Raw genomic sequence first — 72,089 nt, forward strand, 5'->3', positions numbered from 1 at the left:
GTTCACGGGATTTGGTGATTATAGTAGTTCAGAACTCGTTATGTATCTGTTGACGGCCGATCGTAAAGTTCCAGTGTAATGTTTTGACGGTAGTTACATCAAACCAATAGATAGGTTCGTTAGATTGCTTCAGATGCCCGAAGGGCACTGTCCAGCTATTTACGATATGCCTAGGAATTTCATGATCGGCCTGATTTTACGATCGAGCGCCGATATATCGACTATTACTTCAGTATGACACAAAAAAAACTCAAAATACTTGGAAGATGCTAAAAAGATGAATCAAAAAGTATATGTCAAAAAAAACTTTATTTACATATTTAACGTCATTATTACATAATTTAAAAAAAACTTTCTTTTTTAACACTTGAGATAATTCAAACATCAAAAAACACATTTACAGCTCATTTGATCTGTTACACAAAATACATTTACAGTACATATGGGGCTACTTTATAGCACTAGTGCGAGAAGTAGCATATTACGTTACTGTGTCGAACATTTAAAGGGCCATATGTACTGTAAATCGTTGTACGATACATGTGCGAATAGGTAATTCGCAACTCGTGTCGATTTAAAACACTCCCTTCGGTCGTGTTTTAATTTATCGCCACTCGTTTCGAATTTCCTATTTTTCGCACTTGTATCGTAATGTACTATTTCAGTTTATGCTTATTGGTTCGCTCTCTCGATGTCCCCTCATTTTATTTTAACCTTCGGCGCAGAAAGGGGTGTTATAAATTTTACCGCTGTGTGTTTTTATGTCTGTGGCACTGTAACTCATAAACGGTGTACCGATTTGGATGCGGTTTTTTTTATTAGAAACCATATTTTCTAACGGTGGTTCTAAGACATGTTTTATCAAAATCAGTTCATCCGTTTCATTGCGTTTATAAACACTTATTTAGCTTCACGTCGTATATTTGTGACCGCGGCCGGCAAAACGTCCAACTTTGACGCTTGCAATAAGGACGAGATTTGCTTGTATCATTTACACGAATATCCTGTCAAGGCGTCCTTATGGCAAGCGACAAAGTGGGACGTTTTGCCGGTCGCGGTCACACTTGTTTCTTTTATATATATTTGATTAAAATCTTGTGACTTAGATTTGAACCACTTCCTGATATTGGATTCAGTTGAAATTTGAAGTCCTTCCGTAATTCACTAACATGGAGCCGACTTGATGATGCTGTCGAAGTAGCCCAAGGAACTCCTCGATGGAAGAACACAAACACTTCTAGTTCAGGCACATTAGAAACGTCTCGAGAAGCACTTGATAGAAATGCATATAAATGACTCAGGAATAAAAGTGTGTCACAAAGAAATTCCTTGATATTAATTTGTTTTAATTATTTTTTTCTGTAGGCTACCGCAAGTAATCCATGACCCAAGGTTGCATGTCGCTGGTATATTTGGTGGGCGGAATGTCGTAGGGTATGACCAAACGGTTTGGAGCATTCAGCTCCAGTGGAAAGAAGTCTTCGTTTATCTGGAAAAAAACAGAATGCGTTAGTATTATAAATATAAGTAAAGAAAGATCAAAAGGACTGCAGGGAAGAAGTGGCTCCAGGTCGCACAGAACCGTGACGAGTGGCAAAAAATGAAGGAGGCCTACACCCAAAGGGTAGAGAAGGGCTAAAGAAGAAGAAGAAGAAGAAGAAAGAAAGAGTGGTACATCAGTTTTCTTACCAAATTTACCAAAATGCGAGTTATTTCGTAGTCGACATCTAGCGTCAAGTAGCGGAATTTATCAGTAATGTTAGTTGACAATAGATGTCGCGACGAAGGAAAACTCTAACGCTCAACAATTTACAGCTAATATTATAACCGGATTAACTGGCAGTCTATTTTTTAACTCCTGCTTGTAATATTCGTTGTAAATTGTTTTGGCAAGCAAGTGCTTATTTTGCTTAAGGGTTAATCCGGCACTGAGGATCTGTGCTATTACCATCCTATGATTAATAATTAATAGCCTTACTTAATACCTATAGGGACTGTGCGAGTTGGAGGGTCTGCCATCTTGTGGCCTGAATCGGAACCATAAATATGTACATTTACACGTCACGTGCTTTCTTGTGCATAGTAGGTTCTGCCATCTTGTGGAGTACATCGGAACAATAAACATCACATTTACGCCTCGCGCCAAAAATCTGTACAGTTCATGCACGCTCTCTATACATTGATCGTCAGTCGCGACACTTGTGACATCTGGTGTCAAGTAACGGTACTGATAAATCCACTACTTGACGCTAGATGTCGACTATTAAATAACTCGCGTTTTGGTAATAAAACTGATGTATGAATTTACCCTCTTTCTTTACTTAATGCTTCTCCTATCTCCATGATATAATAAATAAAAGCCGTGTCAATCCGCCAATGTCCATAAATAATTGTCGTCAACAGGGGCGAATAGGGACAAAACTTAAAATGTGAGCTGACAATTTCTTTAAAAATACTTACTCTTATATCAGTTGATTAAATATAATATATATTTTGTATGATAATTTGTGTGGGTGTTTTCTAAGAATTTGTCAGGTAAATTAAACTAGAACAGTTAACATTAAGTTGGTAAATGTGAACCAGTTGAAAAATAAATTAGACAAGCATATTATATCTACTACTCGTTCATGATAACTATCTTTATGAATATTGGATACAGGTCATATCAGTTGTCATTAACAGCCTGCCTGTTTATTAAATAATAATAAATCATATTTTAACTTTTGTCCCTATTCACCCCAGCTGTCCTTATTCACCCTGGTTGACGGTATCGCATTATTAGTAGGAAATAATGCTTAAAAAAATGAAAAAATGAAAATGAAAATGAAAAATGATTTATTTAGGTATCAAAATTGCAGCTTATTACACAGTAGAAAAGTATTACATTTTTAGAAGCATTCTATTGTTGTTGGAAAGCCTAGGAATAGTGTCCTGAGCCCTAAACTAGGTAAACCTGTCTTATAGGGGTCAGGGAACCACCTCTATTTTTAGAAATGCAGCAAAGGTTAGTTGGTACACAAATCTAAAAATTGGATAATCATTTTGCTTAATTAAGTATATACGTATACAATATCAGTAATGTGTGTGTGTGTGTGTGTGTGTGTGTGTGCTTGTGTGATGAACTTTTCATTATATATTATTAATTTATCATACATATACCTACTGCTGGTTGTTGGTCAACAATAGCCCTTACGTATATAAGACTATGAGTGGTTGCAATATTTTGATTAGATCGCTTTTTATTGATAAGACCAACTGTTACAAGATTATTTTACCTTTAGTACGAAGAAGAAGAAAAACTTATTTAAATGCTTATCTTACAGAATTAATCTAGCCAATCACCTTACAATTTCAAGGAGTTTTTCAGTGTTAGCGTAGTTTAGGGTCAGAGTCCAATTACGGATATTTTTTTATCAAGCAGTGTTTATTATCATTTTGAATGTATAAATATTCGTTGACTTTGTTATAAAGGAAGGGTGCAAGGAAGTCAAGTTGACGACGATAAAAAACTGTATTGTGCGCAACTGAGTCGAACACTTTATGTTTTCTACGTCCACCTAGGCGACGTGCGCTTTGATTAGAGACGTATTTGTGTTGTCTTAGACAAACACGCTCAATATAAAGTTGACGGACTGATAGGACCCGAGCTATGGAGTAAAGTGTTCTAGTGCAAAATCTAATCGGTTTAAAGAACATGACCTTTAGAATCGCTCTTTGTACACGTTCTAATGGAAGCAAGTGTGTTTTAGCAGCACCGCCCCAGACCGGTATGCAATAAGTAAGCAATGATTGTGTTAATGCTATGTAGACCGATTTAAGAAAGTGTGGGTCAGAAACACGCCTTATTTTTTTGAAAATGAATATTAGCTTGCGAATACGGTCTGACAGATAGCGAATATGCCTTGACCAAGAAAGATGTCGGTCAACTATCACTCCCAAATATTTGGTTTGATCAACATTTTCTAGCAATTCACAGTTACAAATAGCAGGGTTAGTTGCACCACCTTGCAAATCACCATTGGAGCATTTATGTACTTTAAGTGTAAAAGGAAATTTCGGCTGATTGGAACTAGTGATAGAGAAGTTAATATATTTAGTTTTAGATATGTTTAATGTGAGCAGGTTTTTACTAAGCCAGTTCGTAACTAATTTCAAGCCAGATTCTACAGCTGACTTTACCTCCAACCAGCTGTCCCCAACAAATAAGATGGCAGTGTCATCGGCAAAGGTTGTGATTTGGGCATTTGGAATGTTTAGGTCGCATAGATTGTTGATGTATATTAAGAAGAGTGTTGGCCCCAGGATGCTTCCTTGCGGGACACCATAGCTTATTGGAGAGAACTGGCTGGTGGTATCGCCTATGCGCACACATTGCTTACGACAAGAGAGATAGTTTTCAAATAACTGAAGGGGCAGACCTCTTATTCCAAGGTATTCCATTTTAGCAAGTAGAATGGGAACAGAGACGGTATCGAAGGCCTTAGCGAGGTCAAGAAAGACTGCGGTGCACTTCTTTTTGTTGTCTAAATATTGAGCTATCTTACTGGTTATGGAGTTCACCGCGTCTTCCGTGGACCTACCCTTACGGAACCCGTATTGGTTTGGGGAGAGTATATTGTTACTTTCTAGATATTTTACTAGGCGAGTGTTCATGAGTCTCTCTAAGAGCTTAGAGAGCGCCGGCAAAATCGAGATAGGTCGATAGTTGTTTACATCGTCTCTGTTCCCAACCTTGTGTATGGGTGATATTACTGCCTGTTTAAAAGCACTTGGAAATACTCCCGATGATAAACTCAAATTAAGAATGTGAGTTAGCGGGGCTAGAATAAATTCTTTGGTTCTCTTAATAAAATACGTCGATATACCGTCCCATCCAATAGCACATTGAGATTTCAGTTGGTCAATGCCATGTGAAACCTCGTATATGTCAGTAGGAAGTAGAATCATCGATTTGAGGCGACTACTACAAGTACTATCCTTTAATAAACTTGATGCTAGCTCTTTTTCAGTTGTATTTAACTGCAATAGTGTCCTTTGTGCTAGATTAGCTCCTATTTCCGCGAAAAAGCTATTGACGTGATTGATTGAATCATAATTGGTGCTATGTGATTGTAATAATTCATTAGGGGGCTTAGGATCTTTTTTTAGAAAGCAAATCTTTTTAACTGAATTCCATATAGCTTTAGGATTGTGTTTGTTCCTACTTAAGTCTTGTTTATCATGAATAGTTTTGAGCTGCTTCAAAATGTTGTTGCACGTATTTCTATAGTTTTTATATTTGTGTAGTAAGTCTAGGTCCTCGGAGTGTTTACGAACTCTCAAGTGTAGCCTATCTCTTTTCATTATACACCGTATTAGCCCCGGGGTGATCCAACTTCTAAATTTTATTTGAGATCTTGGGACGGTAAACTTCTTAGTATTTTTTGATATGACTTTTTGTAATATGCTAATGAACAAGTTTGTTGCATGTTCAGTATTTGTACATCCTAGAATGGGCTCCCAGTCTAGCTCACTTAGGTCTGAACAAACAGAATTATAGTCCAAACGGGTGATCAAGTGGCGTTGTGAAGTTGTTGTATCTAAGCAGTTATTTGATGTTAAGAGGACTGGTCTGTGATCGGTTATTAAAGTATTTAGGACAAAAGCTGTAGTTGCATTTTTAGATTTTATTATGAAATGATCCAGACAGTTATTTTCACGTGTTGCTATTGTGTGCGCAGGCATTAATCCATGGTATGCTAAGGTATTTAGATATTCATCGTAATGAGGGTCAGCGCTGCCAGGCTTAATATCAATATTTACATCTCCAGTGATGATAATATTCTGAAAACGAGCTAATGACTCAAGCGTAGTGTTCAGTGAGGATGTAAAATTGTACAAATTTCTGAATGAAGGAGAGCGGTAAATGGCGACTATAGCAGTGGTATGCCCCAACTTGAGGACAAGGCAGTTGCCATCATTAAAATAAGGCTCTATTGAAGACACGTGTATATTATTCCTTATGTAAATCACTATACCACTATTTTGGTTAATGTTCTTATTTGTATGTATTTCATAGTAGTTAGGTAGAATTGGTAAGTAAGGGTTTACGCTGAGCCAGCATTCAGTCAAAACTATAATATCCACTCGAGAATTTATTCTATGTAACAACAGGTTTAGTTCATCAATATTTCGCGATATACTTCGTATATTTTGTGTCATTATGGTAAGAGTTTTGCTATTGCATTTTATTTCTTTTGCACAGTCTTCTGGATCACAAAACAAGGAACGCGAGACATTGACTGTGTCAATGTCTGCGAACACGTCGACTATTGTGTTAGCCGCCAGTGTCTTTCAAAAATATGTGAGGAGCCAAGAGCTCAGTTTTGTGTAAATAATTTGTTTCGTGATCCAGAGTCTGCAAAATTAGGTATTTGTATGTTATGCCAACATATGTGAAATTAAAATAAAAGTGTGTTGTGTGACTTGTGAGTGGCATGGGAGCGTGTGTGTAATTATTTTTACTTAAATAGTACAAATTAAGTTTTAGGGATAGGTAGTTGTACGTTGACACTATTAGAATATACGCAAAAGAAGAAATACTTATGCTAACACAGATACAGGGCAATAATTTAAAGGTAGGGTTAGGGCAGAGCTTACATAATAGTCATGATTCAGTTAGTAAGTTTAATTGGTTCTCACTTGTGATTAACACTTCGGATTCCCCTTGACCCATGCTTATGTAAACTCTGCCGTTCCTCGTCCACGCATATTTACATTTTTGATTTTTGACTAATTGACGGGCTATAAAGAACCATTTATTCGCACGGTCAGTCAGAAGTTCAGAGACATATATGCTATGTTTCTCGCTGAAGCCTAGCAGGGAGGTATTTAGTTTATCTTGTTTGTTATTCAGGTTGTAAGCTTTTGATGCCTTTAGAAGGTTGGTTTTTTGCATAGGGTTGCTCAGTTCGATAACGATAGGTTTTGTAGTGTCCTTCTTGCCTTGGCGGTAACAATTGCGTATGTCCGTAGCCTTTAGTTCAATTCCAACAGTCTCGAACAACTTGACGGAAATATCCAGCAGGCTAGACTCAGATGGAGGAATATTTCGTACTAGTACACTGCTCGAACGGAGCTGACGTTGAACATCATCGAACTTGTTCTCAAGGTCACACACTCGCGATGTGGTCTCTGTTTGTTTTGTTTCCAGGGAGTCAATTTTACCCAGTGCTTGCTCGTGTTGTTTTGAAAGAAGATCGAGTTTACCCACGGTTTCCTTATTCAGCACTTCAATATTTGTATTTTGGGCCTTAACTTCCAAGAGGCTATTATTTAATCTATCAAACTTTTGGGTCTGTTCGCCGGCCCAGTCCCTAAACATTGCCATTAGCTCCCGTTTAAATAGTTCAAAGTCTGGTGACAGGGAGTCATCGGGCTGCTTTCTTTTCGAGCGCATTGTGATGTTGCTTCTAGCTGGTGCTGTGGAGTCCTCCGATTGTAGGTCCGACATCGAGTTGCTTTTTAACGGGGAGGATCGATCTCCTGTCATGTTTAACATTCAACAAAGAAGTATCGGCCAGTAATTATAACAGACTTTGAAGTTCGTAGGTAGGTTACGTAAAATTCTTACTTACAGTTTTATTTCTTCAAATACACTATTAATAAGGCCTTTTTATTTCGTTTTATTATAAATCAACTGCAATTGTCGTGTTGTGCCGGCCGACACGGCGTTTATTTATCACTGCACTTATAGTTTTAGAAAGAACGCCTTAAGCGCCGGGCAGATCCTGTCGCTTAGGTCGTTTTACTATAGCACTGCACCAACACTGGGTAGATCGTGATTATTTGATCTTAAATGTTCAATTTCACTTAATTTGTACACTAAACTGTCCCGATCTCGTTTAATCTTCTTAGTAGTTCAGTTTAACTACGCAAATAACCAAAAATTGGGACTTAGTTACGCGTATAAACACCATTTTTACAATAAATTTGAGGAGCGATTTTACTATGATGTTACTTTTACGCTGGCGGGCGGGTGGATCAACGGTACTGATAAATCCACTACTTGACGCTAGATGTCGACTATTAAATAACTCGCGTTTTGGTAATAAAACTGATGTATGAATTTACCCTCTTTCTTTACTTAATGCTTCTCCTATCTCCATGATATAATAAATAAAAGCCGTGTCAATCCGCCAATGTCCATAAATAATTGTCGTCAACCGGGGCGAATAGGGACAAAACTTAAAATGTGAGCTGACAATTTCTTTAAAAATACTTACTCTTATATCAGTTGATTAAATATAATATATATTTTGTATGATAATTTGTGTGGGTGTTTTCTAAGAATTTGTCAGGTAAATTAAACTAGAACAGTTAACATTAAGTTGGTAAATGTGAACCAGTTGAAAAATAAATTAGACAAGCATATTATATCTACTACTCGTTCATGATAACTATCTTTATGAATATTGGATACAGGTCATATCAGTTGTCATAACAGCCTGCCTGTTTATTAAATAATAATAAATCATATTTTAACTTTTGTCCCTATTCACCCCAGCTGTCCTTATTCACCCTGGTTGACGGTATCGCATTATTAGTAGGAAATAATGCTTAAAAAGTTAATTTATCCTTCCATTCTCCGTCATTACGCTTGCCTACTTTATCCCTTTTCCCTACCTCCTCCCTCCTATTACTATATATTATACATATTTTTTTAATCCCTCATCTCTCTCACCTTTCCCCACTTCATCCCCCCTCTTACCTCAACCCTCTCCCATTCTTTCTCTCTCTTACCCTCCCCCCCCCCTCATGAATAACCCCCCTCACCACGAATCTCGGCAGGAACAGCACCCCCGCCTCGTAGCTCATGATGCGGAGAGCGGCGTTCCCCTTGTTCAGGTTGCCCCATGCGGCTTTACTGACATTACCTGGAAGTTATCGTTCAAGTAAAATAAACCAACAATTACACATTTTACATACATGTATTTAAGACTACAAATATTTTAAAGGAAAATAGAACCAAGGAACAACAGGCGGTCTTATCGCTAAAAAGCGATCTCTTCCGGACAACCTTTAGGTAGCAGGAAATTTAGAACTCATATAGAAGTCAACAGGTAGTGCAAGGAGCTAAATATAATATATATATGATATGGAAATCAATAGAAATTGCAAATAATGTAAACAAACCAATTTACCTTCATTTCTTCGTAATCTCGCACTTTTTGTGGACAACTATGGTTTTATCAACAGTCTATATACTTAAATCTTTTATTTATATCAATTACTGGTTAATTTCATTATTAATATTTCAATGAAAACAACTATCGTAAAACTTTTAGTTTAATCCTAACAAAATCTGTCATATTTGTTTACATAATTTGCAAGTTCTATTGACCTCCACTTTAGTTAAGAGAGAATAGCTTTATATATCTATACATTTGTATATTCACTCATATATTCATATATTAATTAGGCTAGAACACAAATCAAATAGCATATATATATATATATATATATATATATATATATATATATAATAAAATAGCTATAAAACTTTCGTGTACTTGTGCAATATTTCCCTACTACTAAGTAAAAAGACTGTAAGTTATGGAGGAGCGGGGCATCCTGGTACAGGTTCATTCACCTAAAAGGAAGCTCCAACCACTTATGCCCAATTGTAAACCTTTACTTCATAAGGAAATAGTACATTACGATACAAGTGCGAAAAATAGGAAATTCGAAACGAGTGGCGATAAATTAAAACACGACCGAAGAGAGTGTTTTAAATCGACACGAGTTGCGAATTACCTATTCGCACATGTATTGTACAACGTTTTACAGTATATATGGCCCTTTAAATGTTCGACATAGTAACGTAATATGCTCATTTTCGCACTAGTGCGGTAAAGTAGCACCATATGTACTGTAATAAATATTTTTCGTTTTTCAGCTTTGCGATCCTAACAAAATAACGGTACTTTTTCTATTCCGGTACGGTTTCCACTGACTAAATCTTAACAAATCACTTTGATTTTGATGTCGATCGCTTCAGCATAATATATTATAGGTTTTTTGGTAACAACAAAATGTTATTGTTTCGCAAATTTTGAAAAAAGGAAAACTTATAAAACGACTTATTTATTGTAGACTGCGAGCCAGGAACAGATCTCCATGACCAATCGCGTCCCGGGCGAAAACTCGTATAGTGGTTAACGGCTATGTATGATGAACCCTCGTGGACGTCAGCTGTCGCTCCGTTGGTGGGTTGAGGAATGGCAGCCACCGAAACACGTAAAAAAATATTGGCCTCCCGTTTGATACTTAAATAAATAAATAATTTTATAGGACATTATTACACAAATTGACTAAATCCCACAGTAAGCTCAATAAGGCTTGTGTTGAGGGTACTTAGACAACGATATATATAATATATAAATATTTATAAATACTTAAATACATAGAAAACACCCATGACTCAGGAACAAATATCCATGCTCATCACACAAATACATGCCCTTACCGGGATTTGAACCCTGGACCATCAGCTTCGTAGGCAGGGTCACTACCCACTAGGCCAAACCGGTCGTCAAATACTTACCAGATAATAGTTCAGATGCTATTGTTAATTTAAAAAATCGTCAGCTGGTTATATAGCCGTCGTAAGAACGACAGCTGGTCGCATGTATATGTAAAAAAATAAGCGCTTTACCTTTTTATGATAGCAATAAAAAATCATGAGTTTTTGCATATAGCATTCCATCAGGTGAAACGCCTGAAATGCCATCAACGGATTACGCAATTTACATATTACGCATACTTTGCGGACATAAAGTGGTAAGGCGCGTGTTTTTTACATGTTCATTTTACAGCTGACGGTCTTTCCACCGCGATACAACCGGCTGCCGGTTTTTTTAAGTTTAAAACAGCATCTAAGCTATCATCTGACAAAGTATCAGCCGGGAGGCGATCACTGACGACATACAAGGTGCCCGTGAGCATTGTGAGAGTGATTTTTTTCCCTGTACTGTACTGTACATAAAACGTAATTTTTATTGATAAACACATAGCTTAAAATTAACTAAAATAGTACATTACGATACAAGTGCGAAAAATAGGAAATTCGAAACGAGTGGCGATAAATTAAAACACGACCGAAGGGAGTGTTTTAAATCGACACGAGTTGCGAATTACCTATTCGCACATGTATCGTACAACGTTTTACAGTACATATGGCCCTTTAAATGTTCGACACAGTAACGTAATATGCTACTTCTCGCACTAGTGCTATAAAGTAGCCCCATATGTACTGTAAAGTTTTTTTTATTTGGGGGTAGCCTCTCGAATACATTGTTTTAATTTTTCGATGTCAATCAATAGGTGGCAATACCGCAGTCAAAAATGTGTTTTGTACCGACTAATGGCGAAAAAAAGATTTCGAAAAACATTTAATTATCTCTGAAACTAGGCCTAATCCAGAAAATTTTATATGACATTTTAGTTTCTAAATATTACCAGGAATGCTTAGTTAAAATGTCTCGCAATGCTCACGGGCACCTTGTATGCTCTTGGCCCGCGGTCTATTGTGTCGATAACATACTAAAAAGTCATGTAAAATAATTAGAAGTGGAAAAACATTTTCTCTTTTTGTATAGACGTACTTCCCTCTTAATGACTTGTACAGTTTATTATCCACAAGAGAGGTATGGGCATTGTGAATGTCATCTGGCTCTGTGTGGGAGGGCACAGCACAGCGGATGTCATTCCAGATCTAGAGCAGAACCCAACTGGGGAAGTACCTCCACCTTACAGAAAATCGCAGCCAAATAACACTAGACCCTACTCATAGTGTTGTGTTCCTGCCGGTGAGTAAGGTTGCCAGAGCTCAACGAGGGTGGGAGGGGGTTAGGGTCGGCAACGCGCATGTAACTCCTCTGGAGTTGCAGGCGTACATAGGCTACGGATACTGCTTACCATCAGGCAGGCCGTATGCTTGTTTGCCACCGACGTAGTATAAAAAAAAAAAAAACTTAAATAGAATTCTGATTGTACGCAGACGGACTCGCGGGCGTACGCTAATATACATAGTTACCTGAAGTCAGCAGATAGTAGGCCGCCCTTTTATTATCTGGAGACGTTCTTGTGTACGATTTAATATGGGGCATGGCTTTGTCGCGATGAGATGACTTCGCTTTCCATTGGCTGTAAAATAATTATTTGTTTAACAAGGGGGCAAAGTTGTTGTTTAACTACTCGTGCTAATGATAGCGAGTCGTTCGGAAAATGGTATCTTGAACGCTGCGAGGGTTTCAAGGCACAAGGGTTAAGAGGCTGTCAACACCCAATGTCCTTGAAATTGATGTTACTTAAACAGTTTTTAAGAAAGACTATTTGTTTTAGTCAAGTAAGAAAAATATATGTTCATATTAATTATATTTCAAAGACCGTGGTTGTACTCGATACATGATTGAACGAAATCGGCTCGATAGAAAATAATTGCAAAGATTGGTCTTAAAATCACAATTAAACGGTTCTATGTCTTTATTTTTTTGACTTATGGGTCTGCAATTAAAATCACAATTTCAAAACATTTATATCTAAACCGCTATTGAGTAAAATATTACACTAATAATCCACTTTTTTTTATTTAAATATTTTTCTTATTATTCCCTTGCCCAGGCCCAGTAACATGCGACAGTGCTATCTCATTTACTCCGATACAAATAGACAGTGTGCGCGCTTTAGGTATTGACAGCCTCTTAAACATATTTCAAAATGTTTCACTACATCCGAAGAAAATATTAGCTGTACGATATAATATCAAACAAAATCCAAATGAACGTCATTAAATATTTATTATTCAAAATCATCATTTAAAAGCCAATTCCACCAGCTATCATAAGGAACCAACTCAAAATTTCAAATCTGAGTAGTTTGTCCCACATGTCGATAAAATGCAACTTTCTCATCAGTTTTTAAACAATGAAGAGGGCCTTTACCCTAAATTCAATACACCAGTTGAATTATTTAAAAAAAACCAACTGGTATATTGAATTTTCTTTTAATTTGTTTTTTTAGGTTATAATCATGATAACTGGCAGACATTTTTTCTGGTTATTGGTCCATAGATGTCCCAATTATATAGGTTTCACTCTGATACATGTTTTTACAAGCTTTTATTTAACTTGCCCTGTTAGTATGTAAGTTTATTATTTACTGCGGGTCAAATCTTGCAAGGTAAATTTGACCCACTTCCCGATTTCCGATTGAGCTGGAAATTTGCATACATATGTAAGTCTGGTGACAATGCAATATTATGGTACCATCGAGCTGATCTGATGATGGAGACAAGAGGTGGACATAGGAATGTATTTGCAGTTTTTAGAATTGTCTAAATGAGTGTTAGTTGTCTGTGGAAAAGTACAGTCAGCGAGAAAAGCTTGTACAAAAATTAAATATATGCCAAAAACTTATTTTGGTACAGCAAACTAAAAAATTGTATGAACTGAAGGAATTTATTCATAAAATAACCATGTAATTTTACGATTGGGTGTAAATTGTATAAACTCGTGGCTCTGTGAGAGACATTTTTCAAAAACTGTATCGACAAAAAAACGTAGCAAATGTATAAACTCGTACTAAACACTAATCAATATGTAAACGGGCCCTAAGGCAAGTGTATACGCTTGTTATGTTTTGATGTTAATAAAACAATTATTGAGATTAATACACACTTGTATTACTTATTATCTTAGTTTATAAAAAGTAGTAAAAGCACAGCACAGCCATCATTGATTGCATCATCGAGTAAGAGAGAGAGAGTTGTCAGTCTTGCCACAGATACCTAAACTACAGATAAACAGATAGCATATCTGACATCCCCCTTCTTTACCTTATCTGAAAGTAAGTACTTATTCTAAGTTAAAATCAGGTAGAGCTATTAAGATACATAATCACTCAGGTATCTAGGTTTTTTAATAGCTCTTCCTGACCGTGACCTTACACCATTATCATTTATATTGTAATGATTAATATTATTATCATTAGGCATATCTACATCACTTATATTTTCATGAATCATTACAGGCTCATTTTCGTTATTCTCAGTTACATTGTTCAACACATTCTCATTGTCCTCTGTTTTAAAAGTTACATGTTTTCTAGCCAAACTATAATCTTCACCAGGTGACCCTCTGAAAACATGATACCTATTTCTTTTAATTATTGAGTCTCCTGTGTCTATCAAATAATTTCTATAATTATCTTCCTCTGAAACTATCCTTCCCTTAAGTTTTTTATTATCGTTCTTATCATGAAAATATACATTTTGTCCACTACTAAAACTATTAATTTTGCGTCTATTTTTCCTGTCATGATAATATTTATACATTTCTCTCTTTTTCTCTATTTTTTGCTTAACATTGTTATATTTAACTTTCTTATATCTGTCTTTAGTTGGTAAGAAAGATGTTACTTGTCTTCCAATAAGCAATTCATTGGCAGATTCTAACTCTTGATCTATAGGCGTATTTCTGTATTCTAATAAGGCCAAGTAAATATCTTTCTTATCCTCTATACATTTTTTAAACATCTTTTTTATAGATTGTATTTGTCTTTCTATAAATCCATTAGATCTAGCATAATAGGGAGAGGAAGCTATATGTTTGAATTCCCATTCTCTACAAAATTCTTTAAATTGCCAACTTCTATATTGCGAACCATCATCAGTATACAATATTTTGGGTATGCCCCACCGTGCAAATACACACTTTAATGCCTTTATATGACACTCTGAACTTTGGTCCTTCAACTCAACAAGTTCCACATATTTAGTTAAATAATCTGCAATTAATATGTAAATTTTATTATTCACAAAAAACATATCAGCTCCTACTATGTCCCAAGGTTTGTTACTCAATTCTCTTAACATTAGCGGTTCATGGGAGTGATTTCTCTGATATCTTAAACATGAGTCACAATTTTGAATTAAATCCTCTAATTCTTTTATCATAAATGGCCAAAATAGCAAACCTCGGATTCTACTTTTACATTTCTCAATGCCTAAGTGACTGTAATGCATTTTTTTAAGCATTTCCTTTCTTAACGACTTAGGTACAACAACTGCAGTATTTTTGAAAATTAATCCGTCTGAAATATAGATATCATCTTTTATGGAATGATAATATTTTAATTGTAAAGGAATTTCTTTAGAAGTTGGCCAGGAATTTTGAATGTATTTTATTAATAAACACAGATCCTGATCTTTTTGAGTTTCAATTTTTAATTTATCCCATGTTTCTTTACTTAAATTTATGCCTTGTTTCACTAAACATACATGCAATTCTACTTTTTCATCAAGTTCTTTGTTACATATAGTATCATTTACATAAGCTCTTGATAAAGCATCTGCAACTAATAGTTCTTTGCCAGGTCTATATTTAATTTCTAGGTCATATCCTTGTAATTGAAGTCTTAACCTTTGTAATCTTAATGGAGTCTCATTCATTGGTTTTTTAAAAATATGTTCTAACGGTTTATGGTCTGTCTCTACCTGTACATGTCTACCATAAATATATTGGTGGAATTTATGGCATCCATACACTACAGCTAAAAGTTCCTTTTCTATTTGAGCCCACGATCTTTGAGTTTCTGTTAAAGCTTTAGATGCATATGCTATAGGAGCATTATTTTGAAGTAAGACAGCACCCAATCCCGTGCTACTGCTGTCAACAGATAGAGTTATTGGAGTATTCATATCAAAGTATTTTAAAACTGGTTGTGAAGTTAACACTTTTTTTAGCTTTTCAAAATCATTTTTTTGTTTATCACCCCATACAAATTCAGAATCTTTTTTAAGTAGTTCCCTCAATGAAAAAGTTACATCTGACAAATTAGGTACAAATTTTGCTACATATGTTACAATCCCTAATATTGTTTGCAATTGTTTTTTACTCTTGGGCGCCTCCATACTCACAATAGCTCTAACTTTCTCTGGATCCGGTCTAATACCATCACCACTCAAAATATGTCCTACATATTTCACTTCTGTTACCCCAAACTGACATTTATCTTTGTTAAATTTAACACCTGATTTCTCTGCTTTATCTAACACCATTTTTAATCTTTCATTGTGCTGTTCAATTGTTTCCCCCCATACTATAAGCTCATCAACGTACTGTTCTACTCCTGTAATGTCCTTAAAAATATCTGAAAAATATTTACTGAATACCTCCGGAGCCGAATTCAAACCAAAAGGTAAGCGTATGTAACAATATCTACCAAAGTTACCAGCATTGAATGTTGTATATAACTGACTGTCCTCACTTAATTTAATCATGTAAAATCCTTTTGATGCATCTAAGACACTAAAGTATTTAGCAGAAGGCATTTTGGCTACTAATTCCTCAAAAGTGCTCATTTTATACCGTTCCCTAATTATGTATTTATTTAAATTCTGAGGATCTAAGCAAATTCTAATATTACCACATGGTTTCTTTGTAACTACCATTGAATTTACCCATTCCGTTGGCTCACTAACTTTCCTTATGACACCTGCACGCTCCAGTTTGTCCAGCTCGGTTTTAACTTTTTCCTCTAATTGAAATGGTATTTTCCGGGGTCGCTCAGCAATTGGTACATTATTGTCTTGTAATTTTATTTTATATTCATATGGAAGTTCACCTAGACGGATGCACAGCTTTTGTTTAGGCACATAGCCGCAAAATGGTTGTATTTGCCACACCTCACACACTTCTTATTAAATGCTGGGCATTTTGCATAGCCATGTTGTCTGCCACACTTGCCACAAGGTTTCTTATGATATGACGGTTCTGGTTGTCTTGTGTGCGCTTGACCCTGCTGTCTGCCGTATGACTGCTCTCTGGTTCTGCTCCTGGAGGGCTGCCTTTTATCACTAGAGTGCTCCTTTTTTATGTTCCTTCTTTGTCCCGCTCCCACTTCTATTCTTGCTACCTCATTTTTGTTCTTGATGGTATCCATTTGAGCTCTTGTAGCTTCAGCCGCTCTGCTCATATTTATACATCTCTCCAAAGTCAAATCCGTTACACTAAGTAAGTCTTCCTTTAGTTCGTTGTCAATTAATCCTATTATTATCTGGTCCCTAATGAGTCCATCCTTGAGTTTCTCGAAATTGCAGTCTAAGCTAAGTTTTTTGAGTGCTGTCACAAAGTCTTCTATATTTTCCCCAGCTTTTTGCTTCCGATTGAAAAAAATATGTCGATTGTATGTTTCATTGCTTGGTGGACTACAGTGTTCTTCTAATTTCTTGAGTATTTCTTGGTATGTTAGTTTTTCTTTGTTCTCAAGTGTATTGTAGACCACGAGGCCTTCATCACCTATGCTGTGAAGTAGGAGTGCACTTTGCTGTTTTTCAGTCAACTTTTCGGCCGCACCACTCGCCTCAAAATATAGTTGGAATTTTTGTTTCCAATCATGGAAAGCTTGTTTGATGTTGTTTCCTGAAAGATTCAGGGGTGCTGGCGGTCGTAACATGTCCATTTTTGTGATGCAAAATGGCGTCCCATGGAAAAGTTTTCTCTATTTGTCCCAATAGTTTTTTATTAGGGTTCCGTAGCCAAATGGCAAAAAACGGAACCCTTATAGATTCGTCATGTCCGTCTGTCTGTCCGATTCTGTCACAGCCACTTTTTTCCGAAACTATAAAAGCTATACTATTCAAACTTGGTAAGTAGATGTATTCTATGAACCGCATTATGATGTTCACACAAAAATAGAAAAAAAAAACAATAAATTTTGGGGGTTCCCCATACTTAGAACTGAAACTCAAAAAATCTTTTTTCATCAAACTCATACGTGTGGGGTATCTATGGATAGGTCTTTAAAAATGATATTGAGGTTTCTAATATCATTTTTTTCTAAACTGAAAAGTTTGCGCGAGAGACACTTCCAAAGTGGTAAAAAGTGTGTCCCCCCCCCCGTAACTTCTAAAATAACAGAATGAAAAATCAAAAAAAAATATATGATATACATTGTCATGCAAACTTCCACCGAAAATTGGTTCGAACGAGATCTAGTAAGTAGTTTTTTTTTAATTCGTCATAAAAATTTAAAAAAAATTTTTTTTTCATCAAACCCATACGTGTGGGGTATCTATGGATAGGTCTTCAAAAATGATATTTAGGTTTCTAATATCATTTTTTTCTAAACTGAATAGTTTGCGCGAGAGACACTTCCAAAGTGAAAAAATGTGTCCCCCCCCCCCCCTGTAACTTCTAAAATAACAGAATGAAATATCTAAAAAAAATATATGATATACATTGCCATGCAAACTTCCACCGAAAATTGGTTCGAACGAGATCTAGTAAGTAGTTTTTTTTTAATACGTCATAAAAATTTAAAAAAAAAATTTTTTTCATCAAACCCATACGTGTGGGGTATCTATGGATAGGTCTTCAAAAATGATATTTAGGTTCCTAACATAATTTTTTTCTAAACTGAATAGTTTGCGCGAGAGACAGTTCCAAAGTGGTAAAATGTGTGTCCAAAGTGGTAAAATGTTGAACAAGATCTAGCAAGTAGATTTTTTTTTAATACGTCTTAAATGGTACGGAACCCTTCATGCGCGAGTCCGACTCGCACTTGGCCGCTTTTTTTGACATACCGTTGTGATTCTTATGTCCGCAGCGCCATGTTATGTTTTGATGTTAATAAAACAATTATTGAGATTAATACACACTTGTATTACTTATTATCTTAGTTTATAAAAAGTAGTAAAAGCACAGCACAGCCATCATTGATTGCATCATCGAGTAAGAGAGAGAGAGTTGTCAGTCTTGCCACAGATACCTAAACTACAGATAAACAGATAGCATATCTGACAACGCTCGTAAGGGCCTTATAAGATAAAAATAAGTAATTGATTATCTTTTTTTTTATACCACGACGGTGGCAAGCAAGCATACGGCCCGCCTGATGGTAAGCAGTCCGCGTAGCCTATGGACGCCTGCAACTCCAGAGCTGTTACATGCGCGTTGCCGACCCTTTAAAAATCTGTACACTCCTTTTTTGAAGAACCTCATACTGTAGACCCTCGGGAAAACCTCGGCATGGAGTTAATTAGGATACCGGTTTCTTTGAGAAAGTTACTTAATTTAAGCTCAGGATTGCTCCCTTGATATTAACGGAAATAAAAAAAACGGTGTATATTAATTATCAACCTGCTACCAAATTTTATGATAATCGGTTGAGCAAGCCCTGTAGAGGAGAGCAGCCGGACGAAAGCATGCTCAAGCTGGAGCGGAGACCTTCTGTCTCGCTCGGTCAAAAATATGAATATAATGAGACTCACAAAAGGAAACTGTTGAGCCAGGGCTGTTTGAAGTGCGCTTCGGCGGCGTACGGCAGGCAGCCGCCCCCCAGCAGGCCGTCGTGAGACTGCTTCACGTTCTCTGAAATATACATACTCGTAAATATATTTACAGTACATATGGGGCTACTTTATAGCACTAGTGCGAGAAGTAGCATATTATGTTACTGTGTCGAACATTTAAAGGGCCATATGTACTGTAAAACGTTGTACGATACATGTGCGAATAGGTAATTCGCAACTCGTGTCGATTTAAAACACTCCCTTCGGTCGTGTTTTAATTTATCGCCACTCGTTTCGAATTTCCTATTTTTCGCACTTGTATCGTAATGTACTATTATCTACTCGTCGACTGTAATAGTTTAATTAAGATTTCGTATACCTAACTATTAGGTCATTACCTATGAAATTGGCGTTTTGTATGGAGAACTTTAACGCATTCACTGCGTTTTCGTAGCGCTACACGCGTAGCCGATTCTAGCGTTTTCCCGCTTTGTAGAGGAAAGCGACTACGAACAGAGCGCCCGCCAAGCGGGTTCCCGGCACTCAATGTGTTAACGAAATTCGATTTTTCATACAATGAATTTTGCGGATTATTTTTTTGTGATGGCATTTTCAAACCAAACAAATTGTTGCCAGTAATCTGTGACATTTTTAAGGCACATTTTCTATCTAATATAGTTTTTTAAATCTGTCCCGTCAGAAAAATTTAAGCCATTTAAATACTCGAGCCGGCAGCACATGAATAGAGCTGTTTTGAAGGCGATATTCTGAATACATAAAACAATAAAAGTAGCAAATAATTGTATGTAAAATCGTTGTTATGTAGCGCACTAATGAAATATAAAAATACTTTGAAAGTTACTATTAAAATAAATAAACTATGACATGACTACAACTTATGAACAAAAACGTCAATTTGATAGGTCCCAATAGGATGACCCAATATAATTGCGTACTTTTCGCTCCCAGTCAACTATAAGTGCCTACGCTAGCTGACGCGGACGCCCGCCGCGTGCGCACGCACGCGGGTGCTATTTGTAGGTAAAATCCGCCGCACGCGTCCGCTTTAGTTAGCGTTGCTCATACTATTTTTCGTTAACCCGCTCGTCCGCTCCGAGCACCCGCGTCAGCTAGCGTAGGCCCTAAGGTTCCTTTCGATACGCTGTAGTCAACTATAAAAAAAACTGGCCAATAGGCGGGTCTGTGTGGACCCGCCTATACGCGCGAGGCAATTTCCTCACGTACAAACCGGCCAGTGTTGACGTGCCTCGGCCGAGGCAGCGCGCGGTTTTTACTCTCCCGAGCGCGCCTCTTCGGCCGAGGCACATCTACACTGGCTTGTTTTTGCCTCTATTCTAATATCAGTCGAGATGACATTTTATTCGAAATGAAGTTTCGTAAACAATTTTGTATAGGCAGTCGGCTCCGACTCTAGTTTGTCTCTGAATAAAAAAAACAACAGATGCGTGATATGCGCGAAAAAGTTTGCATTACCGCCACTTTGACGTTTAATTAGTAAGTATAAAATTACATTGTTTCGTTGAAGCTCATGATATTGATGTAGATAAAGCAGTGTATGCAACTGTACATAATTAGGCATTAAAATACTCGTATGATCCTTTTATGAAACTCAATACATTCGTACCATAAACCCACTCTCGTATTTTAATGCCTTCATTATGTAGCAGTAACATAAATAACTATGCACAGTAAGTCCCAGTTTTTACAAGGTTTTATTTAACTTGTTATGTATGTTTGCACGGGTCAAATCTTGTAAGTTAAATTTGACCCACTTCCCGGTGTCCGATGAAGCTGAAAATTTGCATACATATGTAAGTCGGGTGATAATGTAATATTACGGTACCATCATTCACAGGGACAGTGGGTGGCCATAGGAACTCGGTGATAAAACAACGCTACGCTAAATATATTTTTATTTAACTAAATTTAAACTTTTTCATTCGTTTTATACTCTGTTCAACGTCATACCTCTCATCCGTCGCCTTTTCCTTATCTAAAACGCACAGTGCGTGCTTTATTTAGGCGTTTTTTTTTATTTTACTGGATCCGGTCCGGATCCGGCGATTTTTACCGGATCCGGTAGCTCCTGCAGAGTGCCGGATCCGGCCGGATTACCGGATCCGCCGGACCGGATTGCAATCCCTAGTATACTTATACTAACCAGTTTTTTACATAAATACCGGGATTAAGCCTGTATAGTACTTAGAATAAGTTTGAACTGTGCAAAAATAACTCACCTAATGAAGGGTAGATGAGTTTCAACTCCGGGGGCTGTGATAGTGTTTGAGGTTGCTCCTTTATCTTCGTGAAGTGGTGAAGAAAATCACCCGTCAACCACAACTGTGAAAAAAAGAAGGTTTTAAAGTTAGAAACTTGGATTATAAAATATTATACACGATCATTTGTATCTCATTTTTTAAATGTAACAATAAGAGGTTTAATTGTATGATATAAATTTATTAATCTCCGCTACCCAACGGTTGCCTGGAAGAGATTTTTAGCGATAAGACCGCCTGTTGTTTACTTCTGCTTGTTTCTATTGTTGTCAACTGCAGAGTTGGCTTGTGCACAAATCACGCCAGGTTCGATAGGGGGAGGGGGGAGGGGGGTCACGAAAAAATCACGACAGATCACGTTGGGGGCGGGGGGGTATAAGGAGACATGTATTTTTATACAGTGAACGAAGCTAAGAAAAAATATATACCACATGAGTTAATACTTTTTCTCGGTTTCGTTAAACATAAATCTTCACTTAGCACTTCAAAATAGCCAGTTTTTTTACGAAATTTTGGAGCGCGTATAATAAATATACATAACATCACAGCCATAACGGAAATAGAAAAATAACCAAGATTTAATATATACAATACTGTTCATCTTAACAATAGGTCGAATGAAAAAAAAAACAAAAAAAATACACGCGAGGTTATGTGGGCGATGGGGGGGGGGGGGGCAGCGGGTAGCCAAGAACCTCACGAAATGTGCACAAGTCCAAAGAGTCTCCCCTGCATAGAAATTTGCATCGCTGCAGCTGACTGTACACAAGCTTTTTTATGTTCTAGGTATTATAATGACAGCCCGGTAGGCCAATATGCAATCCAATGTTTTATACCAATATTTTAACTAAACCATAGGACAACTGAAAAATTGATTCTCCAACGAAGTCATAAAGCTAAAGGGGACCACTGGTTACCAGTTGGCCAGAAGATATCGGCCTGTCAGTTATTCGCAAAAGCTGACAATCACGAATAACTGACAGACCGATATCGTCCGGCGAACTGGTAATCAGTGGGCCCCTTTATACTGTCAAACAGATAGTGAAGGCGAAAGTGGCGATAATATCGGAAAAAATACTTATTTATATGGTAACAAAGGTGTGTTACGATTAATATCCCGTCACCATATTTGATGCTAACTATTACTTATGCTAGGTCTAAATGTTACTATGCGACCAAAATAAATAAAATAAAATTATATATCTGAATGTCTAATATAAATTAACCATGTACACAACAACAACAACCAAGTAACAAGTGAACAAGTGGCATCGAGTGAACAAGTGGCATCAAGTGAACAAGTGGCATCAAGTGAACAAGTGGCATCAAGTGAACAAGTGGCACCAAGTGAACAAGTGGCATCAAGTGAACGAGTAGTATTAAGTGAAATTAGGTGATATAGATGTAACAAGTGAACATGTAACATAAGTGAATAAGTGATGCCAATGACCAAGCGGCATTAAGTGACCAAGTGAAATCAAGTGAACAAGCGGCATCAAGCAACCTAGTATCTGGTACCAAGTTGCATATAGATATCTGCAAGTGTACATTTAGGGCAGTGGTGGGCAAAGTACGGCCCGCGGGCCAGCTCCGGCCCGCGCAAGGCTTTCATCCGGCCCGCCGCCGGTCCTTTGAATTAATTAGTATATAGCTCGAGAGATAACGGTTTCAAATCAAAATGTATTTATACTGCAGTTCCGGCCCTCCTCGGATTTTTTTTAATTTTCTGGCCCCTCCATGAAAAAAGATTGCCCACCACTAATTTAGGGTATTCAGGAAATCTTTGTAATATCATCAATAAGTACCCTGGGCTCCTTGCCGTAGCTGCCGATGCTGCTGGCCTGCGCCAGGAGCGGCCAGCGTTGCTGCTCGCTGCGCGGGATGGCGCAGTGCTGCCGTAAAAGGGACCCTACTCGGGTCAGACCCCAGTCCATGTCGAAATGGCCGCCGGGAGCTGATGCTACCAGAAATACGCTAAGAAAAAGAAACAATAATTGACTCAATAAAAATAAACAAATCTGACGCAATTAACGGAAGCCGCTAAAAACCTGCTTTCAAATATATAAAAAAAGCGGCCAAGTGCGAGTCGGACTCGCCCATGAAGGGTTCCGTACCATTTATGACGTATAAAAAAAAACTACTTACTAGATCTCGTTTAAACCAATTTTCGTGGAAGTTTGCATGGTAATGTATATCATATATTTTTTTTAGATTTTTCATTCTGTTATTTTAGAAGTTACACACACATTTTACCACTTTGGAAGTGTCTCTCGCGCAAACTATTCAGTTTAGAAAAAAATGATATTAGAAACCTAAATATCATTTTTGAAGACCTATACCCCACACGTATGGGTTTCATGAAAGAATATTTTTTGAGTTTCAGTTAAGTATGGGGAGGCCCCAAAATTTATTGTTTTTTTTTTTCTATTTTTGTGTAAAAATATTAATGCGGTTTATAGAATACATCTACTTACCAAGTTTGAACAGTATAGCTCTAATAGTTCTTTTAGATATTTAAGAAATTTAACGCATATCAGTGAAAGAATAAGGATCAAAATCAAATGGCGTTCTAAAAGATTTAATTATATGTCGAAAGATGACAGAAAATTTATGTCGTTACAAAGTTTTCTTTGACAATACGCCTCTATTTCAAATTCTCTTTGCTACTGCTAACACAAGAGCCGGATAACTGGAAAATTCGGATTACTGGAAATTAGAGCCAATCTGCTTATTATATTGATATGTTTTAGTATGTCGAAATAATACACTATACTAAATAAAAAAAAAATCGTACTGTTATCTGGATTTTAGGCATTTATAAATATATTCAAGAGTAATAATGTAAGATTTCAGATGATTTATTGATAAATGTACATCTCATTTACATGTCAAACAAAAATACAATATATTAAAAATTAAATAAAAAATTAAATTATTAAGCTAAGTATACATCACGTGAATTTTAATACACATTGTTATATTATTTTTATTTACAGGGTTTGAATAGTGCTAGGATCAATGATCTTTTTGCCGAAACTCATTTACATCGTAGCACGCAAGATCAGTAAGGAGTGCCTTTAGTCCTTTTGTAAATGAGGCAATACTATCCTGTCTCTTTATGTGTTCAGGAACACATTTATACAAATGGATCCCCGCAACGCTGAGAGCCGCGCGAGCCTTAGCTAGACGTCTGCGTGGGGGCATCAGCAGGTGCCGACTGCGTGTAGGTCTTTGGGTAGATTGCCCGTATGTTTTATAGTTATGTAGGTTGCTACGAATGTATGTACAAGCAGTCAGTATGTAAACACTTGGTAAGGTAAGGATTTTATGTAGTCTGAAAATGTCTTTAGCGGGATGGTCTACCGGTTTTCGGCCTAAGTAATTCACATAGTATTTTTTTTTCTTTATTTTTTTTTAGGTGTTGACATGAATTTTTATTTGAATTTGTTATTATTTTTTGTGATCTTATATGGGCATGTAGTCTGAAATAAAAATTTTGAATTGAATTTAATCTACTGTTTAATAATCACTTACTTACTGCGGTGGCGCAGCGACCCGAAGTGGATCTTGGCCTCCAACACCAAAGACCACCATGCTTCTCTGTCCAAAACCGTTTCCGTCCAGTCGACGGCGCCGAGTTCGCTAAGGCCCTGTATTTTAGAATTGTACAGTAAAATCAGAATTCGGTATATAAACTTACTTGATATGGCTGAAGTCGCATCGTTGCACCTTCGCTACATATCTCGAAAGCATGGGAGTCCTGTACTGCGCCAGATACTTGAGGAGGGACTTCTTGAAGTGGGTCGGGGAGTCTCCGGCGTGCGGCATGGCGTCCGGCGGCAGCGGCGCGCAGCGCGGGCTGAACCAGAGCCTGCACAGATAACGTAAGGCATAGAGGCCCGGCCCCGGGTACGTCCTTAAACTACGTCCAAAAGAGAGGTATGGGCATTGAGAATGTCATCTCGCTTTGTGTGGTAGGGCACAGCACAGCGGATGTCATTCCAGATCTAGAGCAGAGTTGATTCTGTCATCTCATGTATTACCTAAACTTAAGCGTTTTCTGAATAAATTTCTTCTATTGTATTCTATTCCTTACAGAAAACAGCAGCCAAATAACACTACACCCTACTCATAATGTTGTGTTCCTGCCGGTGAGTAAGGTTGCCAGAGCTCAACGAGGGGGAGGCTAGGGTCGGCAACGCGCATGTAAATTCTCTGGAGTTGCAGGCGTACATAGGACGGAGACTGCTTACCATTAGGCGGGCCGTATGCTTGTTTGCCACCGACGTAGAATTAAATTTTTTTTTACAATATATCCTTAATAAAAAAAAATGCGGAGAACGTGCGGAGATGAGACCGGAGTGGCGTCGTAACCTGCGGGAAGGCATGGCAAAGCATGACGAGCTCTGGATGGACCACATCAAGTAGAAGGGAACTCATGTAAATCAAGCGATCACATTCTAGTAAAGTTGTTTGGTCAACATTTTGTACTCGAACCCATTTCGCATGCGCAACAGGGCGCGGTAGGTCGTGCGCATTATGCCTTGCACCTGGCCGTGAAACCGGTAATTGCTTGTAGTCGTGATAACAGTTAAAAATAAGCGTAAATAGTGTTAACAGTGTGTTTCCGTGATGGCGAAGTGTTTCGAATGCGGAAAACTTGTGACAAAGAAGGATTCTGGATTACAGTGTAGTACGTGCAATAAATGGTGGCACGGTAGATGTGTATCCATTACTAATGAGCAACTGGCCGCGCTATTATCAACGAACGCCGCATGGAAATGTCAGAAATGCATTGGGACTAGCAAAAACAAACGAATCTCCATAATACTACCAGACCCAGCCAGTACCGGAGTGTAACACTAAAGACCAGCTCGTCAAGGAAATACGTCAACAATTTAAGGAAATATGGAAAGACGAATTAACTCGACAAATACGAGCGGTGCTCGAGCAAGAACTAAAGAGTCAGCTACAGTTCTACTCTGACAAGATAGATGACTATCAAAAATCCCTAGACTCATTTAAAGATAAAACAAAGAGGGTAGAAAACGAAAATATGGACTTGAAAAATAAATTAACTAATATGAAAAACAAAGTAGAACTCCTCGAACAAAAGGTCCACACTTTGGAACAAAACCAAATGGGAAATCACCTGGAAATATGCGGGATACAAAAAACTGACGGTGAAAACCTGAAGGAGATTGTGAAAAAAGTCGCTGAAAAAATAAACCAGGACCCCGACGACATCTTACAAACATACAGAAAAGCCAGTAAGGCACCAGATGGACAGAATAGGAACTTGGCCACAGTAGTGGTCACACTTCGCGAAGGACGGCGGGACAAATGGCTGGACGAATCCAAAACCACCACCCTCACGGGGCGCGACCTCGGGAGATCGGACGATTACAGGATTTTTATGCGTGAGGCCTTGTCACCCACGACCGCCTACCTACTCTGGAAAGCCAAGTCGGAGTTAAAGGAAACCAATATGTACAAGTTTGTATGGTGTAAAAAAGGATGCATACTCATCAAGAAGGACGAGCAAGGTAAAACACATCCTATAAGATCGGTGAGTGATATTGAATATTGGGCTTCCAAAACGGATTGACTCTTATCTATAAAGACACCTAAATGCCTACCTAAAGAAAAATAGTTAAATGTCTAGCTCATTCAACGTCGACGAAGGTACTTTCAGCAGTTGGAACGAATATATAAGTGCTATTCCAACAGGATGCCGATATCTTATTACACTGCATGTAAATATAAGATCGATGTTATTAAATTTCTCACATTTAGAATATATAGTTACACATAGCAGTCGCGTAATAGACTTAATTATACTTACAGAAGTTAACATAACCGATACATGCAAGTCATTATTTAATTTAGAGGATTATAATATGCATACTAATCTTAGAAAACACCGGAAGGGCGGCGGAGTGATATTATATGTACGCAAAACCATCTCATTTACCCTGATCCCTCATGTGTCTGTATACTTTGAATCGCTATGCGGGCGCATAGACATAAATAATAAAGAAAAAATCAGTATTTGTGCGGTGTACCGACCGCCCGATAAATGCAAATCGCACTTCGTAAACGAGTTATGCACAACTATAAACCACATCTCAGACAAAAACAAATTGATAATTATTGGAGATATGAATATCGACTTGAAAAAACAAAATAATATTAATTCTATGTATTTAAATAAACTTTCTGAACTAGGACTAGAGAGTGGCATAACTCAATTCACTCGAGAGGAAAGTAAAGGAAACGTTATATCAAAATCCTGTATAGATCATATTTTTTTGAGGCCGACCAATTGCCACTCTGTACATACCGGGGTCATTAACATATCTATTGCTGATCATTACATAACAGGCTGTGCGCTAGCGATACCCGGCGCAAACGCCCGTGCGCCCGCGGCGCGATTAATCACCGTGCTAGACAACGATAAGGTCGATATTGCGCTGCAGCAGGTTGAATGGGATGAAGCACTCGCCTTCAATTGTCCGAATAGAATATTTAACTTTGTTAAAGAAAAAATACAAAATGCATACGATGAATGTAAAAAGACTATACGGTGTAAAAATATAAAAACAAAATGTAAATGGGTAAATAAAAAAATGTTAAGAATGTGTAAACAAAGAGATAAAATGTACAAAATTTGGAAAAAAGCTCCGGAAAAAATTGAAAACAGAATTTTATATAATAAGTATCGTAAGAAAACAAATAAATATATTAACTTTATTAAAAATAGGTACATTAAACAAGAAATTAGTAAAAATTTTAAAAACTCAAAAAAAATATGGCGCACAATTAATGAACTGTGCGGCAAAATAAATTATTCTATTGATGATGTAATTATGAAACATTTTAAAATGAATGAAAGAGAAATATGTAGTAATTTTGCCCAAGAATTTCATAATAATGTAAATAAAATATCTGTTGCATGTAAGACACAAATTCTGGACCATACTGGGTTTGCCGGGGGCGCAGATGTTTCAATGAGGGTTAAAAAAGCGACATGTAATGATATTTTTAAAATAATTAAAAGTTTAAATGATAGAAAAAGCCCTGGTTATGACAAAATTCGAGTCATAGACATAAAAAAAAATTGTCGTAACATTACACCAATTCTTACTCATTTAATTAACACCTGCCTTGCCACATCTGTATACCCCGACGAACTCAAAACGGGTATAATACGCCCTATTTACAAAAAAGGAGCACATACAGACTATAACAACTATAGACCAATTACTATATCGCCGTGTATCGACAAGATAGTTGAGAGATACCTCGGTAACGAAATCAGTAACTTTTTGACTCACAACAATATAATTAACAGTAAGCAATACGGTTTTCAAAAAAACCGAAGTACCTCTCAGCTACTTTCTGACTTTAACAATGAAATTAACGAGCACATGCATGAAAAAAGGCATGTACTCGTTGTTTTCATTGATTTCAGCAAAGCATTTGAAATGCTAGATTATGAAACATTGTTTTACAAACTAGAGCAGAGCGGTATACAGGGCCCTTTGATTAACTTGTTAAAAAACTATCACAAAAATAGACATACACTAGTAAAGATAAACAACACATACAGTGACGAAATAAAAACCGAAAAAGGCACGGCTCAAGGATCTATAATCGGCCCAACTGAGTACTTGCTGTATGTTAACGATATGTGCAACATAATAACTAAAGGCTCTGTCTATCAGTTCGCGGACGACACATGCATTATCACAGCCGACCGCGACATAGCTGCCGCCGAGCGCACAATGCAATCTAATTTCAACACCATCTGCAAATGGAGGCACGACGTTGGTTTAGTAATTAACGCGCAAAAGACGAAAATAATGCATATTCGTTCGGCGCACAATAAAACTGCTCGTGATATTACTGTGGTGGCACACAAACATAGCTGCCTGCACCAGCAGAATATCACAACGTGTAACTGTGAAAATATCGAAGTGGTCACAGAACACATGTATCTCGGGTTAATAATCGACCACAGATTCAACTGGGGGCCGCATATTAACTATGTGTGCGATAAGTTAAGAGCCATTCTAAGCAAAATGTCAATCCTAAGGTATAAATTACCGTACAAAACCCTACGTATGCTGTACCTAGCCCTCGCTGACTCGGTGATCGGTTACGCTTTGAGTACTTATGGTAAAACCTATAAAACATATATAGAAAAAATATATAACTTACAAATAAGATTATTGAAGACACTTGTACCTAAGCATATCAAAAAGAAATACGAAACAGAATATGCACAACTTTTCAAATACTGTAATGTACTTCCGGTTCAAAATAAGTGTAAACTAGCCATACTAACTGAAGAATATCACTATGTTACTAAACTAAAATTAAACAAAAGATGTACAAAACTAAGAAGTCTACAGAGACAAAACAAATATTGTAAACCCAAATATAATAACATATATGGCACTAGGCTGTATACATATATATTACCTAAAATATTAAACGATTTGCCAGAAGATGTTCGTGTAAAGTACTTAAATGGTAAACATATAAAAAATGTAATTAAAACGCACTTATTGAAATCAAACGACACAAGCTACTTATACTAAGAATCCTACAATGTTTTCTTTTTTTTTAGATTAGACATAAGACATTAATATATGTATTGTTCTCTGAACTCCCCATCGGCACACAAACCTCCTCAAGGTTTTGCCTACGATGGGTCTTGTATTAAATTCTAGACTGTAAATTGTTTGTTTATTCAATAAATTAAAAAAAAAAAAAAAAAATCTAAGTTTTAGTGCCAGAAAAAAAAAAAAAAAAAAAAACCTTGAAGTCCTTGACTACACTCACTCGCGGCTCGCGCACACCACAATCACGACTGGCAGGGTCGCCATGTGTAACGGAAACACACGTTGTCTCTATGATGTTTATTGTAATACTACTTAAATAAGTCGGTTACATGCTTATACACCGTGTTTTTATTGAATTTCGTTAACTTCGGGGTATCGGTAAGTACGTTTAAGGAATCTAAATGGCATAGTTAATTTTCAAAAAAAAAAATTTTTTGTTTTTTTTTTACTATTTTTATCTTTGTAAAAAGTAACTAAATGTTGCATATAGCGTTGTTGTAACACGGGCATTACATTTAACTCAACCAAACAATTGAAAACTGTGACATATCAATGTCATTTCGAACGTCGATCGTCAGAGATAGTACTTACGTTTAGTAACAAATGTATGAACTCGCACTAAACACTAATCAATAAGTAAACAGGCCCTAAGGCAAGTGTACGCGCTCGTAAGGGCCTTATAAGATAAAAATTAATGATTGATTAGCTAAAGTGTTTGACGGCTTGCTGAACGCGCGATTGCAACAACACCTGCAGCTGCACGACAACCAATTTGGGTTTCGGCCTGGACTTTCCACCGATAGTGCCATCTTGTGTTTAAAGCATGTCGTCAGATACTACACAGATCGAGAAACACCTATCTATGCCTGTTTCCTTGACCTGTCGAAGGCGTTTGATCTGGTTTCATACGAAATCTTGTGGAAAAAACTCTAGGAAATTAATGTTCCTTGGGAGTTAATACAAATATTCAAACATTGGTATGGAAACCAGGTCAACGCTGTTAGATGGGCAGGTACATACTCTGATTGGTATAGGCTGGAGTGCGGTGTTAGGCAGGGAGGGCTGACGTCACCCTCGCTTTTTAATGTGTATATTAACTCACTCATCGAGGAGCTTAGCAGTCAACATGTTGGCTGTCATGTGGACGACATAGCCGTCAATAATATAAGCTACGCGGACGACATGGTCCTGCTGAGCCCCTCGGTGTGTGGGTTAAGGAAATTGCTGAGTACCTGTGAAAAGTTTGCCAATAATCATGGGTTGTTATATAATGTAAATAAATCCGAATACATGGTTTTTAGCGGGGGAAATAAAGCGCCTAGTAGTGTACCGGAGATTAAATTGTATGGTTCTCCACTAAACAGAGTGCAGCAATTTAAGTATTTGGGGCATATACTTACTCCAAGTCTTAAAGACGATAGTGATTTAGAAAGGGAGCGTAGGGCGTTGTCGGTGAGAGCCAATATGTTGGCCCGCAGGTTTGCTCGTTGTTCCAACGAAGTTAAAAAAACGCTTTTTAAAGCTTATTGCACATCTTTTTACACGAGCAGCCTGTGGGTAAACTACACTCGAAAAACTTACACCGCCCTACGCGTACAATATAATAATGCGTTCAGGGTGCTGATGCGGCTGCCCCGCTTCTGCAGCGCATCAGGGATGTTTGCGGAAGCGGGAGTTGACTGCTTTTATGCAACAATCAGAAAGAAATGCGCGTCCCTGGTGCGGCGGGTGCGGGATAGCCGCAACCGCATCCTGGCCATGATAGCGGATAGGATTGATTGTCCTTATATACGACATTGCTGCAGTGTGCACATCTCTTACAATGCTGTGTAGTGGCTGTGTCTCTTACAATGTAGTGGGGTGATGTGCGCACTGTTGCAATGGAGTATTTATTTATTTGTGTACATAGCCATAGTAATATAAAAATCTTAGATATAAGAATACTAACGTAGATAATAAGATAATGAACTATTTTGTTACTAACCATGTATTATGAATCCTTGTTATTTGAAATAAATGATTAATAATAATAATAATAATAAATATATCCTGAAGGACGGTACGGTCGACATTTGTCGGGCATGCCGCCGTCCCGGAGAGTCACTCAGGCATATAATTTCCGGTTGTTCTCATCTTGCTAACGGCGAGTACTTGCACAGACATAATCTCGTAGCCAGGATTATTCACCAGCAACTTGCTCTTCTATACGGCCTTGTGGGCCGCGAAGTACCGTACTACAAGTACTCACCTGCGCCAGTTCTCGAAAATGGTCGTGCCACGCTCTATTGGGATCGATCTATTATCACTGACAGGACTATTGTAGCCAATAAGCCTGAAATCGTGATAATAGATCGATTGCAACGCCGGGCCGTGCTCGTCGACATCACCATCCCCCATGATGAGAATCTCATGAAAGCCGAGAAGGACAAGTCCAGTAAGTACCTAGACTTGGCTCACGAGATAACCGCCATGTGGGATGTTGATTCGACGATCATTGTCCCGATAGTCGTTTCAGCGAATGGTCTCATAGCGAAGAGTCTCGACCAACACCTTGAGAGACTTTCGCTAGGTGGTTGGATCAAGGGTCAGATGCAGAAGGCGGTGATCTTGGACACGGCGCGGATAGTCCGCCGGTTCCTCTCTCTGCGGCCCTGACCACCGGCAGCTTGGGCCCTGCCCCGCTGCTGGCGGCACCCTAGGTTAGGTTTTTTATAATGTGTTTATATATATTTTGTATTGTTTTGTAAGTGTTTTTATATTTTACTTTTATATTCATATTATAAATAACCTAGCCCAAGACCAAAAATAAATAAAGGAAATAATAATAATAATTATCTCCGAAATGGAGTTAATTAGAATATCGGTGTCTTTGAGAAAGTTACTTAATTTAAGCTCAGGAATGCACCCTCGAAATTAACGCAAATCAAAAAAAACAGTAGTAAGTAACGTGAGAGGGGAGCATACTCCACACTACAGTAACTGACAGGCCGATGCAGTCCGGCTGTTAATCAGTGGACCCCTTCAAGATGCTACTATTGGAACAGTTTACAAGTAAGTGCAACTTATAATTTTTACCCTTGCGTCCTATTCTCCCAATCATCGACGTACAGGTTGGCAGTGGATACTACCACCCGTATCGAGCCGTCCTCGTAGCAAAGGATCATCATTTTACTGCAACAAAACGAAAACTATTATCATTCTTTTAATTAATATTTTTTTATAATTTTTATTTATAAATATGATAGGACATTATTACACAAATTGACTAAGTCCCACAGTAAGCTCAATAAGGCTTGTGTTGAGGGTACTTTAGACAACGATATATATAATATACAAATATGTACTGCACTAAAAGAGGCATTCATTATTTCCATTTATATCTCATTTAAACCTCATATTTTAATGATTTTTCGATCTCCCAATTCCCTACGATATCGCTATACCCGTCCTCCCGCCCTTAAATCTCAGGGCCAAGTTTTAATAAAGTTTTTTTTGTTTTCATTATACAGCAGGCAAACGAGCAGACGGATCACCTGATGGTAAGCGAAGAATGGAAGGGTGGGAAACGAAGGGTGGAAGTGGTGGTGGAAGGATTGGTGGATGGAAGTTTTAGTTAAACTAAAGTAAAATTATTTACTTAGCTAAATTAATTTATCCTCTCTCAATAAAATTTGAGAGAAGGCCTTCACGTTCGAGTAGCGAGGGGTTCTTACAATAATATTAGATATAAAAATTCTAAAGCAATGTTAGAATTTAGGATTATTTTGTACAAATAAGTTTAGTTAGATATGTGTAATTTTTTTGTAACGGGGCCCTTTGATTACCTGTTCGCCGGACGATATCGGCCTGTCAGTTATTTTCGATATCGCGAATAACTGACAGGTCAATATCGTCCGGCGAACTGGTAATCAATGGGCCCCTTAAGAAATATAAGGTTTTTTTATAAAATAAAAAAATGCTTTTTATTATTATATAATAAGTTTTTGGCAAAAATTCCATTTTTGGTATCAGCTTTTATCGCTGACTGTACTTTTCTTTCCACAGGCAACTATTACTAATCGAGCCAATTCTAAAAAACCGAAACACAATTAGGTTGCGTTGTTTTATCACGGAGTTCCTATGGCCACCTCCTGTCTCCATCATCAGATCAGCTCGATGGTACCATAATATTGCATTGTCACCCGACTTACATATGTATGCAAATTTTCAGCTTCGTCGGAAACCGGGAAGTGGGTCAAATTTAACTTGCAAGATATGACCCATACATACGTACATTGCAAGTTAATAAAAAGCTTGTAAAAAGGTTTAACTTACGTGTGGTGTTTCCCAAAAGGCGTGGCCATGGGCACCTGATAGGCTTCGACTTGAGGTTTCTTCTTACTGATGTTCTTGAGGTCCGAGCATTCTTCCCCGTACAATATTGTTAGCTTCTTTTCGCTGCAATATTTCTTTATTACATATTGCCGTAACAGCAGGTAAATATTTATTTGAAATAACGGTTAATTCTAAAAAGGCCTAGATTCCCTTCTGTGTTAGAATTGCAGTTGCTTTCGTTATAACTAGTGCCGGTGCCAATCCTTGGAATTAGGTTGCCGAGTGGACCCTAGGCTCTCCAAGTAGGCGTAGCAAAAAGCATTGCCAAAAAAATAATCTTCCACATCAATAGAATACCTAAAGCTACGTATGTAACGAACGGATGGAAGCTGGACAGTCCTTAAAAACCGTGAGATTGAAGACCTAGTGGCTGAACGTCATCATGGTAGAAAGTAAAGCTCACAGACTCCGTTGGTTGGGCCATCTTGAGAGAATGGATGAAGATCGGAACGTGAAGAGCGTTCCTGGGTCGCCTAGCAGGAGGACGTCCTATCGGACCCAGGTATCGCTGGAGCGACATGGTGGAGGCGGAGCTGCGCGAGCTTCGAGTCGACAATTGGCGAGAGGTCGCACAGGACCGAGAAAAGTGGCGCTGTCTTGTGTCGGAGGCCAAGTCTCATTTTGGGTCGCTGAGCCAACGGAGTAAGTACGTATGTACTACCACGGCAAACTATCCAATCATTATATATTATTAGCACCTTTTTGAGGAAATTCCTAATTTTACAGTCAATAAATCAGATCTAAAGCACCAGGACAGAAGTCAATGATTGACTAGGTAGTAGATTTTTTGGTATTAAGTCCGCCTCCTGTGTCATATACTACTGTATAAGCAAATAACGAACATACCTGTAGCCAGCAAAGTAGTACTGCGCCAGCAGCCAGGCCGGCTCAACCATGAAGTTGATTTGGAGGGAGCATTGCAGCTCGCCCAAACTGCGGTCCAAGATCTCTGCAGATACGTGACGGGTGTTAACCCATATGCAAGTATAAACTAAATAATATTTTGCGAAATAAAGGATAATTCACGAAACAGGATTTTAAAACAGAGCTTATACCTTTAAACGATTCTTGTATACAGTGTGTATTTTTGATATAAGCGCAAACTTAAACTAGGCGTAGACTATAAAACCTTTCTGAAATATTTGTTTAATTTAAATAAATAAATAAATATTATAAGACATTATTACACAAATTTAGTATTTAATTTAATTTTTTTTGTATTTTTAGTTTTTAATTTTGTATTTCGTACATCATACTTGTGACAGTTGTGAGGTCGCGTCATTGAATGCGACGTTTTGAGTTAAAACAAAACAAAACATTGCTTGCTGTATTATTTTACAAGGAAAAATAAAAGTTGTCTTTTTTTTATAAAACCTATGAAAGGATGTTCATTATACTCGTAGCCTAAACTAACTATTACCCTTTGATTATACGGTCGTATCAAAAATACACCCTGTATATAATATATATATATATATATTTATCGTGAAAAATCGATCTAGAAAAATCGATTTAGCTAGGTCTTATCTCTGCAAAAACACGCATTTTTATGTTTTTATATGTTTCCCGTGCAAAGCTCGGTCTCCCAAATATTCTTACCATATAAAATAAAACCCAGATCAAACAAAAATATATCTAAATCTGTCCAGCCGTCTTAGTCCGAGAAAACAGATCAATAAATTGCGAGTTTCGTTTAGTTTTAATGTCTGTCCGTAGGTATATCTAAACCAAGTCACATAGTAGCAGCGTTGCAGTCAAAAAGGCTTCACTAAGTTATTTACAGAAACAAATTTCCACAAGAAACAAGACCAATTTCAGAAAACTTTGTATGACATTTTAGTCTCTAAATGCTGCCTAGAATACACCGTTAAAATCTGTCGGGTTTTACCAGCTCACGGTGTATTAATATGGACAAGATAATAAATTGACGTTATACGAAGGTGGACAAGTTAGGAATGTGACGATTTAGGAATTGGACCTATGCGGACGAAATGGCATTGTGTACGATTAAAAAAGGTGACGAAATAGTATTGTGGACGAAGTCGGACGACCCCCTTTTTTAATCGGTTTCATAATACACAATTTCTTTTATGATAACATTTATTCCTAAAACGGCTATCGAGTACAGCTATGTGTCTCCTTAGCCAAAGCTATAGTCGTGTAAAAGACGTGGTAAGGCGCGCTGGCGGTGTGCTTGGCCGTCATACCGCCTTCATGGTCACAGTCGCACTATAGTAAGATGTATAACTTACCTAGAAACGTGATAGAGTAAGGCTGGCTATGTGTCTCCTTGGCGGAAGCTATGGTAGTGTAAAAGATGTGGTAAGGCGCGCTGGCGGTGTGCTTGGCCGTCATACCGCCTTCAGGGTCACAGTCACACTATAGTAAGATGTATAACTTACCTAGAAACGTGATAGAGTAAGGCTGACTATGTGTCTCCTTGGCGGAAGCTATGGTAGTGTAAAAGATGTGGTATGGCGCGCTGGCGGTGTGCTTGGCCGTCATACCGCCTTCAGGGTCACAGTCACACTATAATAAGATGTATAACTTACCTAGAAACGTGATAGAGTAAGGCTGACTATGTGTCTCCTTGGCGGAAGCTATGGTAGTGTAAAAGATGTGGTATGGCGCGCTGGCGGTGTGCTTGGCCGTCATACCGCCTTCAGGGTCACAGTCACACTATAATAAGATGTATAACTTACCTAGAAACGTGATAGAGTAAGGCTGGCTATGTGTCTCCTTGGCGGAAGCTATGGTAGTGTAAAAGATGTGGTAAGGCGCGCTGGCGGTGTGCTTGGCCGTCATACCGCCTTCAGGGTCACAGTCACACTATAGTAAGATGTATAACTTACCTAGAAACGTGATAGAGTAAGGCTGGCTATGTGTCTCCTTGGCGGAAGCTATGGTAGTGTAAAAGATGTGGTATGGCGCGCTGGCGGCGTGCTTGGCCGCCATGCCGCCCGCGGGGCGCACGACGGTTAGGTACTCTGTCGCGCGACGGCTTGGAGGCACTATGGGTCGGTAGTCATCTGTAAACAAAAAAAATGCATACAGCTGTTAAGTGTGCTAAAATGCGTACATATGTTCAAAAATTTGCCTACAAAAACAACAGAGGTGTAGGGTTAGAGCCGGTGTAGCTTCATTTGACGTTCATAAGCGCATTGTAATATGCCTACTTGAAAAATAATTATCAACACACCTTTAACTTTTACAGAATCCGTTATGTTATTTCCTTTTTCATCTTTTCTACTGGTCTCCTTTTTATCAGAGCTTGATGCTATGGAGTCTTTATCGGCTGCTTTTAGGTCCTTTGCATCCTTTGATACTTTTGAACCCTCTTTGAACTTTTCAGAACCCTCTGGGAGCTTGTGGTCTGTAGTTGGTTTGGTTGGCTGTTTTACGGAGGGAGGTTCTGGAGTCTTTGGCCTTGTGGTACTTGTGCTGTAATAAAAGGATGTAAGGGCACATGGTCTAAGAGAATAGTATTTAATACAAGAAGGGTAAAAAAGCGGCCAAGTGCGAGTCGGACTCACCCAAGAAGGGTTCCGTACCATTTATGATGTATTAAAAAAAACTACTAACTAGATCTCGTTCAAACCAATTTCCGGTGGAAGTTTGCATGGTAATGTACATCATATATGTTTTTAGTTTTATCATTCTGTTATTATAGAAGTTACATTTTACCAATTTGGAAGTGTCTCTCGCGCAAACTATTCAGTTTAGAAAAAAATTATATTAGAAACCTCAAAATCATTTTTGAAGACCTATCAGTTCTAAGTAAGGGGAACCCCCAAAATTTATTGTTTATTTTTATTTTTGTGTGAAAAACTTAATGCGGTTCACAGATTACATCTACTTTCCAAGTTTCAACAGTATAGTTCTTATAGTTTCGGAAAAAAGTGGCTGTGACATACGGACGGACAGACAGACATGACGAACCCATAAGGGACGGAACCCTTTGTGCCATTTAGCTACGGAACCCTAAAAAGACGAGTGGCGTGAGTTACAATGTGAGCCGGAGCCTTTCCTTTGGGCTTTTCTTTGGGGCTAGAAAAACAGTATGAGGATACCCTACAAGTGTTTTTGTTGCCCTAGTGTTTCTCTTACCCCATCTAACCAAATATTATACATCAGATCACATACATTTGAAAATGTTTTGTACAAAAAAGATAAGATAATATTTTAAAACTTATGCTAGTTTGATTTTTACAATGGTAAGTATGCAATATTATACTTAAGTACTATGGCATTCACGTATTTTTTAAAGTTTTTGTCTCAATAATAACTTTAATTATTATTATTTATTTATTTTTGGTCTATTGATCAGATCAAGGGGTGTACAAAGATTTTGACCCATTTTGTGAAAATTTTAATTACAATTTAAAAAAAATATATATTAATGAGAAGGACATCTTGTGTATGAAATATATTGCTACATTTTTTGCAAAAAGTTATAGGGGAGGAAACTAGGGCGTTCGCGCGTTCTCGGCTCAGCATTGCTCCGAGCAATTATTAGGGTTGGCAAAACTTGACGTTCTTTTGCGTGCACAACCACAGATAAAATAATTACATGAATTTTGACAACCCTAAATAGCCGAAAGGGATAGTCCCATACATTAGAAAGGGACAACATGATTCGGCCCTGAATTGCTCTCAGACTTCGGTTTTGTAGGAAGTTTCCTTTCTGTACGGTAGTGCTAACTATTATTTATTCTGTGTCATTGCATAACTTATCTTTTTTGCAAATGTTTAGGCCATAGATTATATGTTTCATAAATAATTCAACCACTCACCTAGAACTCTGTGGCTCATATAGTTTCTTCTGAACAATGATCTCCAACTGTTCTAACACAAGTTGCCGCTGTAGACTCAACTCCGGTGGGATTGAGTAGTCCCCTCCATCACTGGCATCAAGGATCGCTTCTACTGTAAATTTATATAAACTTACTAACAATAATGAACCCATTCTAGACCCATTCAGACTGTAAGGTCAATATGGGGAAGACAACATAAGGGAAGACTGTAGACAAACTATTTCATTACAACAACAACAAATACGTACCAGCATCAGCTGCCTGTCTTAAACCAAATAATAATAAATACAAATAATTTATTGAAAACAGTATAGTACAGTCAGCGTCAAATACTTCGTAGCAGTCAAAGTAGCCAAATAGTTCGGTACACCATATATTTAGTATGGTGTACCGAACTATTTGGCCACTTTGACTGCTACGAAGTATTTGACGCTGACTGTACAGTGGTAGCACTTAAAGACTAAGGATTAAGGATAAGGAAAAGTTTACAAATGCCTGAACTAGGAGTTCCTATGTTTCAGGCAGAATAGGACCATATTAATTAATTTGTAATTATTCACTTAATTATAATTATGAATAGTACACAATAAAAATCTGGTAAGGTGATAACCTTAACAAAATAATTAATTTAAGTATTCTATATCAACGTACAGAAATCATTTTACGACTATTGGTAAGTTCTCTGTATCACCATATGTCATTTTTATACTTAAAATTATTTATTCTTATAACATGCTTTGGGTAATTCGGTATTTAGTTCGTGTCACCCACAATGACATGCAGATTTGTCAAATCTAACCTTTGAAAACAAGACAATACGAGTCAAAAATGCACTAAGCAAGGCTGAGAAACAAAAATGGAGCTGGCCTGGTCCCATCGCCAGACTCCAGGATGACACGTGGACCTTACAAACAACAGCCTGGAAAGGTCTAGTCGGGAAAAGAAAAAGAAGATGGCCATTGGCATGTTCGGCTGATGACATAATTAAAGTATGCCTGTACCAACAATTATGTGGACCATTATGTTGTCTATAATAAATAAATTGATTAATTGTACCACTTAAGAGGGTCCTTGTGTAATTTTTTATTTTTATATCCTAGATAAAGTTCATAGGATCTTATATTATTTTTGTTCTGTTACCGAGAAATAAAGAGGCTTATCTATTTTTTATTTTATTTTATTATGAGTTAAGGCATACGTTTTCGTGAATGTCACAATTTATGCAAGTGTCTAAAGCTCCTTTTAAGTTAATAACTTGTATTACCATCATGCCAGGTGATAGATGGGCTAAAATTACAACAGAGTGGCTGCCCAGATATAGAAAAAGGAAAACCATAGGCCTAAACTTAGATGGAGAGACGATCTGAAAAGTCATGACAGACACTGGTGGAGATCAGCTCAAGAAAGAAAGAAAAATGGGAACGTTTGGGGGAGGCCTTTGCGCGTAAAGCGCCATGCAATTAGTTAATTTATGATAATTAACTCATTATTTTTAATCATAATAAAATTTGTAAATTCTATTAATATTAATATCGCCTAATAGAGAGTGATAAATATAAATTTATTACTTATGGAAAATATGAGTTTTAAAATTAATATTAAATTTTCCGACTTACAATGCGGGTGACTGAACTCCCTCAGATGCGCTGGATTCCTCCTGTAACACTTATCACCGTAACTGCATACCTTTTTCACTCTTTTGGCATTTTTATCAACTGAAAACAATATGTTGATATCATACAAGTAGCAATGCAAGTTAAACAATGTAGGTAAAAATGTAATTAGAAATTACCCTCCATGTTGTCTTTTCGCTTATTTGTAGCATTCATACTGTGTAAATATTAGTATTTTTCTATAAATTTGCATTAAATTACAAACTTTAGCTGTAAACGTAGAAATTTCAAGTTTGTAATTGTCAGTGTCATAAGTGACATATTTTGACAACTTCGGACAAGGACGTTCGGAATATAAATATTATAGAAAACGAAAACGTATATGAACATCAACTAGAAGTAACAATTTATATATCATTAAAAACCAAAGTAAGAGAATTGCTAATCGTAACGCAGAAAGTTTAGATTAGTGATTTCGTCCAATTCATGCGAAACTTTCATTCCATATTTTGTTATTATCCAAGAATCTGAACGAACTTAATGGGCTCCACAAACGTCACCGATATTCGCTTACGCTTTGGAATAATGGAGATATAAAGTGGAGCACACTCTAACTATTTTGTCATAGTAAATTGAACCTTATGACTAAGTTTAAAGGTGTTCTTACCAGACTAGAGAAAACGGTCTACTTGAGATAGCAAAGGGGTGGCGGTGTCTCACTCGCACAAGTCGCCAATGTTAAAAACATACCATTGTGATAGTATTTATATCAATATGTTACTGAAATTAAATATTTCGCAAATAAAAGTTTCAATTGCCAATTTACCAGATTGGGCGAAACATTGTCCCGTGGACCGGACTGACCTTATTTATAGCATATTAAACAGTGTTGGCCAAACGGCCAACACTGGGCTATAACCACGCTATAGGCTATAGCCTCAGAAATCGAAGTTCATCTATTGCGGGCATTTTTCGTTGTCCAATTATGTCTTAGTGAGAGTAAAAGAGAAAGATCCCTGCGATTTGTGAATTTCGTTTTTCCGCGGTAGGCCCCCCTGATACCAAACAACTTTTTAGTAGAAAAAGGCGTGAAATTGAAGCTTTCTATAACGATAACCCCATGGACCTAATTTTTTTTAAAATTCCCGCCTTTTTCTACTTATAGAAATAGGTAAGCATCTATAGCTAAGAAACAGTTTTCTCGATTGTACTTGATTAAAATCGAAATCAAAAACTACTTTCGCATTTAAAAACCGGTAAAGATTATTTTTGGATCGTTCGCATCACTAAAAACTTTATCTTGTCTATGCTTTCTTAGTGTTACTAGTATATATAATTTACCCCTAATCTACGGATTTAATAACATTATTTATATTTAAAGCAACAATTACGTCCACACTTCCCGATAACGGGCCCGAAATCAGTCCCGATTGCGGGCGATAATCGTTTTCCGTTTCACGGAATATCAGTACATCGTTAACAATATTTGAAAGGTAAAAAATGTTAAGGTGCAACCTTTATGGTGATTGCGTAGCAAAATACCTAGCCTATAAAATTCAAATACAGAACTGGTGTGAGTTGTCAAAATAAAAGACGTGTTTACAAACATTAAAATATAATTTAATAATTATATAATAAAATCGATAAAAGTTATTTCGAGTTGTGTGTTATCAATCCACCGTGCAATTCCTCTACTTTAAAAAAAAATACTTTGTCTGAAAATGCCAAAACTGTTCAATGTTTGATGGTTTTGCATATAAACCATTTTTTTAGATTTCCAATATTGTAAGCGATGTGCTAATATTTGGTGAAACTGAAAAATATTCTTTCTAGGGCCCGAAATTGGGTCTGATATTAGGCCTGTTAAAGTGTGGATGTAATTGGCACTTTAGTTAGGCATTGAAGGCACGGACCTGGCTGGCATTCAGCCACCAAAGAAAACAATTAAATTATAAACATTAGTATTTTGAAAGTAAAACTCACTTTATAACGCAACTATTAAGAAGTATTTTACTTAGAACGTACGCGGTCCATAGGAGTTACTGTGATAATTAAAAAAACGGCCAAGTGCGAGTCGGACTCTCCCATGAAGGGTTCCGTACCATATATGACGTATTTAAAAAAAACTACTTACTCACTAGATCTCGTTCAAACCAAACTTTGGTGGAAGTTTGCATGAGTGTGGAGGGCCATTTAGAAACCTCAATATCGTTTTTGAAGACTTATCCATAGATACCCCACACGTATGGGTTTGATGAAAAAAAAATTGAGTTTCAGGTCTAAGTATGGGGAACCCCCAAAATTTATTGTTTTTTTTTTCTATTTCTATTTGAAAATCTTAATGCGGTTCACAGAATACATCTACTTACCAAGTTTCAACAGTATAGTTCTTATAGTTTCGGAAAAAAGTAGCTGTGACATATGGACGGACAGACAAACAGAAATGACGAATCCATAAGGGTTCCGTTTTTTGCCATTTGGCTACGGATCCCTAAAAATGCTCCCGTGGGTGTAAAATAGACTTTAGCTCCTGCTGCACTTGCATGAAATATCACGCTTACTGGGATGAAAAATTATATAATTTCTTATGATGTGATTGATTCTAATATGAACAAATTTCTATATTTATTTGTAATGTTTAACATTTTTTTTAATTACTCAGCACTAGAATAAAAATTAACTGTGTATTAAAAGATTTTTGGGGGGATTTTTACATTCTGTAGGTGGTAACACCACCTGTGGCATTTGCTAAACAAAAGAATATTTTGTTATTTAAATAAAACTACGAAGTAGTTACATTTATACCCGTTTATTTATCTAAATATAAGCAGAAACATTATTTAAAAGGTAATATGTCTTTATCACTCTATATTGATTCGTTTTAACTTATAATAATCAGTATGTCTGCTTCATTATTATATCGGTTAAAATGTGGTTTACATTACATTTTCCTCAAGCATAATCCACTGATACGGTCATTTTCATCGTACTTATTATCGTCGTATTGTATATATTATATATTTCTTATTTATACGCGCAGCAAATAAGCATAACTAATCTTTTTCCAGAAATGGATGACCCCTTCATTTCCTGCCCTTACGAGCCTAACCACCGGGTCCCTCGCTCCCGTATCCAAGCGCACATTGTAAAATGCCAGAAAAACTACCCGGAGCTCGCGATCTGCCCGTTCAACGCTACTCACCGATACCCGGCTGCTCAAATAAAACTTCATGTTGCTAATTGTCCGACGAAGCTGGCTATGTTTCCTGAGGACATACCTCCGAAGGCCGCCGGAGCCCTGACGAAGCCTAAACCAATACTGCAGAGGGAGTATTTACCGGAGACAGACCCTAATCATGAGATTTGGGACAATTAAGGTGCTATTTTATATTCTGTTTATTGTATGATATTAATCATCTTACTAAGAACTTATGGGCTGGCCTGGACCATGTTCAAAAATTGCATTCCCTAATGTAGGTAGTTTATACGGGGTACTGCAATTGTACCCCTTTATTCATGAAACAGAAAGCCACTATTAAATTTTTTTCACCACACTACAAGGCTCTTATAATTATTGGAAACCTGATGAAAATGTTGCTTTTTATTGAAATGTTGGGCAAAGTAGTCTGATGCAAATTTTGAATTGTTGTCTTATGTGATGTGAATGATTTAATAATGGTCATTTGTATTGGATTTTGATATTTTACCCCCTTAAGGTCCGACCGAGAACGCTTTTTGGGTTTCGGCCGAGAACGAGACCGAGACCGAGATTCAATGGCATTCTCGGCCGAGACCGAGACCGAGACCGAGAATTTATAAAATAGAAGAAAAACACGAATTTTGCACTAAAAATGTTTCAATAGTCGAAATTCGACGATTTATCAGAAAAAAGTTATCATAATCAATTCTTAGCGCTATTAAATAGTATTTTTGGGCTTCCGTAAAAACGAAACCCTTATAGTTTCACGTCCGTCTGTTTGTTCGTATGTCATTTTACTCGAAAACTATACGATATATTTTATTACGAATTTGGAACGTAGGTGTATTATGTGAATCGCTACTTAGTACTTTAGAAAAAAAAAATCAAGGGGGCACTACATACATGTAACTAAAAGTAAAAATTCAAATAAAAGTAACATGTGGCACATAATTAGATAGGTCTTTAAAAATAACAACATTGCTAAAACGTTTTTTGATTAAATACTTTGGAAATAATCACTCCGAAAGCCAAAAATAGTGTGTCCCCTCCCCTCTAACTTTTTAACCGGGAGAGCAACAAATCGGAAAATATTTAAATAATAAAAGCTTAATCATCTGATCTTCTGATTAAAACGACGCGACGTAAGTGCCACCAACATACGCTCTTTTGCTTGTACGGCTTTTTGTGTTGTATGAAAGTAGGGAACCTTCCATTATGTGTGGTCCGACACGCACTTGGCCGGGTTTTTAAGTACGGATGTGCACAAAAAGAGGTACAATAGCAATGATTAAAATGAAACGGTTCTATATTATAACCCAAAAAAGGTAATTTTTCAGCGTTACGGTCCGTTAACTGGCCAGCCTTACTAAAAAGTTGTTCGCTGGCCACATGAGCCACATCAAATGAAAACCAACCTATGACCTAAAAACCACACCGCGAGTTTCGTCAAAATTGTATTGAATAGCATCCGCAAAGTTCGCACGAAATTACGTCTAATTTTTCCACAACAGTAATCCGCCGCCGGTATCGTATTGTACTCACCTACTGCTATGCTTTTTCCCGTAAACACAAATATATTAAGTATCAAAATATCCAGTGCCATCTTCCACTCACATCAAGTTAATTTAAGTTACATCTCGATAACAATATACACTCATTTATTAACTCTTCCGCATTAACAACAACCTCAAAACGAAAAGAACCAAATGAACAAGTCATTACTTGCAACCGCGCCTGTCCGATTCCATCAGGTAGTATTTGATAAGTAATTGGCCTAAAATGTAGGTACGAAACCAATCACAATCACCAAAAAAGTCTCACCAACCGGGCGATGCAACCAACGGGTGGCTTAGAAACGGACGCTCGTGGGCGGTGAATTCAAATTCACCAATGGCTAGCTCATTGCCTATTCTCGGTCTCGGCAGGAATCTCGGCCAATTTTGGCCGAGAACCGAGACCGAGATCTCGGCTCGATTTTTGGCCGAGAATGCCGAGACCGAGACCGAGACCGAGATCTCGGTCGGTCCTTACCCCCTTGTAAAACAAATAACTATTCTCTTTTTAACAAATAAATAGCAAAATGACAGACACAGACAAGCAATTATTAATGGCTGGCACAGATCTAGAATAATACTTGTACACTACACTAAGTGAGCAAAAAGGAAGGCATCACATATATCTGGGGTCTCCTAACTTTTTTACCCGAGGGCTTTGCACTTCAGAAACTTTAGCGCTGACACTATTGGGTTTTGGGGGGGGGTTAGTATACATTTGGCAACCACCTGCGAGCCAGACTGTGGGCTGTCGCATTTAGTGTCTGCGGGCCGGATTGGAATGCCATGCGGGCCAGGGTTTGGAGACCCCTGACATATATCATCAAGTAACAACCAAAACTCACTAATTACCTCCACAAGTTCATAGCCATTGTTAACTGTATTTGTACCGAAATAAAGTTGATTTTCGTTTAATTCTTTTTTAGTACCTTATTAGCGAATTTTAGAACTTTACTGCGGCTACGAGCCGATGCTTGAATGTAACAAAACATAAGGTTATAGCAGACTGGAAAATGTGATAGCTATAGTCAGGGGACGGGTGGGAGGTAACCGCCGACTTGAAGGGAATGAGTAGTACTGTTAACTGCCAAGTCACTGCCAAGAACACATACTTATATGTGTATTTCATATTATTTCTGCATTCAATACCTCCTTATGACATTTGATATTATTCCGATTTTCAACGCACTTTTAATACTTGACAGGCAATTTTTACATTGTAGATCTGGGACGACTTAGATTTGATATATGTCTATGAATAACGCCGTTAGTGTTTAAGCAGGTAATGTGTCTATGTAATGGTAACCTAAAACAGTGTGATGTGTTTGCGTCGGGTGAGGCACATCTACACAAGATACCCACTATAGTATTTTTCAAATGCGAAGGGTACAGTGCCAGGTGGCATCTCCAAAAATCTCCATATAATTTATACCTTAAAACTACAAATATCGCACAATTGTGCTGAGATGAAAAAAAAGAATTGATTGAGATGACATTTGTCAGCGTGCGCTTCGTGGTTGAAGAATACTATAGTTAGTTACCACCAAATTGCTACCAATGGTAACAAATGAGAATTTTTTCTTATCTTTTACTACTGAGAACAACTCAGAAAAATATATATACACGGTGTAACATGAGGAAACCGAAAGATTTTAATAGTGTATTCCTGATCACTAGAGACTAAAATGTCATATAAACTTTTCCTTCTTTAGGCCTCAGAAGTGAGTGCTTAAAACAGTGGTGGGCAAACTTTCTTCATGGTGGGCCATAAAGTTTAAGACACTTGAGAGATGGGCCCTAATTGCAGCAAAAATTCATTTTCGTTTTTTCTCGGGTCATATACCCATTTTTTCGAAGGACTTGTTTTTTGCTTACTTTGCCCACCACTGGGTAAAAACTTTCGGGTTCCTCGTGTTACAAAACAATACAATACAAATACTCTTTATTGCACACCTCAATACAGAAACAGTACAAATAATACAACACATTTATGTGTTACACGTGTGTAAGTTACCAATAAAATGAGTTGGTGGTAAATTATACTGGTAAATTGTACTGGGAATTATATTTCTCAATTGTTACCACTAGGGACAAGTGAGATAATATAAAGTCAAATAGCTTTTGTTATGATTTTATTAAGAAAATAGTTCCAATTATTGTAACTCGAAGGAGTATAAAAATTTAGATATAAAACTTACAAAAAATTATAAATGAACTGATTCCATATCTAGATTAATGTGTCATTAGCTGTAAGTGCCTTCTTTGTATGTGATTAAAAATTACATGTTGTTTTAAGATTCCATTTATGTTTTTTTTTTAGCTTAAGTATCATAGAAGATGGCCGTGGCCGAGTGGATTGACGTCCGACTTTCAATCCCGAGGTCGCGGGTTCAAATCCTGGCTCGTACCAATTTTCTCGGACCTTATGTATGAAATATCATTTGATATTTACCACTAGCTTTTCGGTGAAGGATAACATCGTGACTATCGTGAGGAAACCTTCATAAATCCGCGCGTAAAGGTATTTGAGAAGTCCCCAATCCGCATTGGGCAGGGCAAGCGTGGGGACTCACCCAAGCCCTGTCATGCATGAGAGGCCAAAAAAAAATAGGAAGTACGGTAATATGACTAGTACCCTAAAATTCAGCCATCAGTCAATACAAAAACTATACAACTTTTGTGCCTAAAATACATGAGAGTTTGAAATAGAGGTGGATTGTCAAAGAAAATTTTGTAACCACAGTAAATTTAATGCCATCATTCGATACATAATTAGAACTTTTAGAACGCCATTTGACTTTGATCCTTATTCTTTCATTGATATGTGTTAAATTTGTTAAATATCAAATAGTGGCGCCATCTTACCTGGCATCAGCTAAAGGTTGTGGCGCCATCGCTCGAAACGATGTCGCCATACCTTTGGCCTTTGATCTATTAGATGGCAGATGGCAGTAAATTTACTGTTGCTAAAAATAATTTATTTGACAATCCACCTCTATTTCAAATTCTCTTTGCTCTAATATTTAGGTGGGGAGGTATACACATTTAGTTTTTTTTTTACTTACGGTTGTTTTAGATATGGTTAGGTTCCCTAACCTAATATAGACCATATGCAACAATGCATGACTGGGGTGCCGCCCTGGCGGCTAAGAACGCGTTCACGATCTGTGCTATTGCTATTACCATCCTATGATTAATAATTAATAGCCTTACTTAATATTACAAATTCAAAAGTAGTGGTCAGTCAGTAGTGGATTTATCAGTACCGCTACTTGATACCAGGGGGCCTACCGCGAAAACCGAAATTCGCAAAATGCGGGGATCTTTCTCTTTTACTCTCACTAACAAGTAATTAGAGTGACAGAGAAAAATGCCCGCAATTGACGAAAATCGATTTTCCCGGTAGCCGCCCAGAGGGCCTACCACGAACTCCGTTCGACGTGTTGCCTCTCTATCGCACTTGTAAATTCGTACCTAAGTGTGACAGGGAGGCAACACGTCGAACGTGGTTCGCGGTAGGCCCTCAAATGTAACCAGTGCCGCGTCTGACGAAATATGTATTGCCAAAATAATTTACACCTAATACATATTACAAGCAGGAGTTGAAAATAGAGTTCCGGTTATATTAGCTGAAAATTGTGGAGCATTAGAGTTTTCGTTCGTCGCGACATCTATTGTCAACTAGCAGTACTGATAAATTCCGCTGCTTGACGCTAGATGTCGACTTCCAAATAACTCGTGTCTTGGTAAGAAAACTACCGCGAAAACCGAAATTCGCAAATTGCGGGGATCTTTCTCTTTTACTCTTAGTAAGACGTAATTAGAGTGACAGAGAAAAATGCCGGCAATTGACGAATTTCGATTTTCCCGGTAGCCGCCCTATTATATGGCGTCACCACTCTTTCTTTACTTATATTTCTCTATGAAAGTAACTCTGCCTGTTACTGTTACCTCATCAAGCTTAAACCGCTGAACCGATTCTGATGAAATTTGGCATGAAAATAGTTTCCAAGTCCTCATCAGTCCACATTCCCGTCACTACGGTTTTTATGGCATACACTGTAAAATAGACCTTTTTTCCTTTAAGTAAGAGCTATATTCGTTCTGAAGTAGCAAAGATGTTATTGTTTACCTGAGTCAAATTTTGGCTAAGACTGTTTGCGATCAAAGGTTAATAAGATAATCTTTGTCACTTTGGTGGCTTTTACTCTCTGATAAGATAAACAATATTATAAAGCAAAATAAATATTTTAGACATATTTATGTAATCAGCTGAATATTATGTCGGCACCTATTAATTAATATAAGTGTCCACTAAAAATGGACCTCTTGGATAGATGGAATATAGGTACACTCGCGGACTTTAATTGTTGAGCCATTTAGGTGTCAAACGAATTTTGTTATTTTAATAGCTAAGCCAAAGATTTCCAGCTAATATTATAACCAGAGTAAGCGTAGGAGTTAAAAATAGAGTTCCGGTTACTCTAGTAACCATAGATTTATAATTAGCCTAGATGCCTAGTCTGTACATCCCTAGTGAAGCCATTTCGAGTACGACATTATGTCGCCCTCGTGTCATCGTATCCGAACGGCCCTCGCAGTACTCAAGGTCGAGTTGGTTTGTGTACACCTCCCGGTTATAAATTAAAAATACATGAAAGATGGTTGTTTGTGCGGTGAATGGGTGTCACAACACATCAGTGAATAAAAACAAACCACCTGATATAACATTTCACGCGTAAGTATCCAGTTTAATGTGATATTTTTACGTAATTGTAAATACAAAAATCCAAATTTTCGTCAGCCGCCATTACTTATAAATGTTGCCAGGTGATATGAATCTTTTTTCCTCCAAATGAGGCATGACGATTACATTGATAAAATAAAATTAATATGCTTACTTTACGTTCCATGTATGACTATAGAAAATATTCTTTTTTAGTTTTTCATTCTTTTATTTCAAATTATGTTTTGTCTTTTATAAAATTACAGTTTAAATTCATATTTTAATTTTGTGTGGTATTCTTTTTAGATTTCCGACTGATCCGCTTCTGTCTGCGAGATGGACGGAAAAAAATAGATTAAATAGGAACGATGCAATATGGAAACCGACTAAACATACTCGAATATGCTCTCGCCATTTTGATGAGCAAGTAAAGTAAATTTATTTGTGGAACACAGGTGTTACAGTTAAGGTCTGTAAAAACGAAACGCAACTGTCACTGTCGCACTTATATGGAAGACTGATAGAGAGACACAAAGCGTTTCGTTGTCGAAGCAATAGCGATTGCAACCTTGGCTAGGTCGGCAGGTACAATTACTACGAGTAGTACTGACGATAAATAGTTATTTATTTTACAAGAGGGAAAGTTGTTGTTTAACCGCTCGTGCTAATTAGCAATATTATCGAGCTAGATAAAGATCCCAAAATTTCTAAAAATGGAATCTTGAGCGTTGCGAGGGTTTCAAGTTACGAGAGTTAAACAAATTTTGCCCCAAGTGAAACACAAAACTTTTCACCACACCAACCCGAAGAAAATATTAAATGTATGATATCAAATAAAATCAAACCAAATCGAATCCAAATGATCGTCATTAAATATTTATCATTTAAAATCATTATTCCAAAGTCAATTCTACCAGTTATTATCTGTGCACATTTGTAAAATAAAAAAATAAACCTTTTTTATTTAAACATTATTTCACAAAGTACAGAAATGCAAAGTCCTTAAAAGAAACCTTGAAAGCTTTTGCCATAAATTTAATATCTACATACACACTCCCAAATGATTGATAGCCAAGTATAAGGATGTGGTTAAAATCCATCTACTTTAAGGGGAATAAATGAACTCTGGCAACCCATTTTTGTATATATGTGTGTGTCGCTGAGCGTAAGACACGAGCGTCGCACGCACACATCGATCGTGTTTCGGCTTCACTTTGGGCAGATTAGCCTTATGAGGACTAACTGTCTATGTGTGATAGGTCAGTGCTAGTTACAATATTAGCGGGAAATAGTTGAGCATTAGACTTTCTGTTTGCCGCGACGTCTATTGTTGAGTAGCAGTACTGAGAGTTCCCCTACTTGACGCTAGATGTAGACTACGAAAATAATAGTATTTTTGGTAACTAAACCGTTGTATGGAGTGAGCACTCTGGTCTTCTTAATAATCTTTGGCTAAGCTATGAAGTGTCCAGTATGAAGTAAGATTTATTATTATTATTATTTATACAGTGACCTCTAAATGGCGCAACAATTAAAGTCCGTGACTGTACCTATCCGTAAGGCCAGTAAAGTCAAAACAAAAACTTTATCTTAAAATGTGGTGATAAATAATTAGCCACCGTGTGACTCTCTTCATGATCAGACGTATTTTAGAAAGCTTGTTGAATTGCAGTCACGGAACGAAACGATTACCTAATCTCAACGATGGCGTTTTCCAATATGGGTGAGTATCCTATCGTATAATGATCGAGCAATATTTGTGTCACTATTCTTGTACATACTACTTTTAATCACTTTTAATTTCCTTTACAATTAAAAAACATGTCGATGTGTTTTAATAGGTAGGAAAGTTTCATTCGTAATTAACGTAACTTAATGAATCATCGCGTTAATTTGTTAGGTACCATAGCATTTGGTAGCTCGATGGTACCATAACAATGCATTGTTACCCGACTTACATATGTATGCAAATTTTCAGCTCGATCGGGAAATGGGTCAAATTTAGCTTCTAATAAGATTTGAGGCACAGTAGTTAGAAGAAACTTACATACTAATAGGGCAAGTTAAATAAAAGCTTGTAAAAAAAGCCGTCGTTTACGTTTAGAGCTATTATTTCAACCTTGGGTCTAAAAAAAACAGTCGAGACGGAATTCCGGAATGTCTGAGCTTATGTTTTCAGATAGATGTGGCAGAAAAATTCAGTCAGAAAAAAGTCGTCGTTTAGAGTTATTATTTCAAATGTTGATCACATCCGTGGGTACATTCTGCTTTCATCTGTTGCAGGGCTAGTCTCAGCGCTCGTTTTGCTACTACCCCTGCTGCTGCCAACTGAGGCTGACTACGTCACCTGGGCTCAATGCACGCGCTACGGCAGAAGAGAACGCGTCAGAGAATACCCAACCGACACCGAAGCCACATGGTTAAACCTTGCAATGTGCCGCATCAAAAACGTAACCCTTACCGACATTAACGGCCTTCCCAACCTGGTCTTTCTCTTCTTGAATTATAATAATATCGAAAATATAGACACCGCTGCGTTCCGTTCCCTTCCGAATTTAACAAAAGTAGAGTTAGGATACAACAAGTTAAAACAAGCGCCTGTGTTCGTAGAGAATTCATGCCCTAGTTTAACTGAGTTATTCTTATGGAACAATCAGATCGAAAACATAAATAATGGTGAAACATTTTCGCCTTGTGCAAAACTAGAGCGATTATTTCTGTCAAATAATCAAATCGAACATCTCCACCCGGATTTGTTTAAATCGTTACCTGAATTGAAAGAATTGTACTTATACGATAACAAGATCAATTTTATTCCTGAACAAATGTTCGAAAGCAGCAAGCTTCAAAGGTTAGACTTGCACGAGAATAGGTTAAGCTACTTGCCTGCTAACTTTGTCGGTAAACTGCCAAGTCTTAGTCAATTTGATTTCTCGGATAATCCTTGGGAGTGCGAGTGCTTTCTTGAGCTTATCGAGGAGGTAAAGAAGGTGCCTAAACTCACGTACAACGAGGGCACGAGGCCAGAATGTGTGAATAATAGCACGAAATCATGCAACAGGCGTAGCTCTTCCCACGGAGTTTTCACACGCTTAGGTTAGGAGCATGTAGCAAATGGGGGAATGAGGATACGTATGGTATGCACAGATTTAGGAACGCCGGCCAACAGTGTATCGTTCATTAATCTTGTACTACTAATAGTTTCAGGCCACGATATATCATGGTTACAAGGTTATTTATTAAGTTATCTAATTGAATATATAATATCTATGTATTTAATGTGTTGGCTTAAAGCTATTACCTACCACGCGTATTCCGCATTCAATCATTTGAGAGCATATAGCTCACACGGGTCAGCATCAGCATTATACTGAGGCGAGCCCAGTGTGTCAATGTCAATATGCTAATTTTCAATGTTTTAAAGTTTATCACGAAATAAAATGATTTATTATGTAATGTAATCAGTAATCGTCTTAAAATTAAACTATAAACTAATTTATAACTTATAATTACTTAACTCGATTTTTAACTAATTACTTACTGATTAAAGCACTCCATATTTATACTGTTTTTATTAGTATTGAACGCTAACCAAATTTTGGTGGTCTGGTGGACTGGGAATTAATTTCCCACCTTTTATCAGTGGTAACGACTGGGAAAAAATCCCACTAGTAACCACCAACTTAGTTTGGAATTTTCTTTCCCATTAAAAGGCGCTGGTAAAAGGTGGGAAATAAATTCCCAGTAGTTACCACTGGTAACAAATAGAGCGAATTACCCGAGCGTATGACTTTCAATTTTCAATCTAGAGGTCGCGACGTCGTGGGTTCATTTCAAACCCGGCTCGCAACTTACTATGCTACTTAACCTTTTGAACGCCACGCCTATCGTACGCGGCGCGTAATCGTGAACCTTGTCAGTACGCATGAAGGTTGATATTGGGCTGTAGCCGCGCGCGTCATATGACGTCTTTGGCGGTCAAAAGGTTAATTTACCATGTCATTTGATATGTACCAGTCGCTTTTCGGTGAAGGAAAACATCGTGAGGAAACTGGACTAATAGAGCAAGATCCCAGAGCCGCCAGACCTTACTTATTTTCTCAGTAATAAAATGTATGGGATAATATAGTGTTAGTAAAAGTTGGTAAAAATATTACTAACTTTTCTTAAATTCTTATGGCTGATTTTTATGTGTTTTAGAAAATATTGTTGAAAATTTATAATCAACATTGCCAGACCATTTCCGCCGGCGGTAACTTTTACCAGAAGCTTTAAAGCTGTCAAACATTATTGTAACTTTATTTATATTCTATATCACTAATAAAAAATCAAGAGTGAGAATACAAAAAAAAGTAGTTACAATATTTTTTGACAGCTTTTAAGCGTCTGATAAATAATAATAATAACAATGTTTTCTAAAACATAAATAAAAATCAGCCATGATAATTTGAGAAAAGTTAGTAATATTTTTACCAAACTTTAGCACCTTGTACCCGACAAATGGCCGACGCGTCGGGCCAATATAGCAAGTATGCAGACATTAAAAGTACTTACTAACACTATATTATCCCATACATTTTATTCATGAGGAAATATGTAAGGTCTGGCCGCGTAGCCAACGTTACAATCGATAACGCTCAGTAATCGTAGAGTAGGCATCTCTCTCTATCACTCTTCCATATTAGTGCGACTGTGGCCGTTGCGTTTCGTTCGCCACGGAACGTGAACGATATGCACGTTGGCTACGCGGGCTGGGATCTTGGACTATAATCCATAAGGGCTTGTGCACTAATCACGCGAGGTTTTTTCGGTTACTTTTTGACCCTGTGGGTTGAAAGGTCAGATGGCAGTCGCTTTCGTAAAAACGAATGCCTCAGCCAAATCTTGGCATTCGTTGCCAAGCGAACCTCAGACTCCCACGAGCCGTCGTAAAAATCTGGAACAGCGGTAGGAAGATTTAGATTTTATATTCAAATGAATTCAAACACTATTTAACACAATATACATATATATTAGATTGGATAATTAAAACATAGTAAGATAAACCTAAGTTTATTGGCCACAATCAAGTCAAAAGAATACTTAAATTAAATCACATAAGGAGTTTTTAACACTTAGGTAAGTACATATCATATTCTTAACATTGGTAATTAATAGTTTTTTTATACAATCGTTAAATATAATATATATACATATAGTCGAGTACCGTGTTTAGGCAACGAAGCTTACAGATTTTAGGTACGAGATTGAAAAGCTTGATTATATCACTATTGTTTACAGTACTTTTTCTACCAGTAAATTCTGACAAACAAGTATTTACCATCGGTTTTTAATCGCTGGCATTATTTTCCATAAACAAGAGCCAAAGAGCTGCTCAAGTTGAATTTTTGTTTGATATTTGTTAGGTTCAAAATAAACGGCGCCATATATGACATGACTGGAGCAAAGAACCACAGTTTTAATTGGTTAATAGTACTGAAAACAATTACAGTAGCTTTCAGTAAATACATAGAAAACATAAAGGACGAATTGGACATTCAACTTTTAAAGCGTAAAGCGGTAGAAATTTTACTGGTGTCAGTGAAATATCAAAAATACTCCAAATCTTCTTTTAAATGTCCCATGATTGGTGCCCTTAACATATTTTAGTGGATTGTTTTTTTCTGGTAATCTGAGGTTTAGGGACTAATGGTAATTTTAACTGAACCATTTTTCCGTTGTCCCCATTTACAATTGATGCACCGACAAGACGGACCGTCTCTTGTACGTTTCGCTTTACTGCATCGACGAGAGGATCCAGGTTACATTGGAAGTTATTTAAGATCAAAACACACACTATTACATGGCATACTATTTTTCTTTTCATATCTGGTGAGCTGAATCTATATGTATATATTCCGTTATCATCGCTTTTACGTTCAGAACATTCTGTAAATCCTTTCATTATTATATTATTTAATGTCTTGGAATGGTGGCATACTTTAAAGTATTTTATCCTGATTTTCGAGCTCCTGACATGAATGAATTTTATCAGTTCACTTGCATAGACTGCTAGCACGGTGAACTGCAAGGAGAGCGACTTGTTTTCGATGATGGACTGTATGTATGGATGTAGATCCTCACTATATTTACTCTTTTTCAACTCACAGTAAATCTTCTTGTATTTACTTTTGGAGAAAAATTTGTCCATAAGATATACATTTTCAAGTTCAGTTGCTTCTCTATTAATAGGCGGTACATAGAAATCATCTGGGTCAATTATGTCATATTTTGATAAGTCAATTTTACGATCCAACGGTTTTAAAGGAGGTTGAGTTAACTCGGATGGTAATTGTAACTTCACTACAGTTCCATCGTCGCTATGTTCAATGATCGCTCCAACAAGGCGTACAGCCTCCAGCATAAATCTAAATCCACATTTTCTATTTAATGCGTCCTTGAGAGGGTCCAGTTTAAAATTGAAGTTATTTAAAATTAACACACATATCATTATATAACACACAGACTTAATTTCCATATTTGCCGATTTGAGCCTTACAGTTTTGTATGTGTTATATATTTTATGTGGATATTTAGCAAGTTCTATAAATCCTTTTATTAAGATATCGTTTAATGTCTTAGAATAGGGACATATTCTGTAGTCACGTTTCTTAATTTCGCTCCAGAGAGAATTTACGTGTTTTATAAGCGAACTTGCACACACGGCCAGTACTGTTAACTCGGAAGACAAATACTTCTTTTTCACAAAGGACTGTATGTATGGATGTAAATCTTTTTTGTAATTACTATCTTTTAACTCACACTCAATTTTCTTATATGTATCTTTAGACAAAAACTTTTCTAAAGGATATACATCTTCAAGTTTGGTTGCTTTTCGGTTAATAGGCGGTAAATAAACGTCGTCAGCGTCTTTTATATTTTCATTATCTGATAGATCGTCTTGATCAACATTCTCAGTCTCACGTTCTAGACTTTCTTTCTCAATATGTTGCAGGGACCCAATTTTAGAAGCACCACTTATGTTATTCTGTGTATTTAGTAAATCGTCTGGATCTACCACATTTTTTTCATATTTTTTTAGGTCTCGATCAACAGTAAGACGTCGTTTCGAAGTATTATTTGTAATGTCCTCCTTCTTTGGCACTAATGGTAATTTCAACTCTATCAGTGATCCCTCGCCTTTATTAACAATCACGGCTCCAACAAGACTCACCACTTTTTCCACGTGTTTTGTTTTATATGTATTCTTTATTGCATTACAGAAATCTTCTAGCTTGAATCGAAAGTTATTTATGATTAACAAAAATACAATTATATGACATACCATTTTATCTCTTATGTCCTGGGTCACGTTTTCAACAATTTTAGATTTAACAATAAATCTTTTTTTACAGATATCATTTAATTTATTGGAAAGGTTGCTTATTCTAAACCATATTTCCCAGACTTTAGATATATCTTTTAAGAATTGTAAAAGTTCATTTGCATATACAGCTAGCACTATTAATTGTAAAGGAAGAGTCTTGTTTTCGATAAAAGAGAGTATATATGGATGTAAATGATCTTTATAATCATTCTGCTGTAACTCCTGATATATTATTTCATACTCATCTTTAGATAAAATTTCTTCTATAGGATATACATCTTCAAGTTCAGTTGCTTTTCTGTCAATAGTTGGTAGATAGAAATCATCCGGGTCAATTTTGACAGTCTCTGCCTCCTGGTCTCCCTTCTTCCGCTTTGAACTTGAACTTTTCTTTTTTTTTGGACTTGAGTCCATTTTAGTTCTTAGAGCACACTTATTTCTGTGTATAGTGGCCCGTGTTTTTGGCACTAAGGGCAATTTTAATTTTACCATTGTTCCATCGTCCCCATCTTCAAGTGTTGCTGCAACAAAACTGAGCAACTTTAGTATGCGTTTCCTTTTTATCGCATCCAAAAAAGAATCCATTTTAAATTGAAACTTATTTAAGATCAACATACATACTATTATGTGACACAGAATTTTTCTTCTCATTGCTTGTGACGTCTTATGCATTGAATAAGTTCTCCCTTTATATTTAATAAGTTCTGTAAACCTTTTAAATAAGATTGCATTTAATGTCTTAGAATGGGGGCAAATTATGAATTTTTTGATTTTTTTAAATCTAGTATGTAAGAATTTTATGAGTACACTTGCATATACAGCTAGCACTGTAAACTCTAAAGACAATGTCCTGGTTTTCACACATTGTTGTATGTATGGATGTAAATCGGCCATATAATTGTTTTCCGCTAGCTCAAAAAAAATCTGGAAATACTCATCTTCAGAGAAAATCTTGTTTATAACATATACATCTTCAAGATTGGTTGCTTCTCGGTTAAGAAATGGTACATAGAACTCATCTGGGTCGATTTCATAATCATCTTTGTGCTGCAAGTTCTTGTCAATTTTATGCGGCTTTGTTTTTCTTATACGGGCCTGAGGTTTTGGAACTAACGGTAATTTTAACTGCACTGTCATTTCACTGTCTTTGTTTATAATTGATGCTCCTACAAAAGCTATCATTTTCATCACATGATTACGATTAGAATTTATTGAGTTCAAGAGAGGCATCAGCTTAAAGCTAAATTTACTTAAGATTAAAGTAAATACAATTATATGACATATAATTTTATCTTTCATGTTTTGCAAACTCCTATGTTTAAACATAATAATTATTCTAAAATGGTTCATTATGATATTATTCAATGTCTTAGAGCAGTGGCATAATACAAAGTCATTTTTCATGATTTCTGCTTCGTCAACATGTAAGAATTTTATAAGTTCACTTGTATATAGAGCTAGCACTGTTGATTGTAAGGACAGAGTCTCGTTTTCTGTAAAGGGCAGTATGTATGGGTGTAAATCAGCTGTGTAATTATTCTCCATAAGCTCATTGTAAATATGCTCATATTCATCTTTGGACAAAATCTTCTCTACAAGATATACATGTTCAACTTGACCTGCATCTCTGTTTATAGATGGTAAATAGAAGTCATCCAAGTCAAGATTGCCATATATAGATAGATAATTGTTGACCGTATCATTAGCAGTCACTGTTTCTGTCTGTTCTGTTACAGTTTCATCTTGAACTTTTGATACCAAATGTTTAATGACTTCTTTACTAATTTTTAGTCTTTCTTCTTCTTTTAGCTGCATACATGAGTCTGTATCTTCACATACAGTTGATTTATCAGAGTTAGAATGTGGTTTTTTGACTAATGGTAGCCTTAGTAGCACCTGTCTTCCAATTTCACTTGTAACTACTGATGCTCCGGTGAAGTATACCAGGTGTTTAATACTGCATCTCTTTGGTATACCCATTGCAGTACATAGAGGTTCAAGATAAAATCTATAATTATTTAATATTAACATGAACACCATTATATGACATATAATTCTTTCCTGAATATTATTTGATTTTATTACTGCTAGTTTTGTAAACTTTTTCATTAGTATATCATTCAATGTATTAGAATGCGGACATATTTTAAATTTAGTCATTCTGATTTGTTCTTCACTAGCATGTAAGTATTTAATAAGATAACTGACATAGGCAGCAAGTACTGTTAGTTGGGGTGATAAATGCCTGTCTTTCATGTAAGACTTTATATAAGGGTGCAAATCAGCCACATAGTTATTTTCCTCTAGTTCCTCTAAAATCTTTTCACATTCACCTTTGGACAAAATCTTCTCTATCTGATAAACATCTTCAACTTTGGTAGCCCCTCTGTTAATAGGCGGTATGTGAAACTCTTCAGAGTTATTCTCTTCAAGCGCTGTAAGATCTTGTTGCTCCATAACCTCCATATCTGTCGGCTCTGTTTCAGGTTCAAGATTAACTCTAAATTTCTTTTGCTGTTCTAATTCCTTCTTCTCAAATTCTAAAAACTCTAATCTACTTATTTCATGCTGTTGCTGCAAATAATCTAATTCAACTTCAGTTACTTCTCTATCTATAGGCGGCATATCGAGCTCACCTATGCCGTTATTACATGCAACTAGATTTTCAAACATATTGCTTTCAATAATCTGTTCTGTGTCCATTTGAACAGCATTGGATATATTCTGTGTCATAATTTTCTTTGATCTCATTTTACTATGCGCTTTCGCTTCGTGTTCTAAATGGTCTAAGTCCGTTTCGGTGAGCGGTTTCAAGTTGGCGCTGCCTACCTCTATTAGACGAACATTTCCGGATACCCTGTCTCTAGCTAGTATCAGGGTCATGCCAGATTCTTCCTTTTCCTCTTTACCGGCGTAGACGAGCTCGGAAGTCTCCATCACTATTGTTCTAGTCTTATTCTTGTCTTGTAACACGGCACAGTCTGTTTCGAAGTCTTTCGTCAGGCAGCCATTTTGGAAATATAATAACGTGGGATAAATCGGCCCTTTAGTGCAGACCGAGTGCACTGTGAGCTCCGACATAGCTTCATTTAGGGATACGAAAAGGTTAAGTACATAGATTCTCACGTGCGAATTAATTGTTAGAAACAAACATAAACACAAGGTTGATCTGTCAGTGTCACTGATTCTTTTTTTTTCGTCCATATCGAAAGGCTAGAGTGCCAATTACATCCACACTTTATCAGGCCTGATATCAGACCCGATTTCGGGCCCGGAAAGAGTTGTTTCCGTTTTACCAAATATCAGCACTTCTTTTACAATATTTGAAATGTAAAGAAATGGTTCATATGCAAAAATATCAAACATTGAATAATTTTTGGCAAGAGACAAAGTATTTTTTATATTTCAAATATTGTTAACGATGTGCTGATATCACGCTGATATTCCGTGAAACGAAAACGTTTAACAAGCCCGAAGTCGGGAAGTGTGGACGTAATTGGCGCTTTACGCACCAACTCTTAACGGAAACATGTGTATACTTTATCTGTATTCTTTCTTTGTAATATAATATTTCTTATATTTAATCTTTTTTTCAACGCACGAGTCAAATGTAGATGGTAGATAGTAATTAAATGTTTGAAAAACTTTAACTTGACTACATGACTAAGTTTTTATTTAATATCTAAAGTGCCAATTACATCCACACTTCCCGATAACGGCCCCAAAATCAGTCCCGATTTCGGGCTTGATAATCGTTTTCCGTTACACGGAATATAAACACATCGATAATTGGAATGTAAAAAATACTATTGTTAACGATGTGTTGATATTTGGTGAAACGAAAAATATTCTTTACAGTACATATGGGGCTACTTTATAGCACTAGTGCGAGAAGTAGCATATTATGTTACTGTGTCGAACATTTAAAGGGCCATATGTACTGTAAAACGTTGTACGATACATGTGCGAATAGGTAATTCGCAACTCGTGTCGATTTAAAACACTCCCTTCGGTCGTGTTTTAATTTATCGCCACTCGTTTCGAATTTCCTATTTTTCGCACTTGTATCGTAATGTACTATTCTCGGGCCCAAAAACGGGTTTGATATCAGGGGGCCTACCGCGAAAACCGAAATTCGCAAATTGCGGGGATCTTTCTCTTTTACTCCCACTAAGACGTAATTAGAGTGACAGAGAAAAATGCCCGCAATTCACGAACTTCGATTTTCGCGGTTATAGCCCAGGCCTGATAAAAGTGTGGATGTAATTTTCACTTAAGTGATTTAAAAATGAAGTATATTTTTACATGATTTTAACTGGGCCACAAATAATTACGCATATATCAATATCGGCTCAGTAGTTATGTATGACGCTACGGTAAATACGACACAACTCATATGACGCTTCGCTAAGATCATTATCATTACCCTTCCTTATGATATCATTGTAGTAAGTAGCTGAGTAAAAAAATAAGCGCACATTTTGCAAATATATATATTTGATTTAAATAAAATGTAGAACGTAGGTACATTATATTGCACACTGGGCTTCGTGACGCTTATTCGTTCTGCGGCGTGGCAGGGCGAAGAGATCGCTCGAGGTTCCTCAGAGATGGCTTCACCGCGGTACCGAGGCCTCCCTTTATACATGTACGTTATATTGCACACTGGGCGTCCTGTGGTTCATTCGTTCTGCGGCGTGGCAGCGCGAAGAGATCGCTCGAGGTTCCTCAGAGATGGCTTCACCGCGGTACCGAGGCCTCCCTTTATACATGTACATTATATTGCACACTGGGCGTCCTGTGGTTCATTCGTTCTGCGGCGTGGCAGCGCGAAGAGAACGCTCGAGGTTCCTCAGAGATGGCGTCACCGCGGTACCGAGGTCTTCCACAACGCTGGATAGGTACACTGCAAATAGACAATAGTGTACAGTAAGCTGCAGATATAACTGACCCCCTACATACAAACATAGAAATATGAGTAAAAGAGTGGTAACTCCATACATCAGTTTTCTTACCAAAACGCGAGTTAATTTGTTGTCGACATCTAGCGTCAAGTAGCGGAAATTATCAGTACTAGTTGTAGCTAGTTGACAATAGGGACCGTGCGCGTTGGAGGGTCTGCCATCTTGTGGCCTGAATCGGAACAATAAACATGTACATTTACACGTCTCGTGTTTTCTTGTGCATAGTAAGTGCTGCCATCTTGTGGGCTACAACGGAACAATAAACATCACATTTACGCCTCGCGCCAAAAATCTGACGGCTCCTGTGCTGCCTGCTACAGTTCATGCACGCTCCCTATAATGTCGCGACGAACAATAACTTTACGAGTCCGGTAACGATTTTAGAGCAAAAATGTAAAATTCATAGATTTAGTCGCTGAAATTGTACACCTATTGTTACGTAATATGTAAATAACAAGTATTGGTTTCTATTAGCACGTCTTCTCATCTTGCCTTTTAATAATGAGGTCGCAAGCGTGCGTCCCCGGTAATATGTGACGAGAAGGAACAGTTTTTACGTTACGAACTGTCAACTGACATTTGTCATTTGTTGTTTATCGCCTAACTGTCAACAGTGTCAATCCGAGAGTTGTGACGTCATCAGAATCTTCAATGACGTTTCGAGTTTGGTCACGTGACGTGTGCCAAAAGATATTTTAAATTCAATATTTACAAAAATATGGTCATTACAGGTCCCCTAAAAGTAGTTTAACATGTTCTTATAATCCAAAAGAATTTATTGGGATACAATTCTGCCCTGAGATTTGTAGATGGAAACAACCCTATTGTGAATTGCAAGAGCTATAATTCAAATTATTAAATACAGCGACGTGTATTTTTTTGCTTGCTTGCTTCCCTTGACAGGCATAGTGCATAAATTTACTACATACTATAGATTAATTCATTATACTAAAATTAAATACTGACCGAAAAAGTATGAATGAGGAAAGAAAGCCTGACATATTCGGTATATAATAAAGACTGTATCGTTTATTATAAATACAGATAAAACCTGGTGTAACTGTTGACTTGTTTATTATTTTGTATTACTATGTTAGGGTATGATCTGAGGGTATTTTTACGCCATATCTGATATAAGGTTTTATATTTTGTTATTTTAGGAACTTTATGATGCTTTTAAAATCGTCTAGCAAAAATATTTCGGACAAGCCTATATCGAGCTTAATTTGAGACTATTTACCGACTCCTTGGTACGATTTAAAGAAACAGAAGGTTAATATGCTGCCAAAACATGTCATCAAGTGCCCTCTTCATGATTGCTCAATTGAGCATCTGCAGAATAAATGTGGTGAATTTTTATTTTTACATAAATACAAGTTTTCACGCAACATTTTGGATTCCCGACAATTTCTGATGCAAGTTAAATGAGGGAGACAGCTAAAAGAATCTGCTAAAAACCAGTCTATCAGACATTCATGGCGTTGAACCATCGCTAGAGCGGGTCGATAGAAACGCTCCATTATAGCTATATTGGATGTCAAAGTCGGAGTTGTCGTAAGTAACATGCAATTTTCTCTAAAAGGCCACATTGCACAGATCCAAAACTTTTTTTTTTACTAAAACAAATGATTAGACTATGTCCAGATGTTTCGCTTTACGAATCATGTGTAATTGCGGTTCACATAGTACGATTTTTAATTTGTGTAATGTCGTCTTGTTCGCAAACCGTATTTTTTTTGTAGTACTTGTCCGAAATCGTTATTGTTACTCGGGAGGATCGGGTAAATTTTGTCTAAACCATATGCTTTACGTAGAGCTCCCAGAGAGAAATGTGTACCTTATTAAAGCACTAAATTAAGACATGTATAATTTTGAAATAAAAATGTAATAGCAAAAAAAAAAAAGTAAAGTTGTATTTATAATAAACGATACAGTCTTTACCAAAGAGGATGTTCTTCTCCGTAAATGTTGATTAACTAAGTGGTTTCCACATCGTCTCTGCGTTATAAAGGGTTAAAGACTAAAATGCCACACAAAGTTTCCTGAAATAGATCTTGTTTTAGAGATAATGTCAATTTTTGTGAAGATTTGTTTCTGTTATAACTAAGTGAAAAAAGCCTTTACAGTACATATGGTGCTACTTTAGCGCACTAGTGCGAGAATTAGCATATTACGTTACTGTGTCGAACATTTAAAGGGCCATATGTACTGTAAAACGTTGTACGATACATGTGCGAATAGGTAATTCGCAACTCGTGTCGATTTAAAACACTCCCTCCGGTCGTGTTTTAATTTATCGCCACTCGTTTCGAATTTCCTATTTTTCGCACTTGTATCGTAATGTACTATTTTAGGTGTGACGCTGCTACTGCATGACTTGGTTTAGGCACGCCTACTCACAGACATTAAAGTTAAAAAGTAAACTCGGTAATTTTTTTTGTCTGTAAATAAAAAAAAAGTTTACTTATTCGTTGTAATGATTTGTTTTCACCAAGGTGTAAAAATAAATGAGCTGTACAGAAAACGCAAAAAAAATATTTTTTTTTTGGCGATATTGTCCAAAACTTTTGATAGATTTTTTTTCTCTTTTTGACCTCAGGAATGCGTGGTTAAAATCTGTCGGGTTTAATTGGGTGTATATTAACTTGTTGACTACGAAACAGTTACCTATGTCCGTGAGGCAGCGCTTGGTCCCCAGTGCGTCCATGTTTCTGATGTTCAGAATCTTTTCCGCGTAAACCTCGCATGTGTGCGTGCAAATCTGAAACAAACAATATTGTATATAATACATAATAATAATAAATATTATAAGACATTATTACACAAATTGACTGAGTCTCACAGTAAGCTCAATAAGGCTTGTATTGTGGGTACTTACACAACTATATATAAATTTATAAATACATTGAAAACATCCATGACTCAAAAACAAATATCCGTGCTGATCACACGAATATATGTCCTTACTAGGATTTGAACCCGGGACCATCGGCTTCATAGGCAAAGTCACTACCCACTAGGCCAGACAGGTCGTCATTTCATGTATATACGAGTAGAAAAGAACGTTTATGCAAACAATCCCAGCTTGTGATATATGTATGTATTTAATTGTACAAACTTGTTTAACACAAATACAATCTCAATAATTTTTTTGTCAAAAAAAAAGTAATTTTTGATACAAGCTTTCTCGCTTTGCTGTCTGCAGTTTTCTTTCAACAGGCAACAAATGCACATCGAGACTATTCTAACAAACCCAAACGCAATTAGTTTGCGTCGTTTTATCACAGAGATGCCACCTCCTGTCTCCATCATCAGATCAGCTCAATGGTAACATAATATTGCGTTGTCACCCGACTTACATATGTATGCAAATTTTCAGCTTCATCGGAAACCGGGAAGTGGGTCAAATAAGTCTTTGCGTTGCGAAATACGTTGGGTATGTACACTTGAGCTAAATCTGTATTATATAAAGTCTGACCGTAATATATGATCACGCGCCATAATGAGGAGTTTCATTGGAACGTTTGGAACTAAATTTTTCATACTAAACTCATCCTATACATGAGAATAACAGCGCCCTCTTGACAATGATCATATATGTCGGGCTTTACCTACATGTGTAAGTCTGGTGACAATGCAATATTATGGTACCATCGAGCATGGAGACATGAAAGACAGGTATGGAGACAAGAGGCCATAGGAACTCTGTGATAAAACAATGCAACCTTATTATTTTTGGGGTGTTAGAATTGTCTCGATGAGTATAGGCCAGTCCAGACAGGATCAATTATTCGCCAATCTGATTAAAATGGTCAAATCAGGCGGTGCGGACGCAAACGCCAATTTTGCTCGCATATTTCTATTAATATGATATTTGTAGAATCTGGTTGCGCCTGTTCGCGTCCATACTTCCGTCAAATTCTTTAATATAAACTGATACCAAATATCCCGTGAGATGGCACTGTACCGGGAGCGGCGATTTCTACATCACGCTATCGAAATATTTCTAGGGATTGTATATAAGGGTTTGGGATTATTTTTAATATATTGGCTTTATTAGTGACTGGTTGTTTATTTTCATAGTCAATCTTCCCAAAGTAAAGATCGCCCTTGTTGAAATGGAGTTGTGCCCGCTCGGTCTTTAAAAAGAGCGCTCCGGTCTCGGTCAATCGGTCAAATGAACTAGTTCGCTCGTTTAGGTCCTGTAGTTCAGGAGCAAATCTCGAGATCTGAATGAGGATGACTAGATTATATCTTATTATCTTGCTCTCGCTCGCAAATAAACAGAGCGAGAGCGTGAGAGAGCGACTTTCTTGACCTTGACTCATTCCGATCATTCGCTCCTGACCGATTTGTTACTTGGTATTGACGTACCGACTACTGAACTAAAGGACCGAGACCGATTAAGAGCGCTTAAGATGAACTAGTTCCTTTCGGTCTGTGATGGGATTTCATTCCTTTTAGTTCTTCGGGCCTGACCGATCAAGCCTATTTTGAAAGACTTAGGAGTACATACAGCGCCTGTTTTAAGGGCCACAGAAACAATTGTATTGTATAGCATAATGATTTTTACCTCGGAAAGGAACTGCCACGGCGCCTGCTTCTCCGACAGATGCATCTCGAGATGCTGCGGCAGGGTCATCAGGTATTGACCGATCTGGAGAATGTGACACAAATTCACAATATCACATTCTAGTGCAACTTCAACATTTATTTAGCAAATAGGCCACTACACGTCACCATAGATTTACATACAACCAAAAAAAACCGGACAAGTGCGAGTCGGACTCGCACACCGGGTTTCGTACTTTTTAGTAGTTTTTGTTATAGCGGAAGCAGAAATATATCATCTATGAAAAATTCAAGTGTCTATCACGGTTCATGAGTGACAGACGGACGGACGGACAGACAGCGGAGTCTCAGTAATAGGGTCCCGTTTTACCAACCGGTAGGGAACCCTATAAAACACATCAACATTCATAAAATACAATAAAAAATATACAGTTAAGTGAACATATCAATTCAAATTAAAGTATATAGTCTATTATTGTAGAATAACAAATACTACAATCCTAGCCTAAGATAAAAAATAAATAAAGAGAATATTTAAAAAAAAACACAAACACATAAAAATGTAATATTATTTAGAGGTGTAAATGTATAAATTGTACGTACAGATGTCAAACATAAACCGGACAATCAAAAGATGGGTTCGAGTCCCACGTTGGCCAGAATTGAACATCGTTGATTTTTCCATTGTGATTGACTTCTGTATATACATTCTATAGATTGTAATGTGGAACATTCCACAATAATTAAGTTTTTGGCAAAAATTTCATTTTTAGTACAAGCTTTTATCGCTGACTGTACATTTCTTTCCACAGGTAACTAATATCGAGACGAGACACTTCTAAAAACCCCAAACACAATTAGGTTGCGTTGTTTTATCACAGAGTTCCTATGTCCACCTCTTGTTTCCATCATCAGATCAGCTCGATGGTACCATAATATTGCATTGTCACCCGACTTACATATGTATGCAAATTTTCAGCTCAATCGGAAACCGGGAAGTGGATCAAATTTAACTTGCAAGATTTGATTACAAACACAACGGTCAGGTGAAAGTAAATAAAAGCTTGTAAAAAATATTTACATTTAGGTGTAAATATAAGTGTCCAAACCAAAAGATTGTATAGTTTATCAAATTATCCTTAGAGATGTATATGGTCTCCAAGAGTCAAAATACTGTATATACAGTGTAATAAGTTCCAAACCAAAAGATTGTATAGTTTATCAAATTATCCTTAGAGATGTATATGGTCTCCAAGAGTCAAAATACTGTATATACAGTGTAAACTTCATATAATGTCACTCGATAACGATTCAATACCTATAACGTGGACATTTGTTGGCTATATTTGGTTTATTTTAGTATTAATTTCTCTCTATAAAGTGGAGGTCAATAGAACTTGCAAACTATGTAAACAAATATCCTCCGAGTATCCTCGAATTCGGGAGTGTAATTTGGACACCACAATACCAAGTCCATATTGACCGTTTGGGGAGAATTCAAAACATTTTCTTAAAATCTTTAAGTTATAGAACAGGTACTTATTTTGTAAATTCAACGTTGGCGGCGAAACATTTTGGTGTACCTTCCCTTTTTGACCGTAGGATATATATACTTAGACGTTATGTTTTTGTTTAAAATTCTAAAAATATTATTAATTGTCCTAATCTACTAAGATTAGTTACTTTCAGTTGTCCGCATCACCCCTTACGCCCTGGATCGCTGTTTCATATTAGTTTTCCGGTCAAAAACTATTCCAGGCATACCTTTTTCAGACGAGTTCCTAGTTACTATAATAAACATCTATTCGAAGTTGATTGTTTTCAAAATTCGTTGGCTAGTCTAAAAAATATAGGTAAACTGTAAGTTGTGTTAATATATAAGTACAGATATCAGTTATTTTTTCTATCTGATTCAAAATTTTGCATTAGCTATATTAAATTAAAAAAAAAAATTCGTTTATTTCGAGTATCATAATTACATTTCGAGTATAATAATATAACTATATTTATTTCAGTAACATAGTTTATAACTTATTAACCTCCAGGTATTTTTATTGTATTTTCCTTTTGTTACGGTATTGCATTGTTGATATGTTTATATGACTGTTTGGTTTCTAAATAAATAAATAAATAAAAATATGACAGATTCTGTTAGCATTTGACGTATAACCTAAAAGTTTCACGATAGTTGTTTTCATTGAAATATTAATAATGAACATAATTATATTTTAACTAGTAATTGATATAAATAAAAGATTTAAGTATATAGACTATTGATAAAACCATGGTTGTCCACAAAAAGTGCGAGATTACGAAGAAATGAAGGTAAATTGGTTTGTTTACATTATTTGCAATTTCTATAGATCTCCACTTTACAGGCTGTTTATTTAGTCACCTGCAATAATTTACGGGGTGAATAGATAGGATAGGTCATACTGAGCAACTTTTTCTATGGGAATCTCTCTTAGAAATCGCGAAAAAATAAAATTATTCTCCCATAGACAATGTCAAGGTCAGAAGTCAACATATATGAAACAAACAATTTTTTTTCGCGATTTCGGGGTTGGTCCTATAGTAAAAGTTGCTCAGTATGACCTATATATTCAGCCCGTAAATTATTGCAGGTGACTAAATAAACATCCTTTATAATTAAGACATTCATTAAGATAAAAAAACAACCGTATCTAAGCCTTTCATTTGGGTACAGAAATAATAAATATACCTCAGTGATATACTCCTGTGGAGACAGAGAGAAATCTGGCAGGTCTGTGGACAGAGCGTCATTATTGCTCCATACATTCAGCGATGGGATTTTATCTGAAACAAGCAGTAATTATAGGGTTTTTTTTTTTACTCGATTTTGTGTGTTTATTAATAGTACATTACGATACAAGTGCGAAAAATAGAAAATTCGAAACGAGTGGCGAATTCCCTATTCGAACATGTATCGTACCACGTTTTACAGTACATATGGCCCTTTAAATGTTGGACACAGTAACGTAATATGCTAATTTTCGCATTAGTGCGGTAAAGTAGCACCATATGTACTGTAATAGTATTTTACAGTATATATGGCGCTACTTTACCGCACTAGTGCGATAATTAGCACATTACGTAAGATTTTAAAGGTGTATTCTTGACCGCATTTAGAGACTAAAATATCATACAAAGTTTTCTGAAATAGGTCTTGTTTAATGACATAATGTCAATTTTTATAAAAAATGTATAGGAAGCGTGCATGAACTGTAGGAGGCAGCACAGGAGCCGTCAGATTTTTGGCGCGAGGCGTAAATTTGAGGTTTATTGTTCCGATGTACCCCACAACCTACTATGCACAAGAAAACACGTGACGTGTACATGTTTAAGGTTCCGATTCAGGCCACAAGATGGCAAACCCTTCAACGCGCACGGTCCCTATAGGCCAAAGGTATATTCGCCATCAGCGAGAGGAGCGACAGTCGTTAGAGCGAGAGGTTACGTTAGATAGATAGATAGATAGATAGAGAGAGAGAGAGAGAGAGAGAGAGAGGGAGAAAGAGAGAGAGAGAGAAAGAAAGAGAGAGAGAGAGAGAGAGAAAGAGAGAGAGAAAGAGAGAGAGAGAAAGAGAGAGAGAAAGAGAGAGAGAAAGTGAGAGAGAGAGAAAGAGAGAGAGAAAGAGAGAGAAAGAGAGAGAGAGAGAGAGAGAGAGAAAGAGAGATAAGTAATTACCAAGTTGCGCGTCGACGGGGCCGCGCACGATGGCGCGGGCGAGCGCGCGCAGCTGCTGCGCGGCGCGGCGCAGCGCGGGCAGCGCGGCCGCGGCCGGGGGCTCGGCGCGCCGCGCGGGGGGCCGGCCGCCGCCCGCCGCGCCCGGGGGCAGGGCCGGCAGCTCCGACAGTGGGTGGCTCGGTTGCTCTGTAAACAATCATGTTTTTCCATTTCTCATGCTGTGAAAATGGCTCGTTGTTAATCTATGTTTTTATTTTTTTATTATAAATAAATAAATATTACAGGACATTATTACACAGCGAGCTGCTGGAGCGAGGCCAGAAGACGAGCTGAAGATAGGAAGGCGTGGCGCGAGCTTGTGAAGGCCCTTTGCACCTCTGGGGCGCTTTAGGACAACAACAACATTATTACACGAATTTACTAAGTCCCACAGTAAGCTCAATAAGGCTTGTGTTGAGGGTACTTAGACAACGATATATATAGTATATAAATATTTATAAATACTTAAATACAGGGTCGGGTAGTGACCCTGCCTACGAAGCTGATGGTCCCGGGTTTAAATCCTGGTAAGGGCATTTATTTGTGTGATGAGCACGGACATTTGTTCCTGAGTTTTGGGTGTTTTCTGTGTATTTAAGTATTTTTATATTATATATATCGTTGTTTAAGTACCCACAACACAAGCCTTGTTGAGCTTACTGTGGGGCTTAGTCAATTTGTGTAATAATATCCTATAATATTTATTTATTCCATTATATTTTTTTTTCTCAATAACTATTCTGCAAGATCCCTGTGAAGATGAAGGCCTCCTCCAGTGATGATCAGTGTTCTCTGTCTTTGGGAATATCCATCCATTTTTTGTCTCCTATTTGGGCGATGATTTTCATTCATCACACAAATAAATGCCCTTACCAGGATTTGAACCCGGGGCCATCGGCT

The 72,089-nt window shown here is 37.1% G+C and overlaps 4 protein-coding genes across 6 annotated transcripts in view; 1 reads left to right on the forward strand and 3 right to left on the reverse strand.

Moving 5' to 3' along the window:
• Positions 1 to 294: 294 nt before the first annotated feature.
• Positions 295 to 41,368, reverse strand: LOC133531482 (probable tyrosyl-DNA phosphodiesterase). Its single transcript, XM_061869731.1, has 15 exons — positions 41,241 to 41,368; positions 41,065 to 41,163; positions 39,428 to 39,560; positions 37,834 to 38,075; positions 37,487 to 37,663; positions 35,481 to 35,583; positions 34,575 to 34,697; positions 33,336 to 33,431; positions 25,331 to 25,501; positions 23,436 to 23,604; positions 21,592 to 21,694; positions 19,313 to 19,412; positions 12,077 to 12,186; positions 8,815 to 8,915; positions 295 to 1,489 (listed from the first exon to the last, which is right to left on the reverse strand). Exons 1-15 carry the CDS (start codon positions 41,275 to 41,277, stop codon positions 1,367 to 1,369), a joined length of 1,887 nt encoding a protein of 628 aa, XP_061725715.1. The 5' UTR covers positions 41,278 to 41,368; the 3' UTR covers positions 295 to 1,366.
• Positions 41,369 to 51,964: 10,596 nt separating this feature from the next.
• Positions 51,965 to 54,102, forward strand: LOC133531485 (carboxypeptidase N subunit 2-like). Its single transcript, XM_061869733.1, has 2 exons — positions 51,965 to 52,262; positions 52,823 to 54,102. The coding sequence occupies exons 1-2, from the start codon at positions 52,244 to 52,246 to the stop codon at positions 53,638 to 53,640; spliced, it is 837 nt and encodes a 278-aa protein (XP_061725717.1). The 5' UTR covers positions 51,965 to 52,243; the 3' UTR covers positions 53,641 to 54,102.
• Positions 54,103 to 55,512: 1,410 nt separating this feature from the next.
• Positions 55,513 to 72,089, reverse strand: part of LOC133531549 (conserved oligomeric Golgi complex subunit 7) — a 46,315-nt gene continuing 29,738 nt past the window's right edge. The window contains exons 13-18 of one of the 3 annotated variants that reach the window (XM_061869828.1): positions 71,151 to 71,336; positions 70,164 to 70,258; positions 67,443 to 67,526; positions 65,537 to 65,630; positions 62,671 to 62,811; positions 55,513 to 55,527 (exon numbers count right to left, since the gene is read on the reverse strand). In XM_061869828.1, the coding sequence (XP_061725812.1) occupies positions 62,711 to 62,811; positions 65,537 to 65,630; positions 67,443 to 67,526; positions 70,164 to 70,258; positions 71,151 to 71,336 (560 nt within the window). In that variant the 3' untranslated portion in view covers positions 55,513 to 55,527; positions 62,671 to 62,710. Of the gene's footprint in view, positions 55,528 to 62,380; positions 62,812 to 65,057; positions 65,631 to 67,442; positions 67,527 to 70,163; positions 70,259 to 71,150; positions 71,337 to 72,089 lie in introns of those variants that run through there. The other 2 variants (XM_061869827.1, XM_061869826.1) reach the window with 2 other exon arrangements.
• LOC133531544 (uncharacterized) lies at positions 55,530 to 61,074 on the reverse strand. The gene has a single exon (XM_061869816.1). The coding sequence runs from the start codon at positions 60,984 to 60,986 to the stop codon at positions 56,175 to 56,177; it is 4,812 nt and encodes a 1,603-aa protein (XP_061725800.1). The 5' UTR covers positions 60,987 to 61,074; the 3' UTR covers positions 55,530 to 56,174.

The sequence above is a fragment of the Cydia pomonella genome, chromosome 25 (genome assembly GCF_033807575.1).
Source record: "Cydia pomonella isolate Wapato2018A chromosome 25, ilCydPomo1, whole genome shotgun sequence".
In the NCBI taxonomy this organism is placed as follows: domain Eukaryota; kingdom Metazoa; phylum Arthropoda; class Insecta; order Lepidoptera; family Tortricidae; genus Cydia; species Cydia pomonella.

Excerpts from the sequence above, each read along its gene's own strand:
- LOC133531482 (XM_061869731.1), bottom strand. The coding sequence starts at position 41,277 with ATGAATGCTACAAATAAGCGAAAAGACAACATGGAGG. Across the intron at positions 39,561-41,064 it reads GGAGTTCAGTCACCCGCATT|TAGAAGCGATCCTTGATGCC; the intron begins GTAAGTCGGAAA and ends ATAAATTTACAG. Across the intron at positions 8,916-12,076 it reads CTACTATCTGCTGACTTCAG|GTAATGTCAGTAAAGCCGCA; the intron begins GTAACTATGTAT and ends GATAACTTCCAG.
- LOC133531544 (XM_061869816.1), bottom strand. The coding sequence starts at position 60,986 with ATGTCGGAGCTCACAGTGCACTCGGTCTGCACTAAAGGGCCGATTTAT.